The 72,089-nt window shown below is 46.2% G+C and overlaps 2 protein-coding genes across 2 annotated transcripts; one reads left to right on the forward strand and one right to left on the reverse strand.

Moving 5' to 3' along the window:
• Positions 1-17,205: 17,205 nt before the first annotated feature.
• Positions 17,206-23,571, forward strand: LOC109781828 (probable protein phosphatase 2C 71). The gene is made up of 9 exons (XM_020340423.4): positions 17,206-17,524; positions 17,613-18,091; positions 19,281-19,342; positions 19,597-19,666; positions 20,403-20,490; positions 22,331-22,500; positions 22,581-22,724; positions 22,807-22,935; positions 23,027-23,571. Exons 1-9 carry the CDS (start codon positions 17,350-17,352, stop codon positions 23,192-23,194), a joined length of 1,485 nt encoding a protein of 494 aa, XP_020196012.1. The 5' UTR covers positions 17,206-17,349; the 3' UTR covers positions 23,195-23,571.
• Positions 23,572-24,512: 941 nt separating this feature from the next.
• Positions 24,513-27,750, reverse strand: LOC109781829 (uncharacterized). Its single transcript, XM_020340424.4, has 4 exons — positions 27,248-27,750; positions 26,498-26,547; positions 26,325-26,377; positions 24,513-25,186 (listed from the first exon to the last, which is right to left on the reverse strand). Exons 1-4 carry the CDS (start codon positions 27,733-27,735, stop codon positions 24,815-24,817), a joined length of 963 nt encoding a protein of 320 aa, XP_020196013.2. The 5' UTR covers positions 27,736-27,750; the 3' UTR covers positions 24,513-24,814.
• Between the last annotated feature and the right edge of the window lie 44,339 nt (positions 27,751-72,089).

Raw genomic sequence — 72,089 nt, forward strand, 5'->3', positions numbered from 1 at the left:
AATTACATATATAAATATAAATATATATTTCTTTTAATAAATTTTCAGGACCCTAAATGTTTGGTGATTCAAACCACTAGGGAAAAGGCTAGAAAAACTTACAGATGTTATTTACTACCTCCGTTCCTAAATATCACTCTTTCTAGAGATTCCACTGCAGACTACATACGAAGTAAAATGAGTGAATCTATACTCTAAAACATGTCTATATACATCCGTATGTAGTCCGTAGTGGAATCTCTAGACAAACTTATATTTAGGAACGAAGGGAGTATGTTATTTAAACACTCTTGTGAAAAATTTAAAGATTTTCAAAATTATTTGGCCGCCATTAACATTCAAATTTGAATGTGCCCCAAGTTTGGGTTTGAACTGCAAGCAGGTGATATAGAATTCCATAATTCATGAGACTTTTACTGGAGTTTTGAACATACAACTCATAGATATAATATTTCATGAACTTCGAGTAATGGAATCATCACCAAACCAATGTATCACAGATCTGCCATGACTTGAACGTGGACCAAAAACACTTGAATCAAAAACCAAAACTTGTTCAGATTTTTTTTAGGGAATTGAACTTATGGGTGAGATATGACATGTAGGAGCTAACATAACATCCAGGTTAACGATGTTGATGACTAAACACACGCACAATCATTTAGGACCAGATTTGAGTAGAAGAACAAAATTTTAACTTGGAGAGGTTTTGACCATGCAACTAAGTAATTTAAGTGATACCAAGAAATGCATTTGTATTTGTTTAACATGATGACATGATGATGAGCAAGGTCATTACAGTCCTTAAACAACGGGCTAACAAAATGGGTCATTACACCTCACATGGTTAATGTGTTCATGTCACCTGTATTCAGCGCGACAGTGTCAAAAATGAGATGACGGTAATGATTAGCTTCCCCCCTCCTTGGTCTCCACATTGAGGCCCCATTTGATAGCAAAGTATTTTTAAAGTATTCTGACAATACTACAGTTTTTTCAATACTATAGTTCAATTTATTGTGAGGTGTTTGGCTACCCATAAAAACTACAATATTGATACTATGGTATTCCCAAAACCAGAATATTTTCTCTGTCTAATAAAAAGAACCCCACACCTCTTTTTTTAAAAGAGAGCACGCAAAAGAACTGAGTGTCTTCAACTTCTTCCTCACTCCAAGCCTGAGCACTACATCTACTCTATATTGGGCGCCACACCCGTCAAGGTTAATGGAGCCTTTGTCAACATCTTCCGAAGAGCGCCTACATACCCACGAGACCCGATATAATGGGCCGCTCCACCTCGCCTTCTCAGTGCAGTTGCGACAGTTGTGGCAGGGGCCTCCTCGGGCTTGATGGTGGATGTGCTGATGGAGGCCACATTGAGGAATCCTCCTGCTCTGGAGGCAGTCGGGGCGCCCACGAGGAGGAGCCATCCACCTCGGGCGATGCTAGCCAACGCACCGCCAGTCATGCCTCACCCTCATCGGATCGTCGAACTCGAACTCCTGCGCGACCGATTCTTTGCGGTGGAGAAAATTAGTACAGTGATGCCGATGCAAGAGGAAGGAGAGGAGAACGACGATGAGATGGGTTGGCACATAACCGATAACTCATATTTGAGGCGATTCGTGGGGGAATCTACCTACAATACAACCATGTTAGAGGTGTTTTTTCAACTAGAATCACCTCCAATAGTGTGTCAGTTCATTAAATGCGGTTTCACTTTTCTAAATAGCCTAAGCATGCTCATTTGAGGCGGTTAGAGATTTTTATGCTCTTAACCGCCTCTGTGGATCACCTCTAATGCTCGTTTTTTGTACATTGTTAGGGTTAGATTTTTTATGAGAGAAGTTCACTTTACAACCTTGAACAATTCTCTTTGTCCAATAATCAATTTTAAACACTAACAACGATTAAGAATCAACACAAACTCTTCAGACATGTTTGGAAAAAATGTCTGGAATTTTGCAAGAACGAACTTAGAGCAACTCTAGGAGACCCCGCATCCCGCCGGCCCGCAAAACTCGTTTGCAGTTCGCGCAAAACAGCTTTTGCGGTCCGGCGCGGGCTAGCACAGATGCAGACCCTTCAAACGGATCCGTAAAAAAGTATATTCGCGGAATATGCTTTTTTACGGGTCGGCTATACGGGTTCTGCTCTTTGCGCCGCTGCATCCCGCATATCATCAGCCCGCAAATATCAAATCCAACATAATTCAACAATCAAAAACAAACTGAATTATTCAAATCAAACATAAAACAATAATCATCCGCATTACAAATAATTATTCAAATCACCGTAGCAAACTTAAATAGTGCAATACAAAACTTGTCATGAATACAAATACAAATGAATACAAAAATTAGTCACTGTCCAGCCCTTTGCCAATGGTGCTCAACGAGATCTTCCTGAAGTTGAAAGTGTGTGTTTGCATTTTCAATCTCCTTGTATGTCTGAAGAAAAACTCTAATGCGGTTTGGGTCTCTAGCTGGTTTGACACGGCTACCCACATTGTCGTAAAAGAATTCTAAGTTCATTCCTCTTTCATCTTCAATAATCATATTGTGCAGGATAACACAACATGTCATGATGTTCTTCAAGGTTTTCTTATCCCAAAAACGAGCAGGACCACGGACAATGGTAAACCTAGATTGCAAAACACCGAATGCTCTTTCAATGTCTTTTCGGGCTGCCTCTTGCACCCTTGCAAATTCACATTGTTTTTTGTTTTGGGTTCTTTGATGCTCTTGACAAATGTGCATCAAGGAGGGTATATACCATCTGCAAGATAGTACCCCTTTGTGTATTCATGCCCATTGATAGTGTAGTTGCAAGCAGGAGCATCACCACTAGCAAGCCTAGCAAACAAATGAGAGCATTGCAACACATTGATATCATTGAGAGTGCCCGGCATACCAAAAAAGCAATGCCAAATCCATAAATCCTCGGATGCTACGGCCTCTAGCACAATTGTTGCATCACGAGACTTGCCACAATACATTCCTTGCCAAGCCTTGGAGCAAATTTTCCAATTCCAATGCATACAATCAATGCTACCTAGCATGCCAGGCCAACCTCTCCTCTCATTAGCTGCCATTAATTTCTTTGTGTCATCTTCATTGGGTGCCCGAAGATACTTAGGACCAAAAACACGGATAATCACTTTCGCAAATCTATGCACAGACTCAATTGTGCTATCTTCACCAATGCGAAGATACTCATCGGAATAGTCAGCTGGAACGCCATATGCAATCACCCGCATAGCTGCGGAGATTTTTTGATATGCACTAAATCCCTTTAAGCCCGCGACATTCCTTCTTTGAGTAAAATACCGGCAATTTGCCTCGCAAGCTTCAACAAGTTTCACAAAAAGGGATTGGCGCATTCGGTACCTTCTGCGGAAGAGGTGTGCAGGATATGTAGGATTCTCCGCAAAATAATCTTGCATCAACATCTCGTTCCCAAGATGGCGATTTCGAGGAATGCACAGACGCCCGACAGTAGATCCTCGCCTCCTCTTCCGGTACTCGTCTTCATGCTCCTTCACGGCAAGCGCCATGACTAATGTTTGCTACCGAAAGGTCGCAAGCTGTGACGCCCGGATAATCAAGCTGCAGTAAACCTCTGCTAATGGTGCCACGTCACCTCGGTTACTCTTGATAACTCGAGTTAGTTCAAAAACGATTCAAATTAAAATCTAAAATATAGGCAAACAGTAAAATTTTCAAATATCAAAACTAAAATGTTCGGGTTGTGTCAAATAAATCGTAAGTAATTATGGTGGAGAAACCAAGCTTTGATAAAATATTTAAAGGCTCTAAAACAATTAAAACAATAGTGAAAACAATTAAACAAATGCCTATTGAATTTATAAAATGCTAAAACTATTTTATTATGGGTTAAGGATTAATCTCACAGTAGTATGTTGATAAATACAAATTTAGGCACTAGTGGTAATTTTTGTAAAACTAAAAATAAAAGAAACTACAAATAAAAAAAAAAGAAAATAAGAAAAAGTAAAACAAAACAAATAAAAGCAAAAGGGGGACAACACCCCCCCTCGCTGGGCTTCGGCCCAACTGTTCACCGGGCCAACCAGGCTGGCCCAGCTGCCCACTACTAACCCCCCCACCCCCGGCCGAACCCTAAACCGCTACCACCCACACCCACTCGCTCCCACACAACCCCCACGCCGTTCTCTCCCCCTCCCCGATCCAGATCTGGATCGGGGGAACGAACCCACGACGCCCATCCCCGCCGCCCCGCACGACCCCCCCCACTCCCTCTCGTTCTCCATCGTCGCCGAGCACCCCACGCCCGATCCCTTGCCGCGTCGGAGCCCCACCTCGCCCGCGCGACCGCGCCCGAGGAACCGTCGCCTGCCGCCGACCCCCAGCGCCCGAGGACGACCCCGCCGTCGCTTCTCGCCGCCACCCGGAGCTCCTCCGCCTCGACTCCGTCGACGCACGCGTCCCCGTCCTCCTCCCCGACGGCCTCCCTCGAGCCTCGTCGCCCCCTGGTCTCTACTCGACCGTGAGGACCCCAACCCCTCTCTTCTCCCCTCTGCTCCCTACCCCCCTGGCCACCGCGCTGCCCACGCCCGCGGCCGCCGTCCGGCTTCCGCGCCCGCTGTCACCCTGACACCGCGCGCCCGTTGGCCATCCAGCACGCACATGCATTGCCCCGTCGCCGGCCCCTTCCGCTGGCCACTCCCGATGCCAACGCCCGCTCCTGCCTCGCGCACGCCGCCCTACGCGTCCCGGACGCGCCCGGCTCACGCCACGCACCTGCCCTGCTGGCGTGCTCCACGGCCCCCGTGCCTCTCTCGTTGCTGCCTCACGCCCTCTCCTCCTCTGCACCCGCGCCCTGCTCGCTCCTCGAGCTACTGCTGTGCCGCACGCGTGCTGCCTGCTGCTGCGGCCGCCGCCGCCCCGCGCCGTGGCCTCGCGCTCACCACCCCGCTCCCGGCGACCGCCCTGCTCCATCGCCGGCCCTGGCCGAGGCCCCCCCTGCTACGTGGGCGTGCCCAGCCGAGGCCACGGCCTCGCCCTCGATGGGCGCCTGCAACCGCGCCCGAGACCCGCGCCCGTTCGCCTGCTAGGGCTCCCATGAGCCACTGGCCTTGGGGCCCCACGCCCCCTGGAACGTTTTAATAAAAAAATGATTTAAAATAATAATAATAAATTAAATTAATAAAAATAAATAAATAAATAAATAAATAAATAATAAAGATAATTAATTAACTTAATTAACCCTGTTGATATTAACTAATTAAGATTAATTAACCTAATAACTAATTAACCTAATTAACTACTGTTAATTAGCTAACAGCCCCTGACAGGTGGGACCCACCTGTCAGGTTGACCAGGTCAACGGTCAACATTGACTGCTGACGTCATGCTGATGCATTAATTAAATTTCGAATTAAATTAATTTATTAAATTCTAAAAATGGTTTAAATCTTTAAAATTTAATATAAAATAAACCGTAGCTCGGATGGAAAAACTTTGTACATGAAAGTTGCTCAGAACGACGCGACGAATCCGGATACGCAGCCCGTTCATCCGCCACACATCCCTAACATATCGAACTCGCAACTTTCCCCCTCCGTTTCATCTGTCCGAAAATGCGAAACATCGGGAATACTTTCCCGGATGTTCCCCCCTTCGTAGGTATCACCTCCTACCGCGTTAGGGCATACCTAGCACCGCGTTTTGCCTCCTTATGTTTTGTGATGCTTTGTTTGCTTTGTATTTACTGTTTCTTCCCCCTCTCCTTCTCCGGTAGACTACGAGACCGACGCTGCTGCTGCCCAGCTCGACTACGGAGTTGACGACCCCTCCTTCTTGCCAGAGCAACCAGGCAAGCCCCCCCTTGATCACCAGATATCGCCTATTCTTCTCTATACTTCTTGCATTAGAGTAGTGTAGCATGTTACTGCTTTCGGTTAGTCCTATTCTGTTGCATAGCCTGTCATTGTTGCTACAGTTGTTACCCTTACCTGCTATCCTACTACTTAGTATAGGATGCTAGTGTTCCATCAGTGGCCCTACACTCTTGTCCGTCTGCCATGCTATACTACTGGGCCGTGATCACTTCGGGAGGCGATCACGGGTATATACTATATACTTTATATACATGACACATGTGGTGACTAAAGTCGGGTCGGCTCGTTGAGTACCCGCAAGTGATTCTGATGAGGGGGCTGAAAGGACAGGTGGCTCCATCCCGGTAGAGGTGGGCCTGGGTTCCTGACGGCCCCCGACTGTTACTTTGTGGCGGAGCGACAGGGCAGGTTGAGACCACCTAGGAGAGAGGTGGGCCTGGCCCTGGTCGGCGTTCGCGGATACTTAACACGCTTAACGAGATCTTGGTATTTGATCTGAGTCTAGCCATTTGGTCTATACGCACTAACCAACTACGCGGGAACAGTTATGGGCACTCGACGTCATGGTATCAGCCGAAGCCTTCGTGACGTCAGCGACTGAGTGGCGCGCGCCGGATTGGACTGGAACGCCTACTAGGCTAGGTCTGCTTTTGGCCGCGTTCGCAACGTGCAGGTGTGCAATGGGCGATGGGCCCAGACCCCTGCGCCATAGGATTTAGACCGGCGTGTTGACCTCTCTGTTGTGCCTAGGTGGGGTTGCGACGTGTTGATCTTCCGAGGCCGGGCATGACCCAGAAAAGTGTGTCCGGCCAAATGGTATCGAGCGTGTTGGGTTATGTGCTGCACCCCTGCAGGGAAGTTTATCTATTCGAATAGCCGTGTCCCTCGGTAAAAGGACGACCCGGAGTTGTACCTTGACCTTATGACAACTAGAACTGGATACTTAATAAAACACACCCTTCCAAGTGCCAGATACAACCCGGTGATTGCTCTCTAACAGGGCGACGAGGAGGGGATCGCCAGGTAGGATTATGCTATGCGATGCTACTTGCTGAACTTACCATCTACTCTCTTCTACATGCTGCAAGATGGAGGTGGCCAGAAGCGTAGTCTTCGACAGGATTAGCTATCCCCCTCTCATTCTGGCATTCTGCAGTTCAATCCACCGATATGGCCCTTTACACATATACCCATGCATATGTAGTGTAGCTCCTTGCTTGCGAGTACTTTGGATGAGTACTCACGGTTGCTTTTCTCCCTCTTTTCCCCTTTCTATACCTGATTGTCGCAACCAGATGCTGGAGTCCAGGAGCTAGAGATCCCGAGGATGATTCTACGTGGAGTTCGGCTTCGAGGAGTAGTTAGGAGGTCCCAGGCAGGAGGCCTTGCCTTTTCGATCGTTGCTACTTTTGTGCTAGCCTTCTTAAGGCAAATTTGTTTAACTTATGTCTGTACTCAGATATTGTTGCTTCCGCTGACTCGTCTATGATCGAGCACTTGTATTCGAGCCCTCGAGGCCCCTGGCTTGTATTATGATGCTTGTAGGACTTATTTTATTTTTAGAGTTGTGTTGTGATATCTTCCCGTGAGTCCCTGATCTTGATCGTACACGTTTGCGTGTATGATTAGTGTACGGTCAAATCGGGGGCGTCACAAGTTGGTTTCAGAGCCGACTGCCTGTAGGAATCCCCCTTCCATACTCCTTGGCCGAAGTCGAGTCTAGACATTGCAAAAACTTTTACTAACATGGCTGTGTGGCTTACGGGCCCACGTCGCCATTGGGTGGTATTAGGATCTTTTACTCCTCGATCTTTACTCAGGGACTCTGAACTCTCTCCTATTCGGGTTAAATGATTTTGCTAAAAAGACTAACTGTAGGGTCTCGTAAATACTTTCTCCCAGAGAGCCCCTTATCACAGATGGTCGCCGACTGCACCAGAAGATGTTGAAGATACTCTTCGATCATTCCCGAGACCCTTGTGCCCTCTGCCTTTTCAATTCCCTACTACCGATATATCCATATGGATAACGACATACACTTGTTGTTCATACAATTACTCTGAGTTTCTCTTGTTATTACCAGATACATCGAATTGCTCTCCGGCTTTTAAGAATCCCTTATACCACTGCCTTGTAGTTCCTTGCCGCAGAAATACCCATACGGATAATTACTCGCACCTACCGAGTATCGACTCATCCCCAGTTGATTCATGTACTTCACAATAGTCTTCAAAATACTATTCGATCTTCCGAAAATCCTCAGGAGTCTATTGCTCTTGAAATTCTTGCTTGCTTGCATTATGGTTAATCCCATAAGTATAGTAATCTTATTGGCAGCCTTTGTCACTATCATTTTGAGTCCATGGATTCAATATGTTGCGAATGCTCGCATTCCTAAGTCGAATCCTAGAATTCATCCTTCCGGCTCAGTGTCAGTTTGAACATGAGTAGGTTCCCGACCAATCAAATTGTTGTCAATTTTACCCCTAAGCTTACTAAACCTATCCATCCTTAATCAGAGCGTTTGCTTCTGATCCCTTGAATTTTAAATTAAAATTCCTTTGCATTGAGCTTTGAGTTAGTCAGTTGTTTCTATAATCTGATCTCCTTGCATTCTTTCTTCCTCTGGTTGAGTACTGATGCTCACATCAGATCCCTTGTGGACCACCAGACCCTTTGTCGGATTTTATCCGACAATGTCCTTCATATTAACTAAGCTTGTGAGCTTTTCCTCGGATACATAATGCCTTTGGTAAATTGTATCCTCTGCTTTGTGAACCATGCTCTACTTTCGAGCTTGTATTATTTTCTCCGAAGTTTGTGGTATATGTTCCTAAGATGCCCTGATAGGTTGAACCTATGCCTTCCTTAATATGTGTGAACTTGAAAGTTTTCACGGGTCATACTCTACTGGTGTGATGTCAGATAAAATTTCAACACACAACTTCGTTGAAGGCGAGAAGTGAATGAAAGGTTATGCATTAAAGAAGTGGGAGTCGACCTTGAACTTTGTGTTCATGCCCATGGACACGATGTAAATCTTATCATGGAAGCTTCTCGTAAAATAGTTACCCCCTTGTTATAAGTTCTTGTATCCGTGGTTTGATCATTTACAAATGTGGTTCTGACCATACTGTTCCCCTTGATTCAATTTCTCAGACAAGTTAAACCACTTGTCCTCTGCAGATCATTGCACCTGTCCAACCTTTACTTTAATCTATTGTCGAGTATTACCCCCTGGTATCTCGAGATAAACACAAAACATCATAACTTCTTATGAGTTCTTCATCAAGTACTACATTCTCACTGATTCCAATTTTTTACGGGCTCTCAGTTATTAAACACTCAAAGACACCGATAACTGAACCGAGTCCGCACTACGGTTCAACAACTTTAGTAATCTTCTTTACTTATGAGTTGGTACCCAAACACGTCATTCCTAGCCTGATTGGCTATATCATTATCGTGCTAAATTTTAAACTGTGCCACCCGGTCCTTCTTCCCGGAGCACAACTTTCGACGGTGAGCAAAGCTTACGTCGATCTTCCTCTCATACCATTTCACCTTGAACAACAAGCTTGATTTCAAGTTTGTGTCATACCCTTGGTTCCAATAACTTTTCGCTTCACCATTCCTTTGACTTGATGTCATTGCCGATCGATTACATCTTCTAGAAACCTCTCGACAAGTGTGTCGTGATCATCGTCAACATTTTAACTTCTTCCGAGATATCAATTGAATTCATGCTGAGAAATTCCATGCTTGTCCCTCGATGATCTATGTTATCATCGACCACATCCATGCCTTCCTTTCAAACACAGACTTGGTCTTGTTTTGAATGAACTTTAAGTTCCTTGCTATCCAGCAATTGTTCTTCTTTACCTTGGAACATTAACATCTATTTTGTCCTCAATGTTGTGAGGATTGCTCCACCTCTTAAGAATTCTTGCTATAATGATACTTCTCACCATCACCATTCTTTCTTGGTCCTCGTGTTGATTCCAACCGGGGTACCCACAAGTGGATGGTGTTGTTTGGATTCTGCACTTCTAGCAACCCTATTGCTTTGAAGTTAATGATCGATAATTCATTCTTAGCCTATCGGTTGCTGAACCACCATTCTAACATTGATCATGCTACCTAACCCCATATTTCGGGTGCACCTTTCAACCAATGTTTAATTGTGTATGTTTTCCTCGAACATACATCATTATACCATTTGATCTGACAAATGTTATCTCCTTGTTCACATAGTTGTGGAAATCCATCTTTTGTTGATCTCGATGAATTGTCGTTGATTCCATCAGCCACCCCCTCATCCTCTCCTTGATTTAATGATGAACTCTTGTTCCGGAACTCGCTTCCATGGTTTAATTCCCGAGATTCATACAATGTCACCTCAACAATTTGTGTTGCACCTTTCTTCTCAGGCATCCCGAGTCTGAGGTATCCTGACACCAATCTGACCTGAATCTTGGTCAGAAATGATCGTTGGAACGTAATTCCAAGAGTTATAACATTGGTCTTTATATAACCCGGTAAGATGATGTCATGCCTAGCACACATGGCCGGATGACCTATTGATATAGTATCCTCTTTACCAAGGTTAGCCATTCTTCCATGAGGAAATTGTAAGACTTATTCCATAAGTTGTTCCTGATGGATCCTTTGTGTATCCATAGCCTGATCTTTACCTAATGACCATGTCAATGCTATCTCGAAGCATGTCTGTGGTACTCCGATTTTCAATAAGAACATTTGAAGCCCAATGCTAAATGTTTCTTGCTCAATTATCCAAACACCGTTGTTTGGGTAATGACATGAAATTCCTCTCCCCTTACCTAAATGGTTTTCTACATTATATCCTGTCACGGATATCATACCCTGCTTGTCCTTGGGAAGGATATACCCTTGAAATATGTGTTTTAACACATTTTCCTTTCCATTGTTCTGTTTAATCTGATAATCATATTTTCCTTTCCATTGGTTGGTTTAAACTTTCTGGTGATCTATATGATCTAAGCAGTAGTATTCTCCTGCTTATGTAAACACCTCGGTGTACAATTCTGTCAGTAAGACCCTGTTACTATTGTCGATGATATTCCGGTAACCACCGATGGACGAGAACTTTGCCTATTGGTCCGCCTCGTTCAAAGAGCAGGAAAATGGTTCTCTTCGTCCCTCGCCCTTGGTACCGACGATGTTGCCGACATAACTGACATGCTACGCTCTGACATGCCTTGCTATCATGACCGTGCAAGATGTCACCGCTCCTATTTTTAACCCACATGGTGGGCCCCTAACCCACAGAGGTGGGCCCATAACCCACAGTTCCACAGGATCAAAACCTGACTCTCCTATACCCCCTGTTCCCAAATTTATTCATCGCCCGTGGCCTCGTATGTGATTCACGGACCACCGTCCTACTGATCTATACTGGCATCAGACATAATACTTACTCCGATTGCTTTGAACCCCTTTCACACTTTGTTTCAGGCTTCGAACGATTGCTTACCCGTTTGAAACTTCTCATGGTACTTTCTAACTTGCTCTCGGCTTTTTCTTAAGATTTAGTTCGAGAGTTACTTTCCGCCACCTTCCCCGATGATATTGACCAGATAGTCAACCTTGCAGAGGTCCTTTCTCCCAGAATACCCCCTTATTCTTTCGTAAGTACGATGGAGTTCCCGAAGAAAGGACGACAACTTCATCATGATGACCTGAAACAGCAGAATGAAGACATCAACGTAATGGATCAACCTCTTCGAGAAGAACAACCAAGACCAAGAACACTCCCTAGAATTTCGTAACCCGAACCTTCCCCCTTTACTTCCCTCTTAAATCTCGGGACGAGATTTCTTGTAGTGGAGGAGAATTGTGACGCCCGGATAATCAAGCTACAGTAAACCTCTGCTAATGGTGCCACGTCACCTCGGTTACTGTTGATAACTCGAGTTAGTTCAAAAACGATTCAAATTAAAATCTAAAATATAGGCAAACAGTAAAATTTTCAAATATCAAAACTAAAATGTTCGGGTTGTGTCAAATAAATCGTAAGTAATTATGGTGGAGAAACCAAGCTTTGATAAAATATTTAAAGGCTCTAAAACAATTAAAACAATAGTGAAAAAAATTAAACAAATGCCTATTGAATTTATAAAATGCTAAAACTATTTTATTATGGGTTAAGGATTAATCTCACAGTAGTTTGTTGATAAATACAAATTTAGGCACTAGTGGTAATTTTTGTAAAACTAAAAATAAAAGAAACTACAAATAAAAAAAGAAAATAAGAAAAAGTAAAGACAAAACAAATAAAAGCAAAAGGGGGACAACACCCCCCTCGCTGGGCTTCGGCCCAACTGTTCACCGGGCCAACCAGGCTGGCCCAGCTGCCCACTACTAACCCCCCCCCCACCCCCGGCCGAACCCTAAACCGCTACCACCCACACCCACTCGCTCCCACACAACCCCCACGCCGTTCTCTCCCCCTCCCCGATCCAGATCTGGATCGGGGGAACGAACCCATGACGCCCATCCCCGTCGCCCCGCACGACCCCCCCACTCCCTCTCGTTCTCCATCGTCGCCGAGCACCCCACGCCCGATCCCTTGCCGCGCCGGAGCCCCACCTCGCCCGCGCGACCGCGCCCGAGGAACTGTCGCCTACCGCCGACCCCCAGCGCCCGAGGACGACCCCGCCGTCACTTCTCGCCGCCACCTGGAGCTCCTCCGCCTCGACTCCGTCGACGCACGCGTCCCCGTCCTCCTCCCCGACGACCTCCCTCGAGCCTCGTCGTCCCCTGGTCTCTACTCGACCGTGAGGAGCCCAACCCCTCTCTTCTCCCCTCTGCTCCCTACCCCCCTGGCCACCGCGCTGCCCACGCCCGCGGCCGCCGTCGGGCTTCCGCGCCCGCGGTCACCCTGACGCCGCGCGCCCGTTGGCCGTCCAGCACGCACATGCATCGCCCCGTCGCCGGCCCCTTCCGCTGGCCACTCCCGATGCCAACGCCCGCTCCTGCCTCGCGCACGCCGCCCTACGCGTCCCGGACGCGCCTGGCTCACGCCACGCACCTGCCCCGCTGGCGTGCTCCACGGCCCCCGTGCCTCTCTCGTTGCTGCCTCGCGCCCTCGCCTCCTCTGCACCCGCGCCCTGCTCGCTCCTCGAGCTACTTCTGTGCCGCACGCGTGCTGCGTGTTGCTGCGGCCGCCGCCGCCCCGCGCCGTGGCCTCGCGCTTACCACCCCGCTCCCGGCGACCGCCCTGCTCCATCGCCGGCCCTGGCCGAGGCCCCCCTGCTACGCGGGCGTGCCCAGCCGAGGCCACGGCCTCGCCCTCGATGGGCGCTTGCAACCGCGCCCGAGACCCGCGCCCGTTCGCCCGCTAGGGCTCCCGTGAGCCACTGGCCTTGGGGCCCCACGCCCCCTTGGAACGTTTTAATAAAAAAATGATTTTAAAAAATAATAATAAATTAAATTAATAAAAATAAATAAATAATAAAGATAATTAATTAACTTAATTAACCCTGTTAATATTAACTAATTAAGATTAATTAACCTAATAACTAATTAACCTAATTAACTACTGTTAATGAGGTAACAGCCCCTGACAGGTGGGACCCCCTGTCAGGTTGACCAGGTCAACGGTCAACGTTGACTGCTGACGTCATACTGATGCATTAATTAAATTTCGAATTAAATTAATTTATAAAACACCTGTCAGGTTGACCAGGTCAACGGTCAACGTTGACTGCTGACGTCATGCTGACGTCATACTGATGCATTATTTATTTTTATTAATTTAATTTATTATTATTATTTAAAATCATTTTTTTATTAAAACGTTCCAGGGGGCGTGGGGCCCCAAGGCCAGTGGCTCACGGGAGCCCTAGCGGGCGAACGACCGCGGGTCTCGGGCGCGGTTGCAGGTGCCCATCGAGGGCGAGGCCGTGGCCTCGGCTGGGCACGCCCTCGTAGCAGGGGGGGCCTCGGCCAGGGCCGGCGATGGAGCAGGGCGGTCGCCGGGAGCGGGGTGGTGAGCGCGAGGCCACGGCGCGGGGCGGCGGCGGCCGCAGCAGCAGGCAGCACGCGTGCGGCACAGCAGTAGCTCGAGGAGCGAGCAGGGCGGGGGTGCAGAGGAGGCGAGGGCGCGAGGCAGCAACGAGAGAGGCACGGGGGCCGTGGAGCACGCCAGCGGGGCAGGTGCGTGGCGTGAGCCGGGCGCGTCCGGGACGCGTAGGGCGGCGTGCGCGAGGCAGGAGCGGGCGTTGGCATCGGGAGTGGCCAGCGGAAGGGGCCGGCGACGGGGCGATGCATGTGCGTGCTGGACGGCCAACGGGCGCGCGGCATCAGGGTGACCGCGGGCGCGGAAGCCGGACGGCGGCCGCGGGCGTGGGCAGCGCGGTGGCCAGGGGGGTAGGGAGCAGAGGGGAGAAGAGAGGGGTTGGGGTCCTCACGGTCGAGTAGAGACCAGGGGGCGACGAGGCTCGAGGTAGGCCGTCGGGGAGGAGGACGGGGACGCGTGCGTCGACGGAGTCGAGGCGGAGGAGCTCCGGGTGGCGGCGAGAAGCGACGGCGGGGTCGTCCTCGGGCGCTGGGGGTCGGCGGCAGGCGACGGTTCCTCGGGCGCGGTCGCGCGGGCGAGGTGGGGCTCCGGCGCGGCAAGGGATCGGGCGTGGGGTGCTCGGCGACGATGGAGAACGAGAGGGAGTGGGGGGGTCGTGCGGGGCGACGGGGATGGGCGTCGTGGGTTCGTTCCCCCGATCCAGATCTGGATCGGGGAGGGGGAGAGAACGGCGTGGGGGTTGTGTGGGAGCGAGTGGGTGTGGGTGGTAGCGGTTTAGGGTTCGGCCGGGGGTGCGGGGGTTAGTAGTGGGCAGCTGGGCCAGCCTGGTTGGCCCGGTGAACAGTTGGGCCGAAGCCCAGCGAGGGGGGGTTTTGTCCCCCTTTTGCTTTTATTTGTTTTGTCTTTACTTTTTCTTATTTTCTTTTTTTTATTTGTAGTTTCTTTTTTTAGTTTTACAAAAAATTACCACTAGTGCCTAAATTTGTATTTATCAACAAACTACTGTGAGATTAATCCTTAACCCATAATAAAATAGTTTTAGCATTTTATAAATTCAATAGGCATTTGTTTAATTGTTTTTACTATTGTTTTAATTGTTTTAGAGCCTTTAAATATTTTATCAAAGCTTGGTTTCTCCATCATAATTACTTACGATTTATTTGACACAACCCGAACATTTTAGTTTTGATATTTGAAAATTTTACTGTTTGCCTATATTTTAGATTTTAATTTGAATCGTTTTTGAACTAACTCGAGTTATCAACAGTAACCGAGGTGACGTGGCACCATTAGCAGAGGTTTACTGTAGCTTGATTATCCGGGCGTCACACAAGCATGGTCTCCACATCCGAGTCGCCCGAATCGGATAGCAAGAACTTCTCGCACGGGGTCAACTCCATCTACACGCACACCGGCGCGTCAATCTACTACATAGCTCGCAAAAATCACAAAAAGGGACTAACCGGTGGCGGGTGATCCCGGGCGGCGAGAAGGAGGGTGCGCTCGACGGTGGTCGATCCCCAACGGCGGCGGCGATGGGGGGCGGCTCTTCTCGCTGGATCCGGAGGGGCGGTGCAGCGGCTCGGCGCGGGAGGGTGTGGGGTGGCCCCGCGGAGCGATTCCGCCCGCAGATATGGCCGGAATCGCCGGCGGCGGGCGGGCGGCGGCGGAAGGAGGGGGAAAAGAGCACGGGGCTGAAATGTCCCTCCCGCCAACTGCTTCTCTGTGATGCAGGGCACCACAGCCGCGAGGGGGAAACCCGCGTTTTCCCGGGTTGGGGTCGGGAATTTGCCGCGCCCCCCAAAAATTTTTGCGGGCCGGGGCAGGATGCAGGGTCTGGTCGGGGAGGCTTTCCGGCCCGTACCCGCATTTTGGCGGTTATTTTGCGGGTCGGGGGCGGATGCGGGGTCTGCTAGAGTTGCTCTTAGTCTTGTTTTTATATAATTATATACAAAATTTCTAGTATCATTTTTTTGACAATATTTGGCCAAAAAAGGCATTAGGTTGACGTGGCTGCTGACTAGGCTAATTGACTAGACGGTCGACGGGTCAAACCCAGCCTACTTAGTGAAAACCAGTTTCAAGGGAAGGAATGGTTGAGTCCTAGCTGATTCTGTAGTTCGAGTTGAATCTTATATGATTTTAGAGCTCAGGGTTGAATGTTGCACAAACCAAATAGTTCAGGGTTGTAACGTGGACTTTTCTCTTTTTTTTTTAGGATTTTTTTTATTTAGGGTTAGGGTTAGATTTCTGGTTTAGGGCTGGAGTTTGCCAATTAGGGTTCATTGTTTTGGATTAGATTTAAGATAAGTAATGTTAATAAAATTGACATCCAACATTAAGTGGTAAATGGCATACAACCAAAGTGGTAAATGGATTTGTTTGGGGGGTGGGGGGGGGGGTGGTAGACCTCTTTTTGTTGCGCGTAGCCACACACAAAAAATATTATGGTCAAGTTTAAATATTGTGCCAAAGATGCTCCACCAAATGTGAGATTTGTTGCTCGACCCGAACACTGAATTTTTAGTAAGAGCCCACGCAAAGCCTGAAAACCCAGCCCATAGCCCGATCCAAAATTCTGGAAATAGAAGCCCGATCCCAACCCCAACTATATTATAGGCCGAGCTAGGGTTTATTTCAAGGCAAATTTTAAGATGCTCTCTCTTACCCCTTATTTTCACATTAGAGGTAAGAAGGTAAGAGTTACTCAGACGCATTACTTTATGAAATTAACGGCTCAGATCTATTATATCTCTTACCTCTCATATGAAAAATATGAGGTAAGAGGGAGCATGTCAAATGGTGCCGTCTAGCCTTCCACAGTTCCACCTAGTGCCTTTGTAATAACTGACATGGCGATGGTTGAAGCACTTGCATATAGGGAAGGCCTTAACTCTGGCAGAGGCCAACTGATTAAGTCTAGAACACTTTCTTTTAATTGTAAGTTTACTTTCGAAGGTAGAGCAGCAAACAATGATGCTGATAGATTAGCCAAGTTCTCGTATTCTTTGGATCAGGGAAGACATATATGGATATCGGTACCTCACTATCCTTGTGTATCCCACAACTCGTGAAATTTGAGCAATAAAACTTGGTTTAAACCCCTAAATAAACCTAGTGCCTTTGTTACCGCTCAAAATAAATAAATAAACCTAGTGCCTTTGTTACCGCTCAAAATAAATAAAAAACTTAGTGCCTTTGTCTGTCTAAAGGAAAATACAAAAAACCTACTTACTGTGCCTAAAATAAATGAAAGCACGGCCCCGTCTGTCCTGCGAGCCGCCATTACAGTCTTTGTCTTGGTTCAAGCAATGGAAAGCTAATCTCCGCCTCACACTTGAGTTCAACATCAACTCCTCTCTCTCTCCCTCTCTACCTCTCTCTCTCGGTGAGCTGAGCCATGGCGGAGCTGCCGCTCGCGGGGGGCTTGCTGGACCTGCGCCCCGGCAAGCTCTCCCCGAAGCCCCCGCCCCCGCCGCTGCCCATGCCCTGCCGCCGGACCCCGCCGCGCTCCCAGGTCGCCGCGGCCGTGGCATCGCCGTGCCGCGCCGTCCCCGAGCTCCACTCCACCACCGGTAAGCAGTAACGGCGCCCCCTCACTCCTCGTCCCCTTCCCCGCCTGATTCGATTCGCTCCGGCGTAAGTCCTTTGCCGTGGCCGCAGAGCTGGCGGACGGGAGCGTCGTGTTCCACTTCGCGCACCCGCCTGTCAAAGACCGCCCGGAGCCCACGGCGTCCGGTCCCGGCGCGGATGCCCCGGCCTCGCCGCGGCCGGAGCTGCGCGTCGAGGAGCCGAATCCACACACGGTGGCTGACGCCGGTGAGATTTCGCTGGCCTCGTCGGAGGAGCCTGAACAGGCCGTCGGCTCCGGCGTCGGTGTTGAAGCGGAGGCCGGGTTCGCTAGTGGAAGGACGGTCCCTCCGGCCGATTGCCAGCTCGATACTGACGGCAATGGAGTTGAGCTTGGTGCCTTGGAGGAGGGTGAGACTGTAGAGGCGGGCATGACGGGGCCTGCTGGTTTGGAGGATGCAGATGCGGATGGGGGGGCTTCGTCGGAAGGCTCTGACACTGGCGTGGATGCAGAGTCTAGAGGCGACGACCAAGGGGCCACGGAATCCGGAGTTACCATCCCACCAGCAACGGTATGCGTTCCTCCGTGTGCTGAATTACTCTCTGATTTTTTGACTTGATGTGCCATAGATAGTGTTCTCATCATTCTCAGTCTTGCTCTGTTCGATGTGGATGCACCATTCTTGTAGCTTGAGTACTTTGTGATGTGTCTGCGAATTTCATCAGCCGTAAAAAGACTGATTTCTTCAGAGATGCTGCAAAAACAGTAAATTTGTAACATTGTTAATTAGCTCATCTAGGTTTGTAGTTCACATTCATGGTCGTTTTTTCAGACCCTGCTACGGTAGTTGAGCTTCTGAACACACCCCAAACAGAACAAAGGCGTTCAGCATCTGTTGAATATACTCCTGGTTTTCTGTTTCGAGTGATCACGGACCATAACTTTTACCTTTTTTCTCGAACAAACCGTAACCTTTTATGTTTGTTTTTGTGGGAATCAGTTGTTGTGCCATCGCTTTCCCCATCTGTTCATGTTCTGGATCATGCTTGATTTCGTGTGTTGCTGTCATGATATTTTTGTTTCCCTCGCTCCTCGTCTAGTTGACCATATATTTTTAGGGACCACATCCTACACTACTGCCTCAGGGCTCAGGGTCCGGTGTTTAAGGCCCATCGCATTATTGGTCAAACTCTGACCATTAATCTAACAAACAAAATATGGGTTATATATAGAAAAAATTATACCATTGGAAACTTATTTCAAATACGAATCCGATATTATACTCTTTTGTAGCCACTTATGTTTTGCTAGTTTGATCCAAAATATGAGGGGGGCTTACATACCCAAAAAGAGGGGGTAATAAACACCGTCTTTCTATGAAATCAACATACGAGATAGGTATACCAAATGAAGTGAAGCATGCATACACCATGAAACTTTGGTCTGGAAATTTAACTGCAAAATGGACATGTCCTTGACCATGTCTTCTTAGGGACCACATCTTATACTGAAGAACACTGCCTGTGTGAGAAATTAACACATGAAATGCATGCATGCCGGTACCAGTTGAAGTGATGCAAACATACACCTTGAAACTATGATCTGGAAACTCAAGTGTAAGGTGGAAATACCTTTTGAGCAAGACATGTACTTCTGGCTTGTGGGTATAGAACTTATGCTATGAATTAGATGTCTCTTGGTGGTATTCAGTTGGATACATGCAGTTTAGTGGCTAACCATTGCTCCTTTTTCCACAATAGGGAGAAGTTCGCAACAAGGTGAATCGGGAAAAGAACACTTCAGAAGTGAAGAGTTCTGATAGGCATGACTTTCTTCACCTCACTTCTATTTCAAATATTTCAATTTTCAAACTATAGGTGGTCAGTATCATCTTTTCCATATAATCCGTCTGTGCTGCTATTTCTTGTAAAGATGAATACGCCATACATATATATTGTCTTCATATAGTTGTGCATCTCTGTAACCAAATGTTATGGCTTTTACTGTATTTGAACTTTTAACACAATCTTACCGGAATGATCTGATCATTCTTTCTTGTTCAATATTCATATATAGGACGGTTCCAGTAGCCTCGTCAACGCTTTTGTTGACTTCGGGTGCTGCAATCTTGCCTCATCCTTCAAAGGTAATAACTGTCCTGCGTCTGCATTCTCTAAATGGCAGAAGCAATTTCACTTATTCTTTTGAGAAACACAATTTCACCTATTTATAATGTCAGTTGCTCACCCGTCTTTTCAGTACTTCATCTGATCCCAAAAGATGGTTGTTTTTCTACTCTTCAGGATACCCAAGTCTTCGCAGTAACTTTTAAAGTAGCACATAAAAAACTGTAAAGTAATATTTTGGAAACATATTGATCTGCCTACACAATTATTTTCGCCAGTCTAGATATATATAATGAAAATTCCAGGTTGAAAATGGAGATGTGTTGTGTTGTGTTATGTATCCTACTTCGATAAAATTGTGTCTGGAGGAAATAACTGGGTTAATACTTTGAACTTTGCAGTTCTCATAGAACATACAAAAATTTCATCATAGTACAATTTATTTATCCATGGCAATACATGCAGTACACTGGCAGTCCAGTGGCAGAGCCAGGAATTATGTACAGGGTGTGCACACCAAAATTTTCCTGGGTTGCCTTCTGATGGGCTGTAGTCTGCACTCTGTAGACCTGGTCCTAAACTGTTCTCAAAATTTCTGGGTGTGCCTGGGCTCACCTGGCCCACCCTCTAGAACTGCCTATGTGGCAGTCAATGCTACCAGTAACATATATTTTATTATCTCTCTCATGGGCCATCATAAGGCTAATCCAAGCTCCCGCTGACGCTTTGGCTGTGATATCTGTATAATTTTCCCAGGCAGCGACAGGCGGAGAAGATGCTTATTTTATTGAACACAATGGTTGGTTTGGTGTGGCAGATGGAGTTGGTCAGTGGTCATTTGAAGGTTAGTAGGTTCATTTTCTTTGGTTTTGTTTCTGTAGTTTAACCTTATGTATCATGCCTGGCCTTCTAGACACCAAATTCCCCCATTCAATTGGTGATGCTAGTCTTAAATCTTAATGTTAGATTGCTTTTCAAAGGCAGTTTGTTACCCCCTTTGTCCTGAAATATCAGGCACTCTTGACCTTGTACAGTCTCCATTGTATAATTTTGACTATAATTTCGATTATAACTTGCCTAAAATTAGTAACAAGGTATATATATAAAATAAAACTTTTGCAACAAAAATACAATAACAGTATTCTTGCATGCTCAATCCATATAATTCTGCACCTTATATTTCTGGACAAAGGGAGTTAAGATAACTGGTCATAAGTCTTAACTCACTGTTGGTGGTCGGCCATTAACTTTAGCAACATTCCTTCTCAAAGCCCTGAAAAGCGGGGCCATACAAACGTACACGTACAACAGCAAGCGATCCCCGCCAGAATCTTCATGCCTCCTGCCGGATGCCATCTCCCCTCACCCCTCACCAATCCCTTCACTCATTTTCATGTCAACAAGCTTCTTTCTTTAGCTTTTCACTTTAAATGTTTCATGTCAGCAGGCAAGTTTGTGGTCTATTTTTTTTGGACATATTACTATAGATGTAAAATCTCATGAATATAACATCGACTGGGACATAACGAAGTTTCAGTCGACTGAGATTTAGCGAGACTGATTACTTTAGTAAACCATGCTCCATCTCTTTTTTTCTGGTACCGTAGCATGGGCACCTTGCTTGGCCAGTAGAATGCGTATTCTTTAGGAAAGGCAACTATCGATATGTGGGGAAAAAGTTATTGACTGATCGCTACTTCTACCTTCTGTGGATGTTCAGCAGAAGTAACTAACATATACCAATATAAGATAGGGATGCTGTTTTGTAGTAAGAAACACCTTTTGCATAATTTAGGTTTAAAACATAAATCTTCTTTTTCTGGACCCTGGAAGCTTAATAAGAGTTGAAGTTCTCTTGAAATATTGCTGTAAGCAGGTACTTATGACAATTTAGTGAGAAATCAAGAACCGATTTAGTCTGGTTTGCATCCAGTGCTATAATAAGGTACATAGATCAAGTACTACCAGTGCCAGGACGATGACAAGAACTAAGTTGTAAGGGTTAGGCAATGACCATTGAGCTGCAAAATGACAATTCAATTCCTTGGAAAAGCAAAGCGTGACATGTGCACCAACTATAGACTTAAGAGATGTGTCAAGCCTCGAGTGCTCTTACCTCTTATTATTTTGTTTGTGTAATAATTAATTCATAAGATATGATTGATTACAATTCCATATGTTTATTTGTAAGAGAAACATATTTTGTATGTTTATACCTCAGAAATATGCGGATAAATATGTTGATTGACAAGTTGAAACAGAAAAAGTAGAAAACGGCAGGATCTGAGAGATGCGTATTGATTTAAGATGTGCACTACCGAACACATTATATTTGTACGTACTCCCAGCCAAAGGTTTACATCAGTTTAATTTGGCTCTGGGTACAAGAAGTAGGATCATCACTCTTTAGAGGATTAATGTCCTAATTCCTAAATGCCAGCCTTTGTTCACAGCCTCTATAGACATGCGCAGACAATTTTCTTCCTGAGATGTGGTCTTCAAGACTTCAAGTTAGGGCGCATTACTGTCAATATAGGTTTGCACAGGATAACTATAAATATCATGACTTTAGCTCATGTTTTTTTTACCTGACGTCTAGCAAATGTGTATTTGAAATGTAGTGCACATGGTTACTCATAGGCATGCCACAGTGCTAATTTTGTTGTTGTAATATTTGTACTTAGGAATCAACGCAGGGCTTTATGCAAGAGAGCTAATGGATGGCTGTAAAAAAGTAATTGCGGAAAGTGAAGGAGGCTCTGAGCTTTCACCCGAGCAAGTTCTCTCCAAGGCTGCAGCAGAAGCAAGGTCTCCTGGTTCTTCGACTGTCTTAGTTGCTCACTTTGATGGCCAGGTCTGTTATTTTATCAAGAACGTCACATTTCTTATTTCTCCTCGTATCATACTAACTTATTGGACCCATCATTGTTACAGCTCCTTCATGTATCAAATATCGGAGACTCGGGGTTTCTGGTGATAAGGAATGGAGAAGTACACGCAAAATCAAAACCAATGGTTTATGGCTTCAATTTTCCACATCAAATTGAGAAAGGGGTTGATCCCTTAACCCTTGTAGAGGTGATTTTTTTTTGGTACCAAGTCTAGTCCCGCACCATATGAATAATTGAAAACCAACACTTGTTTCCACTGCGTTTTTCAGAATTATACCATTGACATAGAGGAAGGCGATGTCATTATAGCAGCGACCGATGGCCTTTTCGACAACGTCTACGAGCAAGAAGCGGCAGCCATGATCTCGAAATCTTTGCAGGCAGATCTAAAACCAGCGGTAGAATCATCAACTTGCTTTCTAAATAAAAATTACCCTGAATCTCGGTCTCAAGATTAAATGATGGCACGACTGGCTATTCTACTCGCAGGAGATGGCCGAGCACCTTGCTGCCAGGGCACATGAGGTAGGGAGGTCTGGAGCAGGGAGAAGCCCATTTTCAGACTCTGCCGTCGCAGCGGGTTACCTAGGTTTCAGCGGGGGGAAACTGGACGACACAGCCGTCGTTGTGTCGATCGTCAGGAGATCTGAAGCTTAAGCTGTAGAAGGCCCCCGAGGTGACAAGCTACTATTTTGGTCGCAGGCAGCTGCACGCACTGTCTGGGAAAGTGTTGCATCAGTAGTTCAGAAATTGCGCGACAAGAAGTGCAGTGGTGTGCATGGCAAAGTTCGCCTATGTAAGTAGTCTAATTCAAGAAGCACATGGTACAGCACACACCTGGTCTGGTTTGGTCTGGTCTGATCTGATGAGCAAGGCGCAATTCGCGCATGTAAGTAAGTGATCTAAATTTATGTTTGGTGTTGGTGTTGTGTGTAAATTTTGGGCTGTAGAAATATGATGCATGATGCATTTGAACTGTAATATTCACGATCAAAACATGATCAGAAATTCGTGGCGTCAAGTTGTTACTGGTACATCCCCACACTGTCAATTGTAGCCCTAGGGAATTGGTCAGACACTCGCCGACTCCTCTAGGCACTTGCGGATGGAGAAGCAGCCCTAGGGAATTGGTCGGGCTATGGAGGTGTTCGACATCGGTCGAGACCTTGTCAGGTAAAGCGAGCCCTTGTCGGCGTGGTCATAGTGGGTGTGGTGGCCAATCTCCTAAATCAGTGTAAACCGAAGGTTGTTGTATCCTTCTATTAGTGAGGATACACCTTTTCCATGATGAATCTAGTTCTAGAAAGAAAGAAAAAACTCTCCATCCAAATATACAAGGTCTCTTTGAATTTTGAGGCTAATTTTTAGCCTTAGTTTGACTAACAAAGTATAAACTATATGCAACAGCATTTATACCATCAAATTCATATCTGAAAGAGGTTTTCAGTGCTATAAATTTTATGGCATATACTTCACATTTTATCAGTAAAATTTATGTTCAAAATTAGAATCAAATATTGTACTCAAAGAAAAAGGCAGATGAAAGTTCTTCGACAAGTATTACATTCCTTCCCCCAAATTAAACTCGCCAGCCTCCTACAAAAACATATATAAACCAGAGTGCCCATAGCATGGTATGGTAATGGAAGCACAAAAAGGACAGATGATACAAGGAATTCTGACTCAACACAGAGCCATATATATGTATTTCAGAGGTAAGAACCGAAGTTAGGTACATTGCGGTTATCACCAGAGACAATAATACATCAGTAAAAAAGGGAATTATCAGATCTTACAAATTCTGGTTGTGCGTGAAAATCAAATATAGTTATGATGATCCAGTGTAACCTGGAGCCACAAGACTGTTGACCTACGCCAATCTACCAACCAATAAACATGTTTTGGCCAGCCAGAAAAATGGATATGCGTACAATTATTTTCCTAGGTTTGAGACTTGCAACTTTGAAAAATGTAATTCAAATAAAACTTTAGCCTCAGGATTAGGTTACTTTATGAGTTGTTTTTACTCTATAGTTGACAGAGCGGATATACACCAACCTGGAGCAAAGCTCCCACAATTTTCGGCAAATGGATCAACGTAGCCATGACTTCTAAGTGCTAACTGATCTCCCTCAAAAAGAAATGATGCTAACTGTTCTCCATCAAAAAGAAAAGGTGATACCTGATCTAGCCCTTTGCCTTATCCACGGACTATAAATTGAACTGATGGCTACAACACATTTCAAAGGATCACTACAAGCACCCCAAAACAGCGTGTCAACTATTTGACTCACCATTTGCCTTGCCTCTGTCCCGTTTAGTGTCCTGCTGTGTCGCATCTGGCGGAGCATTAGTAGCATCCTTGGTGTCCTTAATCTTGACTGATGCTAGCTGACTATCACTTCCATCGCTTTTTGAAGCAGAGGCCTTATCAGGAGATGATGTCTCACCTTTCTTCAGAGATTCCTCTTTCGTAAGGGCAGGACTTCTCAATTTTTCCTCTGCAATTTCCTTAACGACACCCTCTAATGTATCTAACCTGACTAAAACCGTTGCCAGCTTCGAATCGGCATCCTCCTTAACAGAGTCGGCTTCAAGTTGTTTCTGTTTCTCTACTTCCTCGATTTTTTTCCTTTTTACTTCTGCTTCCTGAGACAAGCAACATAAAACTCTATCAGTAAATGTTTACTGAATAAGCCTTTCATATCGTGACAAGAATCTATCAAGTGCCAGAATAACATGTGGAATGTCTGGAGTTATGCTAATTTTAGTTTTACTTGAACACCGGATGGTTTCCACATAAAAGTATAGTTTCCTATTGAAATATACGGAATTCGGAGCAAACGTCCAACCTTCAGACTAGCAACTGTTTGTACAACTTGATATTTAAAGTATACTTTCAGAACAGAAACTATGACATTCTTTAGAAACCTGTAACTGCTTAAGGTGTATATATCCGCTGTATCACACATAATATTTCCTGTGAACAAACCAATTGATGGCGATGGTCTGTTTGCATTGAGATATTTCCAACAGCCAGATTTGCTACCAACAGTTGAGATTGAAAAGGGACTGCTCACCAATCACTTAATACTTTTTTGTGGAAATACCAAAATCTATCATGAAATTGCAGATATGTAAACATGTAGCATAACATTTTTAGCCCGTAGGGAACAAACATGTTTCTAGTAAGTAACTGATAGCATTAATAGTAGAGTGCAATTTTTTTTAGTGAAAAGTAACAAGGTTGGTGTGTTCATACTTCACAATGTAGAAAGAGAACTCCAAAATAGAGTATCTACCCGCAGGATCTCCTAATAAAATGGCTCAGTAACCAATGTAACTGAAAAAAAAGTGCTACATGTGCCTCGGCACATAAATAACATATCTGGCAGAGAGTGATCACTATAACATCGATGGTTTGAAAAGTCCACAGCACATGAACTAACAATTTCAACTGCCCTAACAGGTTCCATTGTACGTGCATTTAGGTTAAAACTTTATCACAGAGCTTTAACCAAGGGCGCATTTAGAATGCTGAATGATCATGACTAAGAGTACTTGGCTTAAGAGCCAATGTCATACAAGTCAAACTCTTTCACTTAGTAGCTCCAAAGGATCAGTTATGTAGCATTGATATATGAAAACAAGTTGCATCATAATGTTCACTAAATAATAAGATATCAATAGGTCATATTTATGCCCACTGTTGTACAAGATTCAAAATTTTCAGAGATCCTTTATTCCAAAGGAAACTGCGCAGTATGAGGGAATCACAGCATATTACCGCTTCCATCCTTTTGATCTCACTTCGCGCATACTGGGCTACCAAATAGACAGCTGCACACCAAAACAAAAGCCGCAATGTAAACATAGAAAACTGAAAAGAACTCCCAATTTCACATTTGACATCCCAAAGATTACATATCAGAAATGAATGAAGTTTATCATGAAACAAACCTAGTGAGGGCATGCAAACAAAGAAGAGCTGTACAAGGTGGAAGTCAAGCCTGAAATACAAAAGAATTATAGAAATCAAAAAAGGCCGCCATACAGAATATGCTTGTAACGGAGATCATCTCCAAAACCAGCATTCCAGGAAAATGTTACAGATTGAATGCTCCTCAATTTTGTAAAGGCATTCTAGATTTCACACACGTTATTAGCACCATGGGAAGAACTGGAGATAGAAACTATGACCTCCCGTACTACTATTGATCTTAGTGTCACCTTCTCGTTCTGAGGAAATATGCAACTTGTATTTCCATGACCTTATTACTAGAACACATGGGGAACTTTCCTAGCTTCAGTTCAGGCATGATTTGTTGAACGTTAACAGAATAGGAGTCACATAGCCTCAGTACGAGAAAAGAAAATCCTCTTAGGGCTTGGATTCAGCGAAGTAGGATTCTCACAAAAGAAAATCTTGTTTGTGGGTAATTCCTGGCAGAAGGGTATGATTTATAGGCAAACAAAATAGAACGAAATGCATCATGATTTTTCCATGATATGTGCTCCACGAACAAGGTTCCATGCCGAACTCAAATGACAGATTCTACAAATCAGACATCAGCGAAAGAAAAGGAATTGCCAATAAATTTTAACATTTTATTGCCATCCCATCATCACATATCAATCCTACTGGTGTGGTGTATGGTGACAACCTTGCAACGAGACTAGTTACTATGGTTACTGCCTAATAATGCTCACCCGAACTCCTTGCGCTTGGGGGGCACCGTGAAGAGGATGTTGGCGGCCGTCTTCCAATCAGCGCCGCTGGACCAGTCGAACTCCTGCACTTTCTTGTACGCCTCCATCCGCGCCGCATGCGCCTCCCGCGCCTTCGCCGCGGCGTCCGCGGGGGCGACGGGGGCAGCTCCCTCGCCGGAAGAGGACGAGGACGAGGAGAGGCGGCGGCAGAGGTGGGCGAGGGGGAGGCGGAGACGATGCCTCAGCGCCGGAAGCATCGCGTGGTGGGTGCAGGGCGCGTCGGAGACGGCGGCGGCCTTCAGGGGCTTTGGGGCATGGCCGCCGGCCGTGGTGCTCGCGTGCCACAGCCAGCCGCCGCCAGCTTCGGGGGGTATCGGGACGTGTGGGCTTGTGGCCTGTGGGGTGGTGGACTTGATATTGGACGAGTATCGGTGGTGGGCTGGGCCGGTGAAGTGCAGAACATGGGAAGGTGAAAGTGCTGTTCTCATCCCAACGTGAGCTTGGGCGAACAGTAAAATTAAAAAGAATCATCTAAAAAAAGTAAAATTAAAAATAATTGAAAAGAAATTTCAAAGTTATGAAATTTATTCTGTGCTAAAAATTGAAAAAAAAATACTTGTGTGAAAAGTTTCATCAGCATATGACATTCGTGAAAGATGCGACAAAAAATCCCGATGCTTTCGAAAATAACATTTCGGAGGCCACGTTTTCCATGAATGTCATCCGGTGATGAATTTTGTAACCAATAATATATCTTTTCAATGTTAGGCACAATTTGTTTCTAGATTTTTAAAATTTCTGATTTTTTTTATTTTCTGTTCATCCAAACTCACCTCGGGATCAGAATAACCGCGTCCGTAGGAAGGCCTCCTCTTTGCCTAAAAAAGAAGGCCTCATCTAATCGGTAATTTTGGTTTCATATTGAAAAGGCGACCTCTATATATATGGCTCTGAATTATTATTTTTATTAAAAAAATAAGAATCCAAAGCCATATACATGGCTCTGGATTCTACAACCTCTCTCACTTAATGTAAGACTTCTTTTTATCGAAGGAGTATAATCTATACTAATAAAAACCTTGAAAGACATAAGATTATATTTTATTAATTGTATGGTTTTTGGTTTTAAAGATTTATAGAGACCATAGCGACATGTCTTTTATCCAACTCAACCCGCCGGTGCACCACATTTAAGTTTCTATCTAATTTGTACCGTCGTCATTTTTTGCAAATGGTCTATTGTACTTTCTCAAACTTAACATGTAGTCCACTATATCCATGTTAATGAAAGTAAAACTTAACCGGGGTGGACTGTGAGTTGACTTTAGGCTTTGTTTGTTTGGGCTTTTGCTTCTGCTTTTTGCAGCTTTTCTGCATTGGCAAAAAAGCGGCAAAAGCTCCTAAATAGGCTTTTTGCTTCGGCTTTTGGCTTATGAATCAATATTGTTATACGATGGTATAAGCCAAAAGCTGAAGCAGAAAACACTTATTTAGGTACTTTTTTTGGCATTTTTGCCAAAGTGAAAAACCCGCAAAAGCAGAAGCAAAAGCCCCGACAAACGGGGGCTAAATATGTGGTCAATATTGCAAATATGAAAATATTATGGAAATAGGCCACATATTTAGATCTCGGTGTAGTAGGCTTCGTCGATTTAGGTATGTCAGGTCTCGAATTCATATTTGCATTTATGCTTCTGCATTTTTGTGACTGAAATTTGCGTTTATGCTTAGTCTGCATGTATCAAGCAATAACCTTCCGTGGGTTGAAGTCTCCATCAATGTGGATGTACGATAGCGCCACCTATCGGAACAACGCCAAAAATCTCTGTGTCTTCATTGTGTTTGATATCTCTGATCCCCTCCTTTACGTTCATATGCAAAGTCTTTAATTTTTGCCGCATACTCTTTAAACTTGCATGTGTAGGGGGGCTACTTCACTTGTGATAATTGCTAAAACTTGCCTACAACTATAATTCGGAAAATATTAAATTTTTATTTGGTCAAGTAGTTTAATCACCCCCTCTCTAGCCTACTTATGATCCTACAGTGACTCTCTCCCAATTTCCTAGACAAGAAAATTGGATGGTTTAGAGATTTTCCTCCAATGGCTGAACTTTGCCTCTGAGCAAGGTCCCACGGTGATCTCATGTTCCAGTAGAACCAAAGTTGACTATAGGGTTTGCTGGAGTGTACCCTTGCAAGAGCGATCTGATGACCCACAAGTATAGGGGATCTATCGTAGTCCTTTCGATAAGTAAGAGTGTCGAACCCAACGAGGAGCAGAAGGAAATGACAAGTGGTTTTCAGCAAGGTATTCTCTGCAAGCACTGAAATTATCGGTAACAGATAGTTTTGTGATAAGATAAATCATAACAGGTAACAAGTAAATAAAGTAACTAAGGTGCAGCAAGGTGGCCCAATCCTTTTTGTAGCAAAGGACAAGTCTGGACGAACTCTTATATAAAACAAAGTGCTCCCGAGGACACATGGGAATTGTTGTCAAGTTAGTTTTCATCATGCTCATATGATTCGCGTTCGTTACTTTGATAATTTGATATGTGGGTGGACCGGTGCTTGGGTGCTGCCCTTCCTTGGACAAGCCTCCCACTTATGATTAACCTCTCTCGCAAGCATTCGCAACTATGAAAGAAGTATTAAGATAAACCTAACCATATCATGAAACATATGGATCCAAATCAGCCCCTTACGAAGCAACGCATAAACTAGGGTTTAAGCTTCTTGCACTCTAGCAACCCATCATCTACTTATTACTTCCCAATGCCTCCCCCTAGGCCCAAATAATGGTGAAGTGTCATGTAGTCGACGTTCACATAACACCACTAGAGGAAAGACAACATACATCTCATCAAAATATCGAACGAATACCAAATTCACACGATTACTTATAACAAGACTTCTCCCATATCCTCAGGAACAAACGTAACTACTCACAAAGCATATTCATAATCATAATTAGAGGAGTATTAATTATCATTAAGGATCTGAACATATGATCTTCCACCGAATAAACCAACTAGCATCAACTACAAGGAGTAATCAACACTACTAGCAACCCACAGGTACCAACCTGAGGTTTTGGGACCGAGATCGAATACAAGAGATGAACTAGGGTTAGAGAGGAGATGGTGCTGGTGAAGATGTTGATGGAGATTGACCCCTTATCGATGAGAGGATCAATGGTGATGACGATGGCGATGATTTCCCCCTCCCGGAGGGATGTTTCCCCGACAGAACAGCTCCGCTGGAGCCCTAGATTGGTTCTGCCCAGGTTCCGCATCGAGACGGCGGCGCTTCGTCCCGAAAGCTTCACTACAAAAAAAAGACACATCCGTGACATTTTGGGCCGAACAATTTTTTTTTCTGTCATACTTATGACACTTCTATGACGATAATTGTGACAAAGCCCGGTATCATCATAGATGTGGTGGGCTCCTAGTTCTATGACAAAAAATCATGACAGAAACTGGGCTTTTCGTCCTGGACGGGCCGGAGACGCAGCTGCATGACATTCTTTGGGTCGTCCATGACGGAAAAAACCGTGGTAGAAGCGAGGGCGAGGAAAATATCGGGGTGTTCCCGGTTACGGTGGGTGGTCGGGGCCGAGCGATGCACGGAGGTTTGCGCGTTTCTCTCATACATGCACGCGCGTGGGTGTGAGGCGTTGGGCTCTAACCGAACCCGAGCGATTGCACTGCAGGCTACGCGTTACTCAACCCGAGCGATCGATCGGAGGCTGTTAACTGAACCCGATCGAGCGATTCCTTCGCTACTGCTGCTAACTGAAGCTGATCGATGCTGCCTCAGGATGAACAGTGAGTGTTGCTGGGGCGGTTTGGATTTCCCGGTGGGGGTGGATGAACAGGACCCCGTGGTGTTGCCTCTGGATGAACAGGACCCCGATCGATCGAGCCGGTTGGGGCTGGATGAACAAGACCCCGTGGAGGGCTGGATGAATAGGACCACCCCGTGGAGGGCTGGATGAACAGTAGACGGTGGAGGGCTGGATGAACAGTAGCCTGTGGAGGGGTGGTTGAACAGGAGCCCGTGGAGAGGGCTGGTTGAACAGTAGACGGTGGAGTAGCGTGCGGTGGAGGCTGGATGAACAGGAGCCCGTGGATGAACAGTGCAGGTGGAGGCTGGAGGAGGTCGACGGTGGATGAACAGTAGCCCGTGGAGGTTGGAGGGGGTCGACGGTGGAGATAAATAGTATCCCATGGAGTCCCGTTTTGCGGTACGCCACACCCCTCCCGATGAACAGGACCCCCGTTTCGACTATAGCGCTCCAACACAAGTTCGTTTCCTCCGTTTTGTGGTACACCACACCCCTCTCGATCAATAGGACCCCGTTTCGACCGTAGGAGGTCCAACACAAGTCTGTTTCCTATGTTTTGCGGTACGCCAGACCCCTCCCGATGAACAGGATCCCGTTTCGACCGTGGCCGGTCGAACACAAGGCCGTTTCCTCTGTTGTGCGGTATGCCAGGCCTCGTTTCCATCGGCTGTTCCGTCCAAGCCGGTTGGCTCCCACGCGTTCCGTTGCCTTCCATGAACACGACGCATTTCGTTGCCTCCCCATGAACACGACGACGACGCTGTTTCTCCGTTCCAACCCAGCCATGTACACGAGCCCTGGCCGTATGTATGTGCGAGTGGGCGTTCGAGACTCCGCCCGTATGTACGTACGTGGCCGTATTTACTTTCTTGCACCCTGGCCGCTGTACGTACGTGTACATGCTACGTGCGCGCCTCTACTACGACACGTGCGCGCCTCTACATCGACCAATATGTACGTACACGTTCGCGACCAGAATGACAACACTACGTACGCTTCGACCAGGTGGGTCCCGACTGTCAGGCACTTCCTTGCATGCGAAGATGTAGCTGGTGGGTCCCAGCATTCAGGGGGCGAATCATTTTTTTTGCCCGGACGCACTCCTTGCGTGCGAAGATGTAGCTGGTAGGTCCCATCAGTCAGGGGGGAAACATTTTTTTCGCAAAATACGGTTGCCCGTCCGGTGGGTCCCTGCTGCCAGGTGGAGGAATCATTATTTTCCGCGTATAAGGAGGCACTTCCTTGCTGCGGCCGTGGACCCAGCTGTCAACCTCTCCACGTATAGTCCACGTCTGATGGAAGCCGTTCCTTGACCACGTTGACCACGCCGCGCCGAGAGCACCAGGGCGGTGGACGACGGCGAGGCCTAGAAAGGGGACAATGCGGAGCCGGGGGAGACACGGCAGTGGATGCCCATGCGTAGAGGAGTATGAGGGTTCACTGGTTCGCTGCGGTGTGAGGCTGCCTTCGCCACAGAATAACAGGGGGTGTGAGTGAGTAGAGGGATGGCCTGGCCAGCGGTGGGAGTAGTAGGGGGCGGTGAGGCCTCCGCGGCATCGCAGCCGGCCACGGGAGGTAGGAGCACGAGGCACGACCGACGCTGGTTTGGGCGGCTGGAGCAAGAAGACCAGAGGTTGAAGAAGCACTACGGCCGTTGGATGGACATCGTACTGTCACTGGAGCTAGAATCGTTCATATTGACTAAGTTGACAAAGCCCTCCGTCCCCGTCGACTTAGTTGGCCCACAAGTCAGCCTCCCACTATTGTGGGTCCCAGCTAGCAGGGGGTATTCATTTTTTTGTGCGTAATAAGGAGGCACTTCCTTGCGTGCGAAGATATAGCTGGTGGGTCCGACCTGCCAGCGGTGTGAACGTTTTTTCATGAAATACAGAGGCCCTTCCGGTGGGTACCAGCTGTCAGGTGAAGGAATCATTATTTTGCACGTAATAAGGAGGCATTTCCTTGCGTGCGGCCGTGGACCCAGCTGTCAGCCTCTCCACGCACAGTCTACTTTGATGGTGTCGTTCGTTGACCACATTGACCACTCCGCGCCGAGCGCATCCAAGGTGGTGGACGACGGCGAGGCCCCGGACAGCAATGAGACGGAGATGGGAAGACGCGGGAGTAGAGTCGCAGACGGAGAGGTGTACGAGGGTTAATTGGTTCTGGTGCGGTGTGGTTCGGCAGTCGATGGAGAAGAACAGGAGGTGTGGAGGGGTGGAGGGATGGCCTGGCCAACGGTGGAGTAGCGCTTCACAGCGAAGCGTGCTAAGCAGAGCTGCTAGCAGCAGGAGGCGGGAGCAGGTGGTCCCGGCAGTGCTGGAGGAAGAAGACGAGAGATTGAAGATGGATGCCGGTCGTTGGATGTAAATCCAACGGCTAACGATGCCAGAATCATTTGTTGACTAAGTTGACAACAACTTGCGTTGGCTTCGACCTATTGGCCCATATTTCGGCCTCCAAAAATGTGGCACGTATTCAACCCATTTTTTCAGAATTTACTGTCTTTTTCTGCGGGGTAGAATTTAAAGTCAATTTGATCTTTTTTGAATTACAGTCCATTAGCTGGGCTGGGTGAACAAATTATGTAGCGTGCATGCGGCCCATTTATGTTTTTCCTAAAAAATTATAGGCCATTTGCACTTTCTCGAAATACACGATTTTGCTGGGCTGATTCTAATTATAATGTTGGGCTGGACGCAGCAATGTTATCAAAAAATAAACAAGGGCTGAGCATTCTGTTATATATATATATATATGTGTGTAAATAATAAGTGATTTATTATTACATTGGTCCTTAAATCTTACCAAGCTTTTGTACACAATCACCAGGATTTTCGTTGCCAACAAAATCCAGGATTTTATTGTTAAGAAATTATTTTTATAAGTTAATAAGATGTGGGATATTGTTTTCTTACATATGTAAGTATCTGTTAAATATATGATGACAATAACAATAATATATAATAACATATAAAATAATTTAAATATATATAATATAGTTAGAAGGGAAACATAAGTTGGACCAGGCGTTCCTATTCTTATATAGAAAAATAGAACACACCTCTGCGTTTTTTCAAAAAAAATAATATAAATTGGGCTGCCGATGTTTCAGGAAAAATAAACCTCGGATGGGAGGTCCATAGGCCGGTCGATACATGACGGCTCTCAAGAAAATACAAACATGCCTATGGACCTCCCATCCGAGGTCGTGGGCTGCGCATGTTCAAAAAGAAAGCCTAGACGGGGCAGCCCAAAACCCAGCTGATACTTGCTGCCCCAGTGATAATAAATGATACTACCTGCCAGCTCCCCGGCTTCGTTGTGAATTTATCTCCTATAGTAACTATGTTGAAGCACCTAAAAAATGTAACTATGTTGACAAACCCGTGGGCCCCAACGTCAGTATAGCATTAGGAGGAAGTATTTTTTCGATGAGGCACTTGCTTGCGTACAGCCATAGAACTGGTGGGTCCTGACTGTCCGCCTCTCCACGTACAGTCCTTTCCAGATTCCTCTCGTTTGTTCAGCATGTTCACAACGGCAGACAGCGGCATCGCGGCGAGCGCACAAAGGCGCAGGAGGAGATCCGACCACCTGAGGAAGTGCCTTATTAGTAACGAAACAACTGAACTAGCCTAGTGGCCGATTGACACTACCCGACAGCTGTTCCGCCCGGGTTCGTTTCCACCTGTGCAGAGAAAATATCTCCAAATTTTTTGCCTCTGCCTTTATTGACATGTGGGTCCCAATTGTCATCTACGCACACCACGTCCAACACTTGCCAAAACTTCATCCCTCGTTTTCTCTATTTTTCGCACACTTGACATTGTGTGGGCATTTTGAAAATAGCATATCTTTTTGACTGTGCATCATATGAAGATGTGCTATGCATGAATGTTGATCAGCATGATGTTAATTGGCTGGTAGTTCCAGTTTCGACCATGAATAAAACTTCCAACATGATGTTAACACTGTTTGAAAAGGCCGTGTTAATATAAATGCTCTGCCTCTCAAAGTTGCAGTTTCTTATCTGAAATTGAACTTGGAGTTTCTTATCTGAAACTGAAACTTGCAGTTTCTTCTCTGAGAATCACATTGTCTGCACTTTTATACTCCTATGAAACTACATTTTTTAAGTGCTAAAAATAGATCTCTAGAATTCATAAAATACTTCATATGCTCAATACTGCAAATCTGAAATTCAAAAGACATTCATATCTGAAAGTACTCTCACAACACAAAACACAATTCACAATCTGCAAATACTGACAACCCTAAGCTCCTCCTGACAATTCACAACCTGCCCGACTATTGGGCTGGGGGGGGGGGGTAGTCCCTCCTATTCCTCGGCGGCAGACAGCCGCCCCGTGAGACGATGTGAACGGCGAGGGAGAGGATGGTGGGGAAGCGTCGTCGGGCCAACTGTTTTTCTCCTCTTGCAGTTGGGTTCGGTCGACGAAGACTCCACCGGCTCGCTCTAGCACGACACCCTCACAAACGGCACCCTGTAGATGCTCGATCCTTCAATCTCCGGTGGATGCTCCATCTGGGATCGATACTCCCACCACCGCTCCCTCACGATCGGATTTGGTGAATCTGTTTGCTCCATGGCCCAGAGGAGCAGCTCTATGTACTCCCGCGCGACTCCCTCCGGGAGTATCGCCGCCTTTTCGCTCTATTGCAGATATTTGGCCACGGATGTCGCCGTTGCCGCTAGTTGGTCCTTGTTGTCAAACCAAGACTGTATCTCCAACATCCTAGCTAGCTTCACAGGGTCGCCGCCTGCGATCCTCACGTATTGGTTGTACTCCTCCATCGATCTACTTCTCCACAGCACCTTCACTCGCCGGCGGTGGTTTTTGAATGGAAGAGGAGAGGAGCAGCGCTGGTTTTGGATTAGAATGGGAGAGGAGCGACGCTGGTTTTGGATTGGAACAGGAGAGGAGGGGCGGTGGTTTTGAAATGGAAGAGGAGAGGAGCGGCGCTGGATTTAGATTGGAACATGAGAGGAGCGGCGGTGGTTAGAGGAGAAGATCGGAAGAGCGGCGCTGGTCTTGGAAGTATTTTTGTTTTCTTTTGCGTATTTTGGGTCAAAGTTTGACCACATACTGTATTTGACAAGCAAAATGTGAATGCATGTCACCAAAAATTGTATCATTTGGTTCGTATCTGAATGTACTTTCAAATTATATTATTTTTGCAACGTATAACATATATTTTATTTGCGAAAATCATGGTCAATTATGACCCAGAATAAAAGGGAGACTAGTTAATGTGGGGTCACTTTCATAATTGAAGGGTAAATTGATTTTGATTTTGATCCAGTCACAGCGCGCCGGCCCTCTCGTCCAATCCTAAATCGCTGCCGCATGCTCCTCTCCCTCTTCTCCATTGCAAAACCACCTCCTCTCCTGTCCATCATCTCCATTCAAAAACCACCGTCTCGCCTCTCCCTCTTCTCCATTGCAAAACCACCTCCTCTCCTCTCTATCATCTCCATTCCAAAACCACCGTGTCGCCTCTCCCTCTTCTCCATTGCAAAACCACCTCCTCTCCTCTCCATCATCTCCATTCCAAAACCACTGTCTCGCCTCTCCCTCTTCTCTATTGCAAGACCACCGTCTCTCCTCCCATCTTCCAAAGCTAGCACCGGACCACTCAGAAGGACATTTATGGAGAGGATGCAACAGCGAATCAGGCAGATCACCGGTGGCGACCAGGCAAAGTTAGCCAGGTTGAAGGAGATCCTTACTTGGTTTGACAATGAGTGGGAGATTTCGAGGACGGTGAGGGCCATGTGGTAATGTATGCGAAAGAGCGAGACGGGGGCGATGAGGGCGGCGATGTACATGTACTCCTCGGCGGCAGTCACGCCGCAGTCCTTCGAGTTCATCGAATATCTCCTCTAGGCGATGGAGCAGACAGATTCGCCCGAGGCGAAAGTCAGGCGGAGGTGGTGGGCGTACAGGTCGAAGGTCGAGCACCCAGAGGATAACGAATCGATCGAGTACGATGTGGCATTCGTGAGGGTGTAGAGCCAGCTGGAGCCACAGGAGTATTCGTTCTCCCACCGCAAGAGGAGGCTGGATGGCGCGACGTCGCTTCCCCGCCGTTCTCCACGGTTCCCTCGACGCTCGCCTCGTTTCAACGGCGGCGGTAGGGTTTAAGGTAAGCTTCGCACTAACCTAATATTCCACCTGCTCATGCTTACAATCAGTGTGACAGCTAATGAAAATCATGCTTACAATCAGTCTCCGAGTACTACGCCAATCACCCTTAAATAGCTCTGGACCTCTGGGTCAAAGTTGTGACACTGTGTACAAATGAAGAAAATAGATTGGTGCTTCTTTTAGAAAAGAGTACTCCCTAGAAAACTGCCAATATAAGCTACTAGTATTTGGTTAGAGGATTTGCTGCCGAGAAAGATCCGTCCACAGAGAGCGCCACACATCCCACTGGTGGTGGTGGATGCCAATGTGTGCATGGAGCATGGTTGGTGTCGGTAATTTTTACTTGGCACACCTCGCACTCTGCATATGTGCCGGTTCCATCCGTACATTCGTGCAGTTCCACCAAAATGCAGCTGAATAACCCTGTTTGCACAGATAATGAAAAAGCGTGATTGCATTATAGTGGCACTAGTTGATGAAACACGCAAAAAATAGAAGAAAATATTGCGATAGTATCATAGTATGCCATGCTGCGAGGGCGAAATGGGCCCTGCGACGCCTCATACGGTATGCCACGCCTCATACTGGAAATCGTCCCAAGTCTCACCGATACACCTTCTGCCAGTGATGAACATCAGTGTACAGCGGTAGTACAAGGAGGGGCCTTGAGACATTCAAATCTCTATTTTTTTGTAGATCAACTAAAATTAAGCACCCCAGTTTGCAGAAACGCTTAAACATTAACAATGGGACTAGTTGATGAAACATACATTAACAAAGAGAAGCACTTTCTTTATCTACATTGGAAATGCAATGATAGAGAGGACACTCGCTCTATTTTAACTGTATTATTACTTCATTTTATCAGTGACACTAGGGTCGAGCAGGTGGCAAACGAGGTGTACCGTGCGTCGCAAGGATGAAGGTCGGGGGTGCTTAGACTGGGATGCTGAAGCTGGCTCTTTCAGTCCCTATCTTCCCCCTGATGTTTCTGTGGTAGCATTTGGGTTGTAATCCAAACTTGGTCGAGCTGGTGCTGCGTCCCCCTACCTGCCTAGCTTATGTGGCGAACTTGTCTCCTGCTAGTACTCAGTCCGTTCTAGTAGTAGTTGCATAACTGCCCGTTTACACTGAGATGTTGTCGGATAATGGTTCTCTATGGTTGGGTTTCTTTAATGAAATCGGAGGGAACCCCCTCTTTCAATATATAAAAAAAACAATGGCACTAGCGGTGCCAAAACATTGCCTCAAATTAATAGTGCCACTAGATTAAGGTGCAAAATAATAACATTACTGCTTTATCATGGCAGTGCCAAAACAGTAGCACAAGAGCAGGATCAACATGCAGGATCTTTGGCAAACAGTCAGACCAAAAAGGAACATACCTTGTGATGGGAACCATATCTGCAGTCAACGCCATCGTAGAAGGGATGACACCAGTCACCAACATGGATGATTCAATTCATGGGACCTTTTGGTGCAGTTCACCTAAAATGAAGCAATGTCCCATGAGCTAGCAGCTCCTTTTTTTAAGAAAAGGGCTCCAGCCCCGGTTCCATTTCCATCAGAAAACGAAACCCACAGAGCTTCTTCTTCATTAGTTGCAATAAAATCGAGCAACATCAAGGTTGGTCGTGAAGCTCCTGGAATGTTCAACTATAATTTGGATATCATTTATGCAGTTGAACTAAGATCAAGCGTGAAATGTATATCTCTGTTTGCACAAAAAAGGTGGAAAGGAGGGTGACTAACAAGTGATGAAACATGCATCAAATGAAAAAAAGCATGTTCCTTATCTGAATGGCAATCGTACAAGGACAGTAGCAATTTCTAGCAGCATTGCTAGATATTAGTGTGGGCATTAGGATTAACTATGACAACCGTTAAATATGACATTGCTTTAATGGTGCCATTGCTTCATTTTACCAGCAACATTACATTAACAGCTGCTACAGAGTCGGTATTTGGGCACGAGAGAGTAGGCGGAACAGGACAGTTGCATCTCTAACGAAAAGAAGCAACTTATCTTAATGGGAAATTTAGCAGGACATGAGAAAAAGTGCCATTGATTCATATTACTGGAGGCATTACATTGAAAACAACATTGGTTTAACGTGTCCTTAATTTTAACAGTGCGAATGCTACATTTTAGTAGTGGCATTACATAAGAGCGGCTCGGGGCAAAAAACATCATAAGAGGATATCTGGGTTGGTCCCATTTTTGTTCGGTATATAGCCACCTTATACTGTGTGAGGCTAGCAAATCTAGTGCTGGACTTACTCTGTTGACTTGTCCCCCAGTCCCCACTTTCTTTCCTTTTGCAACCAATAGATCGGGTTTATATTGAGTTTGTACTGCGTTCCATTTATTTCCCTATTAGACCTAGAGACCAGTTGGATAGCCAGTCTCTGCTACTTTTCGCCCCCATTATTTCCTCTTTCGACCAAGTCCTATATTCAGGTAACAAATCTTCCCCCACCCCACCCCCTTTCTTCCTTGTTTGAACCAAGCAGTACTAGATTCGAGTGCATGAACTAGTTTTACCTCTTAACAGTAAAAAATTAGGTGGTTTTCGAACAGCGATCGATCCTATCTACGAGGGGGCCTGAGAAATAGTAAAAGATACAAATGCAGCGACGTCAGCAGCTCGGGAAGTAGAGCAAGGACGGTTTCGAAGGAAGTTATACCTGAGGGTCGCCGGGATGTCGCTAGGTGGGCGGCGGGAGGCCGGATCTGCCCACACTACGGCAGCGAGGAAGAAGGGGTGGGAGGCGCTCCCTCGGCAGCGATGCTTGGGAGAGAAAGGCAAGGCACGCTGATCGGGACGCGCCGGCAGTGGGTAAGAGCCGTCGCCGAGGACGACCGCGTGAATGTTGCACCTTCTCACCTTCCCCGGCGGAGAGGATCCAGCTGGATCTGTGACCAGCGGTGAGCAGAGAGAGAGAGAGAGTGTGGCCACCGCTGTCGTGTTTAGATCTGGAGAGGACGAGACAGTGTGAAGAGAGCAACACTAGCAAGCAAGCGCGGAGGCTCGTACCTATATAGTGGAGTACTAGTTTTCTTTTGTCTACCGGAGCCGGCTTGACCTCGGCAATGACTGTCGATAAGTCTTCATGCACGTGCCCCGGAGGCGCAGTTGTCGTCATTTTGATCTGAAGCACCGGATTATAACATATAACACGAAAAAATGCCACATGACAAGAAATCATAACCTCACTGCCCAAAGGAGACAAGATGAATCCCGATGGACAAACTAGACGAGGATCAAAGCTCAAATTAAAGATAAACTCGTAGAAAAGGGGTCCGTCGATAGATGTCCTAATTAACATAGCCGGCTTGACCTAGATGGCAGCCGAGTAGTCTTCGTGCATGTGCCCCCAATGACTAGCCCAACTCAGTTGTCGCCGTTTAACCCTCGCAGTGATCCGAAGCACATGACACCTAATTTTGCGAGATGACAAGAAACCTTTTTTAGATTTCTCACCAGAACTACAGCCCTGTACAACACAGCCTGCACGATATGTAGACGATAGCCAATCCATGCATGTCTGCTGGAGTCTGGTCACATGCATGGACGAACTGATCTTCCGTGTCTTGCAAGGATCGTCCAGGTACCAACGTATGTACTCCTACAACACTTCTCTAGTAGTACTATCACTCGTCTCTCTCTTCTATTAACTCACCCGACTTGCAGGGCCGGGGAGTGTGCCTATGGTCGGTTCTCAATTGCGGTCCCACATGTGTGTGCAAACGCAATATGACGCGCGTTCCATTCGGAGAGCGGCGTGCCAGACCGACCGCCCGTCTGGGGTGCGACGCGAACGCGACAGGCGTGTTGTATACTCTGTACATGTGTACCGCCGTTTTCTTGAGGCTTTGCTCCATGGCGCAATCCATGGATACAAAATTAGTATATTGTACTATTTAAAAGTCGAGGGTGGAGCTTTTCCTGCGCGGTAGGTGGGGCAGTTCCGGCTAGTCGGTTCGACAGAGACGCGAGAAGATGAGGGAGTAGGCTGCTGCAAACGTAGGGCTGTGTGATTTGACAGCGAGTTACTGCTGGACAGGTGGGGCCCCGTGATTTGACTTGCCATTATCATTTTAACTGCGGCGCTATGACCGGCGTGAGTCTCCCGATTCCTGACCACCTCCATACAGGTACCTCTCCCAATGCTCCACCATGTAGAGGCTGTCTCTTGCATGAGAGCCCATTCCTCCACTTTTTCCTTGCCTCTTTTCTCCACATATGCAAAAATGCCATGTAAAGCGGGCTTATAGCCCACTATTGTACTCCCTCCGTTCCAAAATAGATGACCCAACTTTGTACTCCCTCCGTTCCAAAATAGATGACCCAACTTTGTACTCCCTCCGTTCCAAAATAGATGACCCAACTTACTTGCTCCTACAGGTGCTAAGCTTGCCACATAGGCATAAAGTCTGATGTGGCAAGTTAATTAAGAAGAGAGAGACTAGTTTGGTGACCCAAGGAAGAAACGGTGCTAAGCGCGTGTACCTAGGTGAAAAGACAATTTTGAGTCTATAGTTAATTAAATGAAGCAAACTTAGCAACAAAAAAACTAAGAACCTATGCATTGGGGACTTGATTGCTAAGCCATTTAATGCCCTTAGCACCTCATCTACGCACCATTTCATTGAAAGAGGTCACTCCTTGGCAAATGCAATAAATACTATGAAGAAAGAGATAGAGAGAAGTAAAAAAAATACTCTTATAGCCAACCTTATAGCTAACCTTATTTTTTTGATCAAAAGGGGTTTCCCCCCGCCCCATTTTTATAAAAAACAGAGCAACACAAGTCTCCAGGACTGTTACAAGTGATCGGGGCTACCCAAAAATGGCAGACCGGAAGACCAACTAAGCTAAAGCAACGGCTAACCAAGCGCAAACCGACTGTATCAGTTTTTAACAGGAAAAAAGACGTCTGCTGCCATGCAAGGCCAGCTATCAAACCATCAACTCGAGCTACACCAGAGGGTAGCACACATATCAGATCGCGCTCCAGTCATTTTTGTTGATGTTGCCGCCTTCGTGCGACTCATCCTAAGTGAGCCTTCATTGCTCCACCTCGTTGACTATGTAAGACATGCCAACATCAGATAGCCTAACGCACCGTGTTAAATCTCCAAGGGTGCGACCGCGCGAGCGAGGCGACGGTCGTGGTAGGCGGCGCGACCATGATACGGGCTGCTGGTAGCCCTTGGATCTGAGATCGAACGGTCGCATGCTAAGTTGCTGAAAATTTGCAGAATAACCCTCTAGGATAGGATATTCACCCATAGGTCTAGAATCACGCCATGCAACCGTTCGATCTCAGATCCGAGGGCTCTCGGAAGCCTGTATCATGGGAGAATGGAAAGCTTCGTATCACCTGTAATTTTCCCGACGCTTGACATGACATCGAAAGCCATTTAATTGGGCGTCGAGTAGACATGACATCTAATTGGCCCCCCATAGCACTGTGCATGAATCCATTTATCCAGCAGGCAAGCCACTACCCTGCCGTTCGCACGCCCCACTCAGCATTTTTACAATTGAAAAACCACTGGCAGTTCTCTCCTACTCGTCCCCGGACGTCCTTTAACATTACGGCAGTTCGCTCCTAGTCGTCCCGTCCTTTCACACTACGGCAGTTCCACTAATCCTAACCCTCCTCCCAAATTCATGGAGTCCCAAATCTCCATGATCGGCGGTGAGTACAAGGTTAGAACCATCACCGGTGATGAGTTCGATGTCATCTACACCCGTTCTTCCGCGACGGTGAAAGGATGCCTTGCTCGCTTCAGTCGCATGTTCAAAAACTCAAATGATGAGTGGGTCGCTGGGCTAGCTAGATGTTGAGTACACCACAGTCCTGGGACAAGAGAAGGATCTAAAGGAGGAAGAGAAGAAGAAGCCCACCGTGATCCAGGTTTGCGTGCATGACTTATGCTTGGTTTACCACATATGCCATGCCGACGTTGAGTGCAAGGAATTGAAGAACTTCCTCAAGGGCGGCCTAGTCAAATTCATTATTGTAGACTTTACGAACGACAAAGAGTCCTGGGTCGGATAGGCCTCGTTGTAGGCAACCCCTTCGACCTCCAGAAGAATCGGCTACTGCCCTCTCGTTGTCAGCCTTCAATGCCGACCCTGACAGGAGCCATGGTTCATCCTTCGTACGGTAAACTAGAGAAACCTCCATACACGTTTCATCATCATGCATGGCAGTGGAATGTACTAGATATAGACCACATCCACTATGCTGCAATGGATGGCTACCTTTGTTTCAATATCTACAAGGGTTGGATGAAGAGCAAGAGCCAAGTGTGCGGTTCAAGCAAAGAAGTATCGGCCAAGAGGAAGAGGGACAAGGACAAAGTCAAGGACGTGGATGAGGACTCCGAGTAAGGTGGCAGTGTCGTTGCTCATGGTGGTTCTAATGTAGTGTCTACCGGATTAGTTGCATAGTTTAATTTCAGGTGTGCTTAGTTTAATTTGAGGGGTGTGTTGTGCTGAGCCCCCAGCAGAACTATGTTATGTTTCTTCTCATTATATTTCGTACTGCTGAGTTGCTGGTCATTTAATGTGCATAATTCAAATTTGAACTACAAGCACATGCTCCCGTGCACCAAAGTTGATTGAAAAATTACATGTGTGTCCTCGGGTGAATTTCTAGGTCCCATGCAAGAAATGGGAATGAAATTCAAACATCAGGGCATCGTGGCTCGGCCGAGAACATTGAGAAGCTTGGTTTTAAAATTCTTCTAAATCCAAAACACGCCTGAAAATCATGAAACTTGGCATGGTGTCATGTCATGGTACTACCATGCTGTGGTACAAAAATTTGCAGAATAGGAACAAGTTTTGGTATAAGTTTCTTGCAAACCAGAGCTTCTCTCAAGAAGGCTCGTGGTTCTGAGAGGGAACGTGTCACCTTTGTGTGCATAATTCAAATTTTAAATACAAGCACATGCTCCAGTGCACCAAAGCTGGTTGAAAAATCACATGTGTGTCCCCGGGTAAATTTCTAGGTCCCATGCCAGAAATGGGAATGAAATTCAAACATCTGGGCGTCATGGCTCGGCTGGAAACATTGAGAAACTTGGTTTTTTATTTCCTGTAAATCCGAAACACGCATGAAATCATGAAACTTGGCTTGGTGTCATGACATGGCACCAACATGCTGTGGTAATTTTGCTGTCCGATTTGCGAAGGCGCACACATTAACAATCAACAAAGTCATTTTGGAACAAGTGTTGTCACGTTACAATCGGAAACAAAGTATTATTGAAACCGTGGTCGTTCTATTTACCATTTACGTGCCGCCACGCGTTCCCTTTTTTATTAGCTAGGAGGCGCCGTGCAGGGTAGCTATTTGAGTACGGGAGGCTGGCGATCAGACTCCTGCGCGTGCTTATCGGGAGGAGAGCCCTTTGACCTCCATCTGCCATCCACCTCTCTCCCAAGGTCTCCATTAATGGCGCCCGAGCCTCTGTTTAATGGCGTGGCAATGTCTCACTCGACTGAGATTTAAGAGAGAAAAAAGAAAATCTAATTTTTTTTTGCACGGATCTTGATGTAAGATCCGACGGACCTATATAGCATCTACTGCGACTTATAGCAAGACTGATGAATATATATAAGGACGACCAGAGTGGATAATAATTGTCTTACATAATTAGGAAGATAATTAAAAAAGCCACATGCGGCTACGACCGAAGTACACAAGGGCGAAAGAAGAAGGAATACACATACAACGATCTGGCTCGCTGATCTCTACTTTCTTTATGCGCTGCAGGTCGCGAAGACTAGTTCTCGCGGCGGGTGATGATCTCTTTCATCAGTTTCATGTCCTTAATACGCTGCTTGGCAGCATCCATGGATTCCTCCACCAGCCTGTTGCGCTCGATGCGGAGCATGGCATTCTCGTCCATAAGTTTCTTGATGAATACGCCCGCCCTCTGCAACAAGGCAGCGGTCTCCTCCTGCTTCGCCCTCAGCAGGTCGCGCTCGCCCCGGAGCTTCGCATTGCCCTCCCCTAGTTGCCGGATGACGCCGGTAGCCTCGTCCTGCAACCTCGCCCAGCCGGAGATCTGATCCATCTGGCTATGGACCATCGCATGCATGCGCCTGTAAGAGTCCTCGCCTGCCCGCGAGAAATTTTCCCAGGCCGCCGCGGCACGGCGGGACCTCCGTGCTGCTTCAGCGGCACGACGGGACATCTCTGCTGCTTCCGCAGCGTGGCCGGACCAGTCTTCTACATTGACGGTGCGGCGGGACCTCCGTGCTGCTTCGGCGGTGCGGCGGGACCTCTGTGCTACTACTGCTGCGCGGCTGGACATGTCGGCTGCTTTCATGGCGAGGCGGGACATCTCTCGTGCTTCCTCTTCCATGCTCACCTCTCCCTGGTGGAAATCTCTCGACCCAGAACTCACGCTAGCCATGGCTTGATTGTCTTGATTGTTTTTTGTGGATGAGGAGTTGAGGAGGAATGTGCAGTCATCTTAGCATAGTAGTATTTATAACCGAGTACTACTAATACGCTCCTAAGTGGGAAACCGTTTAGGTTGTGATCGGTGTGAACAGGTTTGCAATTAAATATAGCGTGGTAGTAGTAGTAATTTGGAATGTGACGAGACGCGCTCAAAATTTATTGACGGTTCTAGTTTCAAAGTGCGGCACTATTCCCGGATGGCGTAACGTCGGCACGTTTTCTTGGCCGTGGTGTAGCATATGCTATGGTACTAGTTCTTTTTCTACTACTGTGTACGTGCAAAAACTGGCACCGTCGGATACATATCTTACGCTTGGCGTTTGACAGGAATAGCCTCGTGGCGAGCTATAGACTAGTCTTTTATTCAGACACATTACACCTATCTCTCTGGACTTCTCGCACGCACCATCACTGCTCCCTAGGTTGATGCCACCCACATACACTTGTACTCTGAGAAGAGGTGCACACACGCACTCGTCCTCTCTCACACACGCATCTATAGCTACGAATTGTAGTGTTCTCAACCATCCGATTGGCTCTATCATAGGTTTCACGTTGCTCCTTGGCCTTGAGATTGAGAAGTTTAAAACGCGAAGGCTAAGATGGAGGCGCGAGGTTTTGGTTAATGTGCGGGCCGCACACGGCACCAACACGGCACGAGCTTCATCTGCCTGGTGCGCATGCAGTCGGGTGAGTTGTCCAAGTATAGACACAACCAGGCCCTCGTTGGTATCCACGCCTCGACTTTGGCTGGTCATAGTGGAGAGTAACATAGACTAGTTACTAGTCTATGTTACTAGTACCTTCATAGTGGGTAGTGTCATATAGTATATGCATAATTTGGCGACGAGCGCTCTCTATATGTACCACCTTTTTTCTTTAATTTCATCTTGTTAGTTTTGCTCCATGTTGCAATCCATCGATACTACTACTGTACAAATGTATAGATTTTTTAAAAGGCTAGAGGGCGGGGCAGTCTAGCTTGGTCCTTTTCACGAGAGGCGAGGGCCTTTGTGATTTGACAGCTCATTACTGCTGGAAGGCGGTGCCTTGTGATTTGACTGCTCGTATAAATGTGCCGATGACCTGAGGAGGAGCAAAGAACCATGTGGTATACTCAAGTTTTCCATTGGAGTAGTACTACGACGGAGGAGCACGAAACACGGCAGCCCAGTGCCATATGGCGATAAAAAATGATCTAATTTGCTAGTCATCTCATTGTTAGCATTGTTCTATTCATGCCTCGCAGAGAATGTGACATGTGCGGCGAAACACCTGAAGCAAAAGAAGAAACACAGGAGCAAAAGAAGAAGGAATATTATCACCCCAAATGATCTAATTCTCCACAGAGTCGTAACTGCTTCTTCATCGCCTCCACGACCTCCATCTCCTTGTGTGTCTCCTCCGCCATCTTCTTCATCCTGTCCATGACGCGGGATTTCTCGACGCGAGCCTTCATCATATGTTCCACGGCCGCATTACGTACCTTGACAGCAGCCGGGTGCTCGATGCGGAGCTTCGCCAACTCCTCCTTCTGTTCCATGATGAGGGCATGCAACATCTTCATCGATAAACTACTACTCTCATGCAGCTTCTTCCAGCCGACGTTCTTCTCCTTCAGCAGGTCAAGCTTGTGGCAGAGCTTTGCCTTGTCCTCCTGAAGTTGCAGGATTTCTCCGGTCGCCTTCTTCTACGAGGCAATGCTCTTCTTCAGTAGCATCACCAAGTCCGCGGTCAACTCCCCCTGCTTATTGAGCTCAGCGGGCATGTCGCCGAGGCTCTCCTTCAGCAGCTCCACCAAGACGTGGATGAACTCCTTCTGCTTATTGCGGTGCTTATTGAGCTGATCGGGCATGCCGTCGAGGGATAACGACTCCAACGCCGCCAGCTCGGCATGTTCGCCTCCGCGGCTAGGGCGCTCCTGGGAGCCATCGCTAGCCCGTGAGAGATCTTTCGAGGTCTCTGTGTGGCGGCGAGTGAGGGAGTCCTGGACTAAGGGGTCCTCGGGCGTCCGGCCTGTTATCTATGGGCCGGACTGATGGGCTATGAAGATATGAAGGCCGAATACTATACCCGTGTCCGGATTGGACTCTCCTTGGCGTGGAAGGCAAGCTTGGCGATCAACTATGAAGATTTCTTCCTATGTAACCGACTCTATGTAAACCCTAGATCCCTCCGGTGTCTATATAAACCGGAGGGATTAGTCTGGATAAACGGATACTCATTACCATATTCACATAGGCTAGACTTCTAGGGTTTAGCCATTACGATCTCGTGGTAGATCAACTCTTGTAACACTCATATTCATCAAGATCAATCAAGTAGGAAGTAGGGTATTACCTCCATAGAGAGGGCCCGAACCTGGGTAAACATCGTGTCCCCCGTCTCCTGTTATCATCGATCCTAGACGCACAGTGCGGGACCCCCTACCCGAGATCTGCCGGTTTTGACACCGACATTGGTGGTTTCATTGAGAGTTCCACTGTGCCGTCGGCAAAGGACTCGATGGCCCCTTCGATCCTCAGTGATGACATTGTCCAGGGAGAAACCTTTCTCCCCGGACAGATCTTCGTATTCGGCGGCTTCGTACTGCGGGCCAACTCGCTTGGCCATCTGGAGTAGATCGACGGCTACGCCCCTAGCCATCAGGTCAGATTCGGAAGCTTGAACTACGTTGCGGACGCCCGTGGAGACTTGATCTTCAATGGGTTTGAGACCGCAGCGATCGCTCCCCCTCTCCCCGATGAACATGACTTAAATCTGTCATCGGATCACATCCAGGAGATGATTCCTGTTGCTGCAACGGCCTTAGAACCAAAGCAGATCGTGCCCTCCGAGGCCACCAGGTCCACGGCGTTTGAGCCGCACACGGACTTGACATCCTGCCATGTCTACGTCAATGGAACTCCGGACTCGTCTTAGGCCATACGTTCTGTACCAGGCACGCCTGTGGACACCGAGCTGGATCGGTTATCAATTTTCGAATTTAGCGCCGCAGACATCTTCCAGCATTCACCTTTGGGTGACGTGCTAAAATCTTTGCAGAACTTGTCCTTCGAGAAGGACTCACAGCCGAACTATATTCGGTTCGAGCTAGAGACGGACGACCTCGATTACGACTCCGAAGACATCGATGGTATGGACAACGATGCCGGAGAAGAGGAGGCCCAAAACTCGCCATTCACTGGACGTTGGACGGCCACCTCTTCGTACGACGTGTACATGGTTGATACACCTAAAGGATCTGACGATGACAAAGGAGAGCCAGATGTGAATAAACCCTCCGAGACGCAGTCCAAGCGCCGGCGCCCCAAACGCCGCTCTAAGCCTCGTCGCTCAAAAGATAACAACACTGGCACCGGAGAAAACAGTACGCCGGGCGACGCCAAAAACAACGAAGAACCTGTCGGAGCTACATCCGAACAGGAGGAACACGACGACAGGCAAGACAACCCTGACGAACAGGCCGTAGAAGATGACTCGGAGGACGATAGTTTCCGTCCACCCTCCAAAGAGGAGACAAGCCTCGGCAACGAAGACTTCATCGTGCCTGAGCATCCTCTAGAGCAGGAGCGCTTTAAACTCCAGCTCATAGCCACCGCAAGGAGCCTGAAAAAGAAACAGCAGCAGCTTCAAGCCGAACAAGATCTGCTCGTCGACAGATGGACCGATGTCCTGACAGCCGAAGAATACGGCCTCAAGCGCTCAGTCAAGAGCTACCCAAAACGCAGACTGCTACCTCAGTTCGATGAGGAGGCACCAGATTCAATACCTCCCTCGCGCAACACGGACCGACCACCGCGTGGTCGGGATAGAGTGGCGGACCGAACACCCCGTGGTCGGGATAAAACGACAACTCAGACCGAACAGCAGCCCGCCCCACCGCCTCGCAAAAATAGGGACAGACCAGGTCGGGACCATACATACGATCTCCGGCAGGAACTGGACAGTAGAGCAGGCCATACAAGATCGATCTACGGATCGCGAGGACGTGCCTCGAGGCACGACGACGGCTACCTATTCGGACGTGACAAAACTAACCACGCCCGGGACGAATGCCGCAGACGGACTCCATCAGAGCTCCGCCGCGATGCGGCCCGATACAGACGTGCCGCACACCCTCTCTGCTTCACAGATGAAGTACTAGATCACGAATTCCCCGAGGGATTCAAGCCTGTCAACATTGAATCATACGACGGCACAACTGATCATGCAGTATGGATCGAGGATTTTATTCTCCATATCCACATGGCTCGAGGAGATGACCTCCACGCCATTAAATACCTCCCACTAAAGCTTAAAGGGCCAGTTCGGCACTAGCTTAACAGCCTGCCTGAAAATTCTATCGGCAACTGGGAGGACTTGGAAGAAGCTTTCCTGGACAAATTCCAGGGAACATATGTACGGCCACCAGATGCCGATGACTTAAGCCACATAGTTCAGCAACCTGGAGAATCAGCCAGAAAATTCTGGACTAGGTTCCTAACCAAAAAGAACCAGATTGTTGACTGTCCGGATGCCGAGGCCTTAGCAGCCTTCAAACACAGCATCTGTGACAAATGGTTAGCACGCCACCTCGGCCAAGAAAAGCCGAAGTCCATGGCAGCCCCCAAGGCACTCATGACCCGCTTTTGCATGGGAGAAGATAGCTGGCTGGCTCGTAGTAACAACACAGCCAGCGAGACAGGCCCCTCTTTGGCCAAGAATAGCAATGGCAAGCTCTGGCGCAATAGACATAAACGCCGAAGCAATGGCAACAACACCGATGACACCACAGTCAACGCCGGATTCACTGGCTCCAAGTCCGGCCAGCGGAAGAAGCCCTACAAAAGAAACAATGAAGGACCTTCCAGCTTGGACCGCATACTCGACCGTCCGTGCCAGATACACGGCACCCCGGACAAGCAAGCCAATCATACCAACAGGGATTGTTGGGTTTTTAAGCAGGCTGGCAAGTTAAATGCCGAAAACAAAGAAAAGGGATCACAAAGTGAGGACGAGGACGAAGAGCCCCGACAACCGAACACTGGTGGATAGAAGAAATTTCCCCCTCAAGTCAAAACGGTGAACATGATATACGCTACACACATCCCCAAAAGGGAGCGTAAGCGAGCGCTCAAGGACGTCTACGCGGCAGAGCCAGTCGCCCCAAAATTCAATCGGTGGTCGTTGTTCCCGATCACCTTCGATCGTCGAGACCACCCAACTAGTATCCGCCACGGCGGTTCAGCCGCACTAGTCCTTGACCCAATCATTGATGGGTTTCACCTAACACGAGTCCTGATGGACGGTGGTAGCAGCCTCAACCTGCTCTATCAAGACACAGTGCGGAAGATGGGCATTGACCCATCATGAATCAAACCAACAAAGACTACCTTCAAAGGAGTCATACCAGGCGTAGAGGCCCGCTGTATGGGCTCAATCATGCTGGAAGTGGTCTTCGGTTCTCCGGACAACTTCCGAAGCAAGGAGTTAATCTTCGACATCATCCCCTTCCGCAGCGGCTACCACGCACTGCTCGGACAAACAACGTTTGCTAGATTCAACATAGTGCCACACTACGCTTATCTCAAGCTCAAGATGCCCGGTCCACGCGGCGTCATAACAGTCAATGGCAATACGGAACGCTCCCTCCGAACAGAGGAGCACACCGCCGCCCTAGCAGGAGAGGTACAGAGCGGCCTTCTCAAGCAGCACCATAGTGCGGCTGCCGAGCCCCTGGACACCATCAAGAGGTTCCGGACTACTCTACAGCAGGACAACGCGGCTCGTCAAGAGCTCGATTAGCAATTCGGTCTCTGTCCCAATGAAGTAGTGGCATTCGCACCACGCGTACATAATTACGCACTCAAAATCCCATGGACATCGACGGAGGCAGAAGCTAACCCGGGATCTACAGTTCGGCTTGACCGGCCCCGGACTCACACATACTTTCATCCTTTTTCTTTTTATTTGTTATAGGTTCCCTTTTTTCGCGGGCCTGATCACCAGTCCTTTCGAAGGATCGACACACAAAGACGGCAAGCAGCATAGGTATGTAGGGTAACCTCTATACGTTCTTCTTGACAGTATTTTCACTTATTTCTTAGGACCCGCACGCTGCGCCCTCTTGATTCCGGCATGGTAAATAGCCCGGATGCTTATCGCACCATTTGTACAAGATATGCATTGACGTATCCATACAGTTATAATGAAAATGGTTCGCGGCCCAGTTTCTGTGGCTTTCGCTTCTTACTTCATTTTATTTCGATTTGCTTATCAACCGCATCCGTACACTTTGGTAAGTCTCATATTCGCCAGGGGCTCCCCATGGCCCCATAATATGGCAGCAAAGTCCGAACACTTCTTATAGATAAGTTCGGCACCCCGAATTTAGCATTATATGCATTGGCTCCGAATCATGTCTTTGGTCAATAGTTGGGTTGCCCGGCTCCTGTGCTTGCTACCCTACATTCCGCTCTATCGGCTAGGTTAGTAAAGGGAGAACTACTGCGATTGTGCCCTGGCTTTGACCAGATGAGCACCTCAGTAGAGAAAGCCGAAAACTGACTGTCATGATACGGCGGGAGCCAGTCAGCTGTTCGAGGGTCACAAAATCGTTGGAGATTTTTTCCGCGTCATGCGAAGGATCGACACTTCCCGATCAGATGCTGATAGCACCCTGGCTTGGACTAGGGGCTGCGCACTTGCTTAATTATAAAACTCCTATGGCTAAGTGAGGGCGTTTAAGCCGTATAGTCTGATTGCCTTGTTCGTTGTGCTAAACAACTCCTCCAAAGGACCATATAATTGGATCAAGATTGTTTAGATCCCATCCCGAACACCTCCGTACTACCTACGTGAGGGCAGAAGCCGACGACTGGCCAACCCTCAGATGACATACAACACGGCCGCACAGGAGGAAACAATTAAAGCATAATAAAATTATACTACAGGCTTTGTTTCCATAACACAATGCAAGGGCAACATGAATACATTTACTCAAATACAATGTCCTGCGAACATTGAGCTGCCACAAGTCGAGACCCTCCTATGACATCCGCAAAATATCTCTCGGGTGTGCGGTGCTCCTTGCTCTCCGGCGGCCCGCTGGCAACTTCGACGGCATTCATCTTCGCCCACCACATCTTGCAACGGGCGAAGGCCATACGAGCACCTTCAATACAGGCAGAGCGCTTGACGACGTCCAGCCGCGGACAAGCTTCCACTAGCCGCCTCACGAGTCCGAAGTAGCTGCCGGGCATAGCTTCGGCTGGCCATAGCCGGATCGTCAAATCCTTCATGGCTAGTTCGGCCACCCTGTGCAGCTCTGCCAACTGCTTCAGCTGATCGGTGAAGGAGACGGGATGCTCTGGCGTCGCATATTGCGACCAGAATAGCTTCTCCGTAGAACCTCCTCCTTCGGCTCAGTAGAACTCCGCGGCGTCTGATACGCTGCGTGGTAGATCCGCAAAAGCCCCTGGGGAACTCCGAACCCGGGTTAGTAAAAGGTATTGCCTCTCCGCATACTTGCTTTGCATCTTAAATGCCTTACCCGCCATGATCTTCTTGGCCTCCTGGATCTCCTGGAGGGCAGTTCGGGCTTCATTCCGTGCGGTCTCCGCGCTCTGACGAGCCTTGGTGAGTTCGGCCTCTCGAACTGACGCATTATTCTCCAAGGTATCACATTTTTTCACCGCATCTTGGAGTTCCTGCTGGACTTCTTTGACCCAGGCCTCGAGCTTCTTACGAGCGGCCTGCTGCTGGACAGCTTGCTCCTCGGCCTCGCCCAAGGCCTTCCTCAGGGCCTCGACCTCGGTCGCGGCTCCTGCACATATTATGACAACCCGGTCATTACATACCACTTATTCTTTCCGCATATACAGCAAGACGTTACTTACGTTGCTTCTCCTGAAGCCGAATTGTAACCTCGCCGAGCTCGTTCTCGGTCCGCCCCAGCCTCTGCTTCAATTCAGAGACTTCGGTAGCATGCGAGGTTGCGGCTAACAGCGACGCCTGCTTATGCATACATATTACGTTGGTCTCCTACAATAAGGGATTGATCCCTTGCCCGGTCTCTCTTCTCGAACACCGGACAGTGTTTCAGGGGCTACTGTCTATATCGGGATTTTCTCCTTTTGCGACGCTTACCTCAAAGCCTGTTAGCAGGTTGCGGCAGGCTTCGGTCAGTCCGCTCTTGGCGAACTGAACCTTTTCAATCACCATGCCCACAAGAACATGGTGCTCCTCCATAATGGAAGCGCCTCGCAGCGCTTCCAGCAGATTATCTGGTGCCCCTGGTTGGACAGTGGTCACCGGGGGAATAGGCGCACCCCCTCCTTTTAAAGGAGGCTGCGTGCCAGATCCTGGAGTCGTACCGGTCTCCGGAATCGGGTCCGGTTGAGGGCCGAATTGAATACGGCCCCCGCCCCCAGTTTCCATGGGATTTGACTCCCCCTGATGTTCGGTGACAGGGGCTTCGCCCTTTGCCGCCTCTCCCCGGCCGGGGAAAGTCCGTTGGGAGAACACCTCCTCGTCTCCTTTGTCCCCGGGAGAGTAAGCGGCCGGCGGTGTCTCGCTGGCCATCTCCTTCGAGTCCAACGAATCCTCCGATGAGGGTCGCTGGGAGCTGCCATGTGCCGGACTGTAGCAATATAATTAACCATATCAATACAATAAGGAGGAGAGGCCGGGTTTAGGAATATGCAGGAGTCATAGCACTCACGATGCGGCCTGGGGCTTAGTGCGGGCGCGTCGCTCCGGACTACTGTCGACGTCCCACGCGGTGTTGACCGCAAGGGAGCCTTTCCCCCTCTTGGGCGTCCCCGCCTCCAGATTTGTGGAGGCCGCCCTCTTTTTCTTCCCCTCCTCAGGGGGAGGGTTGTCCTCCTCCTCCTCCTCGTCGTCATCGTCCTCAGCAGCGGAGGATGGGGTTTCTTCACCTTCGGACGTCACGTCTGAAGGGCCTTTACGGCGGGGGCCACCCTTGGCCCCCTTGGCCTTCTTCTTGGCCTTTTTCTCCGGCGGCTGATATGGCGCCGGAACCAGCATCTTTGCCAAGCGCGGGATGACTGGCTCTTCAAATAGTGGAGCCGGACTCCAGATCCGCTCCGCTCTCTCCGACCACCCCTAAAAAATATATATGCACATCAAAGATTAGGCGTCCTCCTTGGACAATCAAGTAGAAGGCAAGCCTTGAGGAGTAAAAACTTACCGCGCTAGCGGGATGGGTGTGGTCGTGCCCGCGGTCCGAATCCAGGGCCGGCGACTTCTCGTTGCCCTTAACAAGGGACTTCCAGGCGTCTTCATGAGTCGATCCGAAGAGCCTCTCCAGGGTTTGGTGCTTTTCTGGATTGAATTCCCATAAGGGGAAAGTTCGGTCTTGGCATGGGAGAATTAGACGGACCAGCATTACCTGGATCACGTCGACAATCTTGACCTTTTTGTCCACCATGCTCTAAATGCGCGTTTGCAGCGCTATCAGTTCGTCTGTCGATGACCAGTTGGGACCCTTCTCCGTCCAGGAAGTGAGCCGCATGGGAGCTCCGGATTTGAACTCCGGGGCCGCCGCCCAAGTGCCACCGCGTGGCTCCGTGATATAGAACCATTGCTTCTGCCACCCCTTGACAGTGTCCACAAGCGTGCCCTTGGGCCATGTAGCATTGGGCATCTTGCTCATGATGGCGCCGCCGCACTCCGCGTGCTGGCCATCCACCACCTTTGGCTTCACATTGAAGGTCTTGAGGCATAGGCCGAAGTGGGGATGGATGCGGAGGAAGGCCTCGCACACAACGACGAACACCGAGATGTTGAGGAAGGAGTTCGGGGATATATCATGGAAATCTAGCCCGTAATAATACATCAATCCACGGACGAAAGGGTGAATTGGAACCCCAGTCCGCGAACGAAGTGAGGGAGGAAAACCACCCTCTCATTGGGCTTTGGAGTAGGGATGATTTGCTCCTTGGTTGGCAGACGGTGGGCGATTTCTTTCGCCAGATACCCGGCCGCCCGAAGCTGGGTGATATCTTTCTCCTTGACGGAGGAAGTCATCCATTTGCCCTGACCTCCGGACATGATTGAGTGCTAGCTCGAATGGAAGGGAGATGAGAACTTGGGTGCTGGAGCTCGAGATTGGAAAGGTGGAGACAGAGAGAGAGCGTGAGAAGAGGAAGAGGGAATCCTTATCCCCTTATAAAGGCAGCATATATTAAACGCCTCCTCACTCGCCTTAAGATCCGCCTATTCCCGAGGGCTGTATAAACAACACGGTTGGGTTACCCATACCCGCATTGATGAGAATCCCGCAATAAGGGGACATGATCTCTGCTTCGACAAGACGTGCCAATAGCAACCGCGTCTTGAAACATGGGATGGCAGAAGAAAAATGGTTCAAAATTATGACCGGACGGGCGTGATGTTACGTTGCAGAAAGCTGTCAGCGGATGGAACTCGTGTAAAATATATATATTCTCTCTGCGGTTGTGTATGGTGTGTGTAACAGGTCCGGATACAATCATCGCATCCGGAGACTATCTTCGAGTTCGGAAGAAGGGGAATCCGCCTTGCAATGCCGAAGACAATCTGTGCGCCGGACTCCTCGTCATTGAAGCCAGGTTCAGGGGCTACTGAGGGAGTCCTGGACTAAGGGGTCCTCGGGCGTCCGACCTGTTATCTATGGGCCGGACTGATGGGCTGTGAAGATATGAAGGCCGAAGACTATACCCGTGTCCGGATTGGACTCTCCTTGGCGTGGAAGGCAAGCTTAGCGATCAACTATGAAGATTCCTTCCTATGTAACCGACTCTATGTAAACCCTAGATCCCTCCGGTGTCTATATAAACCGGAGGGAGTAGTCCGGATAGACGGATACTCATTACCATATTCACATAGGCTAGACTTCTAGGGTTTAGCCATTACGATCTCGTGGTAGATCAACTCTTGTAACACTCATATTCATCAAGATCAATCAAGCAGGAAGTAGGGTATTACCTCCATAGAGAGGGCCCGAACCTGGGTAAACATCGTGTCCCCCGTCTCCTGTTACCATCGATCCTAGACGCACAGTTCGGGACCCCCTACCCGAGATCCGCCGGTTTTGACACCGACAGTGAGCCCTCTTTTTTTCTGCAGCCTTGGTTGCCACTCCCTTGTTACGAGTAGTTCTCGACCTAGAGCTCTGCGCACCGGACATGGCAAGGACGAACGAAGAAGAAGCACTTATGAGGAGGAAAGGTAGAGTAATTTTTGGTTAGGTTGTTCCCCTTTTTATAACCTAAGTACTAGCACTAGTACTAATACCTGCATAGTGGCAAGACGTTCAGGTTCGGTACGTACTAGTAGGTGTGAGCAGGCTTGCACTTAATTGTAGCACTAGTACTTTCGAATGTGATGGGAACAAGGTAAAGATAAATTGATGGGTTTTGGTTTCGAGGCCCGAAACGGCTCCCGATGAGTTTAGTGGAACATAAATTTTCAGTAGACTACACTGCTCAGATGCGTAAATATTATGTTACTGTCAAAAATTGGCACAAAATACGAAGGAGACCAATGGAAGTACTACTAGCAACCCATGATTTAACTACTCGCATGCACGCAGTGGAGTAGTAATGTCTTTCTTCCGCCCTCACGTCCACTCAATTTGCATGCGCTGTATTAATTGAACATCAATGAAGTGAAGGACTTTACACGCATCAAATTATCACATGGGGTGGATCTTGGTACAAAATTGTGTTCGCCCGCGTACCCGCGTGTGCGTGCGAGCGAATGAGTGCGTGCGTGGCGTGCGTGCACATCTTCGCTTCATGCATGTACCGCCAGTGTGGCTCAGGGAGGACGAGTACATTCTTCTGGAACCAGCAGCACGTCACTGTGATCAATCCACACAAGGATGTCGCAACAACGCATCCACATGTGCAACGTGGCTTCATGAACTGTAAGAGAGACACTGTGTAGCGTGCCATTGTGTTTTGCACATACTCGAAGTACTAGTAAGGTACACGTGCATTGCACGCGTCAGATTTTGCAACCAAATTATGAATAAATACCACACTATAGCATGTAAGCTCTGAGTCATATATGCCTGATGTAGACCTTCGTTTAATTCTTATAGTTCATCTCATTCAAAATCAATTAGTTGTTATAAAAAACCTAGGACCTCTTTGATTCGTAGGATTTCCAAACCGCGGGAATAGGAAAAACATGGGATTAGAGTGGAATGTCGTCTTGAATCCTACAGGATTGTATGAGTGTTTGATTGTGCATAGAAAAAACGCAGAATTCTTTCAAACAGGTTAGAGTGGATGGGATGTTTCCTATGGAATCTAGTGCAAATGAATCATATGGAAAAATTCCTATGGTTTACAATCCTACGAATCAAACAACCAAGATAGGAAAAATTCCTAAGGATTAGAATCCTCCAAAATTCCTTTGAGAATCCTTTGAATCAAAGAAGCCCTTAATCTATTTTATGATTCATGGAATTGTGCGTTGTAAAGCATAAATTAAAAACAAATAATGGCAATTCAACTAGAAAAAAAGTTTGGGCAGTTATGATACGGAAGATTCTAGAACAAAGGAGAACCACTGTTGTTTTAAGATTTGTGCATTATTCTTAAGTTCAACCATGGAGTCTGCTAGATTGTACATGTGGCAAAATCTGGTGGGGGGTAGAAGATGGTGCGAGGGGCCGAGTGGAGGGAGACTATGAAGGAGTGCAGAACTGCGAGATCGATATTTAGAGAGAGGGGGCGAGAACGTGCGCTGTTGCGCGCAGTGGCGGAGCCATGAAAAATGTCCCATGAGCTAGGGGGCCAAGCATTGCTAATCCTTTACGAGGAGGGCCAATTCATCAACTTAAACCATTTTTACCAGCAATTGTGTAATGATCACATTCATATTAGCCTCGATATATAGTGATGTTAGGGGGGGGGATCACAGCTTCAACACAAGTATTTCTCAAATTCATAACTACTCAACTAGCATGACTCTAATATTACCATCCTCATATCTCAAAACAATCATCAAGCATCAAAGTTCTCATAGTATTCAATGCACTTTATATGATAGTTTTTATTATACCTATCTTGGATGCTCATCACTTTAGGACTAAAATTTTAACCAAAGCAAATTACCATGCTGTTCTAAAGGACTCTCGAAATAATATAAGTGAAGCATGAGAGATCAATAATTTCTATAAAATAAAACCACCACCGTGCTCTAAAAAGATATAAGTGAAGCACTAGAGCAAAATTATCTAGCTCAAAAGATATAAGTGAAGCACATAGAGTATTCTAATAAATTCCGATTCATGTGTGTCTCTGTCAAAAGGTGTGTACAGCAAGGATGATTGTGGTAAACTAAAAAGCAAAGACTCAAATAATACAAGACACTCCAAGCAAAACACATATCATGTGGTGAATAAAAATATAGCATCAAGTAAAGTTACCGATGGACGAAGACGAAAGAGGGGATGCCTTCCGGGGCATCCCCAAGCTTAGGCTTTTGGTTGTCCTTGAATTTTACCTTGGGGTGCCTTGGGCATCCCCAAGCTTAGGTTCTTTCCACTCCTTATTCCATAATCCATCAAATCTTTACCCAAAAACTTGAAAACTTCACAACACAAAACTCAATAGAAAATCTCATGAGCTCCGTTAGCGAAATAAAACAAACCACCACTTTAAGGTACTGTAATGAACTCATTCTTTATTTATATTGGTGTTAAACCTACTGTACTACAACTTCTCTATGGTTCAAAACCTCCGATACTAGCCATAGATTCATCAAAATAAGCAAACAACACACGAGAAACAGAATCTGTCAAAAACAGAACAGTTTGTAGCAATATGTATCAAACGCAAACTTCTGGAACTTAAAAAATTCTGATAAATTAGGAAGTCCTAGATAATTTGTTTATTAAAATTATGAAAAAATAATCAATTGAAAATCACGTTTCTGTGAATTATTAAAACTAATCTCGTGAGCGCCAAAGTTTCTGTTTTTCAGCAAGATCAAATTAACTATCACCGTAGGTTATCCTAAAGGTTTTACTTGGCACAAACACTAATTAAAACACAAAACCACATCTAACCAGAGGCTAGATCAAATATTTATTACTAAACAGGAACAAAAAGCAAGGAATAAAAATAAAATTGGGTTGCCTCCCAACAAGCGCTACCGTTTAACGCCCCTAGCTAGGCATAAAAGCAAGGATAGATCTAAGTATCATCATCTTTGGTATGCAATCCATAAGTGGCTCTCATAATAGATTCATAAGGTAATTTAATTTTCTTCCTAGGAAAGTGTTCCATGCCTTTCCTTAACGGAAATTGGAATCTAATATTTCCTTCCTTCATATCAATAATTGCACCAATCGTTCTAAGGAAAGGTCTACCAAGAATAATAGGACATGTAGGATTGCAATCTATATCAAGAACAATAAAATCTACGGGCACATAATTCCTATTTGCAACAATAAGAACATCATTAATCCTTCCCATAGGTTTCTTAATGGTGGAATCCGCAAGGTGCAAATTTAAAGAGCAATCATCAAATTCACGGAAACCTAACACATCACACAAAGTTTTTGGAATCGTGGAAACAATAGCACCCAAATCACATAAAGCATAGCATTCATGATCTTTAATCTTAATTTTAATAGTAGGTTCCCATTCATCATAAAGTTTTCTAGGGATAGAAACTTCTAATTCAAGCTTTTCTTCATAGGATTGCATTAAAGCATCAACGATATGTTTGGTAAAAGCTTTATTTTGACTATAAGCATGAGGCGAATTTAGCATGGATTGCAACAAGGAAATACTATCTATTAAAGAACAATTATCATAATTAAATTCCTTGAAATCCAAAATAGTGGGTTCATTGCTGTGTAAAGTTTTGACCTCTTCAATCCCACTTTTACCAATTTTTGCATCAAGATCTAAAAACTCCGAATTATTGGGACGCCTTTTAACTAAAGTTAACTCATCTCCAGTCCCATCAAGATTTATATTGGAAAACAAAGATTTAATAGGAGACACATCAATCACTTTTAGATCTTCATCCCTATTATCATGAAAGCTAGAAGAACACGCTTTTACAAAGCAATCTTTCTTAGCACGCATCCTAGCGGTTCTTTCTTTGCATTCATTAATGGAAATTCTCATAGCTTTGAGAGACTCATTGATATCATGCTTAGGTGGAATAGATCTAAGTTTCAAAGAATAAACATCAAGAGAAATTCTATCCACGTTCCTAGCCAATTCATCAATCTTAGGCAATTTTTCTTCAAGCAAAGCATTGAAATTCTTTTGAGAGATCATAAACTCTTTAACACTAATCTCAAAATCAGAGGGCATCTTATTAAAATTTCCATAAGAGTTGTTGTAGGAATTACCATAATTATTAGAGGAATTACTAGGAAAAGGCCTAGGATTAAAGTTTCCTCTATACGCGTTGTTACCAAAATTGTTCCTACCAACAAAATTCACATCCATAGATTCATTATTATTCTCAATCAAAGTAGACAAAGGCATATCATTAGGATTAGAAGAAACACTCTTATTAGCAAACAATTTCATAAGTTCATCCATCTTTCCACTCAAAACATTGATCTCTTCTATTGCATGAACCTTTTTACTAGTAGATCTTTCGGTGTGCCACTGAGAATAATTAACCATAATATTATCTAGGAGTTTAGTAGCTTCTCCTAAAGTGATTTCCATAAAAGTGCCTCTCGCGGCCGAATCTAAAAGATTTCTAGAAGCAAAATTCAATCCGGCATAATTGTTTTGTATAAGCATCCATAAATTCAAACCATGTGTAGGGCAATTACGTATCATTAATTTCACCCTCTCCCAAGCTTGTGCAACATGCTCATGATCAAGTTGCTTAAAATTCATAATATTGTTTCTAAGAGAGATGATCTTAGCGGGAGGAAAATACTTAGAGATAAAAGCATCTTTGCACTTATTCCATGAATCAATACTATTTTTGGGCAAAGACGAAAACCAAGTTTTAGCACGATCTCTAAGCGAAAACGGAAATAGTTTCAATTTAACAATATCATTATCCACATCTCTCTTCTTTTGCATATCGCACAAATCAACAAAGTTGTTTAGATGTGTAGCGGCATCTTCACTAGGAAGGCCAGAGAATTGATCTTTCATGGCAAGATTCAACAAAGCAGCATTAATTTCGCAAGATTCAACATCGGTAATAGGAGCAATTGGAGTGCTAAGAAAATCATTGTTGTTGGTATTGGAAAAATCACATAATTTAGTATTGTCTTGAGCCATCGTGACGAACAAGCAATCCAACACACAAGAAGCAAGCGAAAAAGAGGCGAACGGAAAAGAGGGTGAATAAAACGGCAAGGGTGAAGTGGGGGAGAGGAAAATGAGAGGCAAATGGCAAATAATGTAATGCGAGGGATACGAGTTTGTGATGGGTACTTGGTATGTCTTGACTTTTGCATAGACTCCACGACAACGGCGCCAGAAATCCTTCTTGCTACCTCTTGAGCACTGCGTTTGTTTTCCCTTGAAGAGGAAAGGGTGATGCAGCAAAGTAGCGTAAGTATTTCCCTCAGTTTTTGAGAACCAAGGTATCAATCCAGTAGGAGGCTACACGCAAATCCCTCGTACCTGCACAAACAAATAAGAACCTTGCAACCAACGCGATAAAGGGGTTGTCAATCCCTTCACGGCCACTTGCAAAAGTGAGAACTGATAGAGATAATAAGATAAATATTTTTGGTATTTTTATGATATAGATTGGAAAGTAAAGATTGCAAAATAAAATAGATCGGAAACTTATATGATGGAAGATAGACCCGGGGGCCATAGGTTTCACTAGTGGCTTCTCTCAAGATAGCATAAGTATTACGGTGGGTGAACAAATTACTGTCGAGCAATTGATAGAAAAGTGCATAGTTATGAGAATATCTAGGCATGATCATGTATATAGGCATCACGTCCGCAACAAGTAGACCGAAACAATTCTGCATCTACTACTATTACTCCACACATCGACTGCTATCCAGCATGCATCTAGAGTATTAAGTTCATAATAACAGAGTAACACATTAGGCAAGATGACATGATGTAGAGGGATAAACTCAAGCAATATGATATAAACCCCATCTTTTTATCCTCGATGGCAACAATACAATACGTATCGGTTCCCCTTCTGTCACTGGGATCGAACACCACAAGATTGAACCCAAAGCTAAGCACTTCTCCCATTGCAAGAAAGATCAATCTAGTAGGCCAAACCAAACTGATAATTCGAAGAGACTTGCAAAGATAACAAATCATACATAAAAGAATTCAGAGGAGATTCAAATATTTTTCATAGATAATCTTGATCATAAACCCACAATTCATCGGATCTCGACAAACACACCGCAAAAAGAATTACATCGAATAGATCTCCAAGAAGATTGAGGAGAACTTTGTATTGAGATCCAAAGAGAGAGAAGAAGCCATCTAGCTAATAACTATGGACCCGAAGGTCTGAGGTAAACTACTCACACATCATCGGAGAGGCTATGGTGTTGATGTAGAAGCCCTCCGTGATCGATCCCCCCTCCGGCGGAGCGCCGGAAAAGGCCCCAAGATGGGATCTCATGGGTACAGAAGGTTGCGGCGGTGGAAATAGGGTTTCGTGGTGCTCTCGGATGTTTTTAGGGTATATGAGTATATATAGGCGAAGGAAGTCGGTCAGGGGAGCTACGAGGGGCCCACGAGGGTGGGGGCGCGCCCAGGGGGCAGGCGTGCCTCCCTGCCTCGTGGCCTCCTTGCTTCTTTCTTGACGTCCACTCCAAGTCTCCTGGATTGCGTTTGTTCCAAAAATAACTCCCCCGAAGGTTTCATTCCGTTTGGATTCCGTTTGATATTCCTTTTCTACGAAACATTGACATAGGCAAAAAACAGCAATTTGGGCTGCGACTTCGGTTAGTAGGTTAGTCCCAAAATAATATAAAAGTGTATAATAAAGCCCATTAAACATCCAAAACAGATAATATAATAGCATGGAACAATAAAAAATTATAGATACGTTGGAGACGTATTAGTCCACCATACCTACCTATGGATTGAGTAAGATCCTTCAAGTAAGTTGTCATCGGTACAAGCAATAAAAATTTCTCTCTCTAAATATGTATGATCTATTAGTGTGAAGAAAATAAGCTTTATACGAACTTGTCATATGGAAGAAATAAAAGCGACGGACTGCATGATAAAGGTCCTTATCACAAGCGGCAATATAAAGTGACGTTCTTTTGCATCAAGATTTTGTGCATCCAACCATAAAAGCGCATGAATACCTCTGCTTCCCTCTGCGAAGGGCATATCTTTTACTTTTATCTCCTACCCTTATACAAGAGTCATGGTGAGTATCACCTTTCCTTTTTATACTTTTTCCTTTGGCAAGCTCTATGTGTTGAAGAGATCTTGATATATATATATATATATATATCCACTCGGATGTAAGTTATCATAAAGTATTATTGTTGACATTACCCTTGAGGTAAAAGGTTGGGAGGCGAAACTATAAGCCCCTATCTTTCTCTGTGACCGATTGAAACTTTGTACCCATAAGTATCGCGTGAGTGTTAGCAATTGTGAAAGATTATATGATAGTTGAGTATGTGGACTTGCTGAAAAGCTCTTCAATTGACTCTTTCCGATGTTATGATAAATTGCAATTGCTTCAATGAATGAGATCATAGTTTGTAAGTTTTCAATGAAGATTCATACTTTACCATGTGAACGAATTGTTACTTGAGCATAAGAAACTATATGGCATTATATGTTGCTGTTCTAAAGATAATCATGACGCCCTCATGTCCGTATTTTATTTTATCGACACCTCTATCTCTAAACATGTGGACATATTTATCGATATCGGCTTTCGCTTGAGGACAAGCGAGGTCTAAGCTTGGGGGAGTTGATACGTCCATTTTGCATCATGCTTTTATATTGATATTTATTGCATTATGGGCTATTATTACACATTATATCACAATACTTATGCCTATTCTCTCTTATTTTAGAAGGTTTGCATGAAGAGGGAGAATGCCGGCAGCTGGAATTCTGGACTGGAAAAGGAGCAAATATTAGAGACCTATTCCGCACAACTCCAAAAGTCCTGAAACTTTACAGAGCATGTTTTTGGAATATATAAAAAATATTGGGCGAAAAAAGAACCAGAGGGGGCCACCAGCCAGCCACAAGGGTGGAGGGCGCTCCCTACCCCCTGGGCACGATCCCCGACCTTGTGGGCCCCCTGGCAGGCCTCCGGTGCCCATCTTTGGATATATGGTGTATTTTACCCTGGAAAAAATCAGGGAGAAGCACTACAAAAAAAATACACTTCCGTAATGATACGTGTTTGTCACAGTAGGTCACGTTTTCTGTCATGCATGTACATCCATGACGATTTTATGACAGAATCAAGATAGTCATACATGTGCTGTCATAGAAGTGTTCCATGACATTACCAAAATTATCATCACGGAAGTGTCCACTTCCATGACGATAAATCGCGCGTCACAGAAGTGCTTTCGTCAAGGGTGACCGACACGTGGCATCCACCGTAAGGGAACACCGTTAAGCTATCGGGTCCGATTTTGGATCCGATAACCCGTTAACAGCCCCGACCAATGGGGATTTTCCACGTGTAAAATCATCATTGGCTGGAGGAAACACGTGTCGGCTCACCGTTGGGACAGATGTCATCCACTCATTAGACCCAAAGCGCCTATGAAACGTCGACACGTGGCACGGCCCAACAGAGGCCCATTCCTGTGAAAAGGCCGGCCCGTTTGACTTGGTCAAAAGGTGGCGGGCCGGCCCACGGCAAGCCTGTTAACGGCCTGTTCGCATATAGCCCATTTACAGCCCGCTAACCCAGGGCCCATTTATGGCCTATCCGAATTAGACCCAGTAGCGTCATCTGGGCCGTCCAATATAATTCCAGCCCGTTTTAACTTCCGGCCCATGTATGGCCCATGACGTCTTTCGGCCCATATGAGGCCCTTAGTAACTCTCGGCCCATTAACGGCCCGTGGTAAAACTGGCCCGTAATGAACAGTGTATCACTTTATACCCATTAACGGCACGTGGTGAAACTGGCCCGTAATGAACAGTGTATCACTTTATACCCATTAATGGCCCATTATTCCGTTGGGCCGTTTCCAGCCCATGTTATCTTTCGGCCTTCTCAGGGCCCATTTATTCTTGGGCTCATTTCCAGCATTCGTTTACTTACGGCCCGTTACTGTCATTTTCTGCTTGTGGGCCAAATTCAGCCCGTGGTTACAGTCGGCCCGTTTGTGGCCCGTTAATACGTTGGGCCGTTTTCATAGCGTCATCAAATACGGCCGATTAACGACGGCCCGTTATGGTCGGCCCATGAATGGACAATTTCAACTCTAGCCCATTTACGGCCATAATGTGGTCTCTTATTGGCCATGTTTGGCCAACCGATCATACAGCCCGTAGAAGGCCCATTGATGATACATCCCGTAGAAGGCCCATTGTGTCTACGGCCCATATAAGGCCCATTGTTTCTACGCCCCGTAGAAGGCCCATTGTTTCTACGGCCCTTAGAAGGCCCATTGTTTCTACGGCCCGTAGGAGGCCCATGTTAACTACAGTTAATATGTAGCCCATGGTTATTGTGGCCTAGTTTTAAAAAATAGGTTATTGCGGCCACTAGCAAACTGCGGAAAAAGAACTGCACTGACTACAAGAAAACAAATAAACAAGACAATAAGGAAATAAATAAGCCAGCAACTTACGCTAGGCTATCACGGCTATTACACATATTACATCCACTGGGCATCAAAGTTGGCCACCAGTGCAAATATAGGGAACAAAGCAGCATATAAACGCCGCAGCAAAACAAGTCCAGAACTGAAACCTATTCAGAAGAGCTCAAGAAACAATATCATGGGTACCCATAATGCTGGCAAGATGCTTAGCAAGCTTATTAACTTTCTCTTGTTTGGCGCTTAAATCCTCCAGCACCTGCCATCGCATCAGAAAGTATGCATCTGAATTCTGCAGGGACTTCCTTAGTCCTTCGGCTTCCTGTCACATAACATCTGATCGATGTCTTTCAACTTGAAGTTGAGACTCAAGAAGCCGACCTGATTCAGGCAGCGAGTTCGAAGAGCTGGTGCCAGCAGTAGTAGCCAGTAACTCGAACACTACATCAAGACAGGACTTTGGGGTTGTCTCAGTGTCTTCAATATAGTTTTTATCAGCTTTCTTGGAGACCAACAGGGATGTCTCACTATCTTGAACCTTATCTGCATTACTTCCTTTACCATTGCATAACGGGGTACTCTTCTCCAATATTTTATCCGTGTTCTAAAAGAGAAACAAACAAACACATCACAGGTTTACAATGTAGTATATGAAACTCGTTTTGTTAAACCAGTTCAGTAGTAAGGTGGACAGGATAACAGCATGAAACAAACATATATCTATGTATTATGGTCACTGTATGGTCTATATCATTCTAGTTTATGTTGCCAAATCAAGATAGATACAGTTCGAATCATATCTATTTAAGACAAAGCAGCATAGACAGAATATAAGTGTGGGAAACTACACAGCAATAACAACACTTGTAATGTGGCATGGCATGAGAACATAATTGTTTATTCAATTGAAACTGAAATCAACATAGAGCAAGTTACAACAGCAAACACGTTAAAGAAATAGGTTTAAAACATACCTGTTGTGCCACTGGAGTTTCAATTGCATCCTTCAAATTTGAAATTAGTTGGTATGAGTAAATACAGTGATGCAAGAGCAAAGTAGTATGAACCATAGCTACGGAACCTGACCTGAGAACAATTCTTCTTCTGCTTTAAGCGTTGACTTGGGGTTCGGAGTGGTGGTCCTCGTGCTTTGGGCACTGCAGTTGCCTTACTAACTGCTCGTGTTTGGGTGCTTTGTGGTGGAGACGGTGTTGTGTCAACGGGAACTGGGTTACTATCTGCTGGGGTTGGGGTTAGAAGGGGTGTAGCTGGTTCTCTGTCCAACTGGGTAGGGGTACAATCTGCGTGAGTCTGGGTTATGTGTGGTGGGGCTGGTTCTTGGGCAAGTACAAACGTGGTTCTATCTCCATCGACACGTAGCACGATCTTTTCTGAAGACAGTGTTTTTACTCCCACAGATACTGCCGTCACCCCCTCCAATTGAAATGGCTGATAAACAAGAAAACTAATTGAATGTACAGACATTGTAAGATAGACAGGTGCAATGGATAGTAGGGAAGAAAACAGGGCATGAAATAATTCACATTTATGTTGTCTAACCAAACAGAATAGCAGGACATAATTTCACATATATGATGGCTAATTAAACAGGATAGCATGACACAATTTCACATGTATGATGGCTAACTAAACAGGATAGAATGACATACTTTAAAATATGATGACTATGTAAACATGATGACATGATATAACTATATGATGTGTCTATTAAAGTGGTTGGCATGCCATAAATCACAAACATGCCGTCGATGGAAACATGATGGCATGATATAATTCACGGATAGAATGACATAATTCAAAATATGATGACTATGTAAACAGGATGAGATGATATAACTATATTATGTCTTTAGAAAATGGGTTGGCATGCCATAATTCAGATACATGCTGTCTATGTAAACATCATGGCATGATATAATTCAAATATATGATTTATATACTAAGGAAGTGAGCAGAGGGCAATCACATATATGATGTGTCAACTAAGGAGATGGCATTCAATATCGTGTATATGATGTAAAAACTAAGCATTGCAATACAACATATGCATGATATAAGTAATATAACCCTGCCAAGTTTGAGCATACACCTTAGGGGGATAATAGGACTGGCCATCTGCCTCTGAATCCTCCTTTGAAGAGCTATCTGTAACCAGCAAGATATCTGCTTCAGCAGGTAGCATTGTCTGCTCTAAAGACCTTGTTTTCACTCCAGATTTCTCCATCACCAATTCAAATGGCTGATGCACAGGAAGAGCAGTTGAATATACAAACATTGTCGACAAAAGCAATGATAAATACAAAAAAGGACGGCATGATATAATTCACATATATGACGCTTGGCTAAACAACATGGCATTGCATAATTCACATATATAATGCCTTGCAACAAGATAGCATTGCATAATTCACATATATAATGTCTTGCAACAAGATGGTATTGCATAATTCACATATATGGTAATTAGACACTAAACAGGTGGCAATCACACAAAGCATGTCTAAACTAAGCAAATGGCATAGCAATGCAAGATACGATACGCATGATATGAGCAACATAACCCTGCCAAGTTAGAGCATGCACCTCAGGGGGGAAATACGACTGGTCATCTGTCTCAGAATCCTCCTTTGAGGAGCTATCTGTAACCAGCAAGACATGCGCTTCGTCAGATAGCATTGTCTGCTCTGAAGACCTTGTTTCCACTCCAGATTTTTCCATGACCGTGCCGAATGGCTGGTGCACAGGAAGAGTAATTGAATGTACTAAAATTGTTGACAAATTTAACACGTAATAAAAAAATGATGTCATGATATAATTCACATATAAGATGACTGGCTAACCAGAGTGGCATTGCAAAATTCACATATATGATGCCTGGCTAAACAAGATGGCATTGCATGATTCACATATACAATAAAGAAACTAAACGGATGGCATTGACACAAAGCATGTCTAAACTAAGAAGATGACATCTTTGATGTATACACTAAGCAATGCAAGGCACCATATGCATGATATTACCAACATCAGCATGCCAAGTTAGAGCGAAGACCTCATGGGGTAAGTAGGAGTGGTCTTCTGCTTCTGAATCCCTCTCAGAACAGTTATCTTCCTCTTGATTACGATCCGAAATGGGTGGAGGGGGCTGCCTTTGCGCCCACCATGGAGCGACGTCTGCATGAAATTTTATTGCCACACAAGTCTCGTCTCTTTTGCTCTACATGTTCAGTTCCATTGTGTACAATAACTGACATGCATAGGAATAAAACATAGTGAGATTATGTAAGGAGTGCATGCACAAATCCAGAGTGATGGTAGCAAACTGTGGATAGACCCAAAACCAATGATAGCAGGCAGATAATAGCTTTAGTTAAAAAATACAGATAATGGCTCCTTTAATGTTTGTTTGCACCCAACATGAAACTCATAGTAGACACCCGAGATTATCCAGATATCAGACAGATAGTACTGATTGCTGCCCCAATATGTACCCCACAACCATTTAAAAACTCAAGTTTCAGCATAAGTTTGGACCTGACTCAGAGTCTAATAGGTGAACATGATGATAAAGTAGGATGTCATCATATTAAGCGATGCATAACGTAAGCAGACACGGAAGAGTGCGACCTATCTTGCGGACCCGTGTAGTCCTCAAGGTCATCTACTCAGTTGATGATGGTAATGCAGTTGTCATGGCTGCCGGCGGCGGGGAAGAAGATCTGAGGCGGCAAAAGACAGTTTTGAGAGCGGATCCCTGCTGTGGTGAACCCTTCCATCGTTGGAGCAGCTGAGCTGCGGTGGAACACAGCATCGCAGGAGCAGGACAAACCACACAAGGTTTTCTTTGACACATATCTGTAACAGAAGTAATTGTGTAAGGGCTTGTTTGAATTTGAGGATTCTAACAATGCAGGGATAGGAAAAATAGACAGGAATAGGATAGGAATGCACGTGCAAAACAGAGAATTAAAAAACACAGGATTTCTGCCAATCTGGGTGTTTGGTTCACAAGAATTGGAAGATCACATGATGCAAAGAAGCATGGTGAGATTAAGTCAAACCACAAGAAAATGTACGGTTATAATGCTATTATGCTACTATCTCTTAGTCTTGTGCTTCATGAATAGGAATTTGAAAACGAGGACAAGTGGAAATTAAAATTCCTACGGTTTTTCTTTCAAGGAGACACTAAAGGAACAAATCCTACAGTTTTCCTTTGCTCCATTCCTTTGCACCAAATTCATGAAAAGTAGTACCATACGAAACTTTCCAATTCCTATGTTTTTCATTCACTTTTCCTTTCAAGCACTAGCGATTCTAGTAGGCAGGCTTGAGCAAGGAAAAGCCTACACTAAAAAAAATGTTTTTGTGCTACTTCTATTACTTTGGACCCAGGCCACTGCCCTACTAGCTCAACTCCCAGGGCCATCGACAAATGCACAGCTTAAACGCGCAGAGATAAATAATGATGGCGTTCAAGAGAGTCCATCACGGATAGCTAAGTTGCCTGGTACTGTTGGAAATATGCCCTAGAGGCAATAATAAAATGGTTATTATTATATTTCCTTGTTCGTGATAATTGTCTATTGTTCATGCTATAATTGTGTTATCCGGAAATCGTAATACATGTGTGAATACATAGACCACAACATGTCCCTAGTGAGCCTCTAGTTGACTAGCTCGTTGATCAACAGATAGTCATGGTTTCCTGACTATGGACATTGGATGTCATTGATAACGGGATCACATCATTAGGAGAATGATGTGATGGACAAGATCCAATCCTAAGCATAGCTCAAAGATCGTGTAGTTCGTTTGCTAGAGCTTTTTCCAATGTCAAGTATCTTTTTCTTAGACCATGAGATCGTGTAACTCCCGGATGCCATAGGAGTGCTTTGGGTGTACCAAACGTCACAACGTAACTGGGTGACTATAAAGGTACACTACAGGTATCTCTGAAAGTGTCTGTTGGGTTGACACGGATCGAGACTGGGATTTGTCACTCCGTGTGACGGAGAGGTATCTCTGGGCCCACTCGGTAATGCATCATCATAATGAGCTCAATGTGACTAAGGAGTTAGCCACGGGATCATGCATTACGGTACGAGTAAAGAGACTTGCCGGTAACGAGATTGAACAAGGTATTGGGATACCGACGATTGAATCTCGGGCAAGTAACATACCGATTGACAAAGGGAATTGTATACGGGATTGATTGAATCCTCGACATCGTGGTTCATCCGATGAGATCATCGTGGAACATGTGGGAGCCAACATGGGTATCCAGATCCCGCTGTTGGTTATTGACCGGAGAGTCGTCTCGGTCATGTCTGCATGTCTCCCGAACCCGTAGGGTCTACACACTTAAGGTTCGGTGACGCTAGGGTTGTAGAGATATTAGTATGCGGTAACCCGAAAGTTGTTTGGAGTCCCGGATGAGATCTCGGACGTCATGAGGAGTTCTGGAATGGTCCGGAGGTGAAGAATTATATATAGGAAGTCCAGTTTCGGCCACCGGGAAAGTTTCGGGGGTCACCGGTATTGTACCGGGAC

This window comes from Aegilops tauschii, chromosome 1 (genome assembly GCF_002575655.3).
Source record: "Aegilops tauschii subsp. strangulata cultivar AL8/78 chromosome 1, Aet v6.0, whole genome shotgun sequence".
Taxonomy (NCBI): Eukaryota; Viridiplantae; Streptophyta; class Magnoliopsida; order Poales; family Poaceae; genus Aegilops; species Aegilops tauschii.

What these genes read in the sequence shown, in the direction of transcription:
- LOC109781829 (XM_020340424.4), bottom strand. Translation starts at nt 27,735, where the DNA reads ATGAGAACAGCACTTTCACCTTCCCATGTTCTGCACTTCACCGGCCCA. An exon ending in CCCAAGCGCAAGGAGTTCGG is followed by an intron (nt 26,548 to 27,247) that starts GTGAGCATTATT and finishes TTTGTATTTCAG; the next exon opens with GCTTGACTTCCACCTTGTAC. An exon ending in AGATCAAAAGGATGGAAGCG is followed by an intron (nt 25,187 to 26,324) that starts GTAATATGCTGT and finishes TGCTTGTCTCAG; the next exon opens with GAAGCAGAAGTAAAAAGGAA.
- LOC109781828 (XM_020340423.4), top strand. Translation starts at nt 17,350, where the DNA reads ATGGCGGAGCTGCCGCTCGCGGGGGGCTTGCTGGACCTGCGCCCCGGC. An exon ending in TGGTCAGTGGTCATTTGAAG is followed by an intron (nt 20,491 to 22,330) that starts GTTAGTAGGTTC and finishes ATTTGTACTTAG; the next exon opens with GAATCAACGCAGGGCTTTAT. An exon ending in ATCCCTTAACCCTTGTAGAG is followed by an intron (nt 22,725 to 22,806) that starts GTGATTTTTTTT and finishes TGCGTTTTTCAG; the next exon opens with AATTATACCATTGACATAGA.